Source organism: Heterodontus francisci, unplaced genomic scaffold (assembly GCF_036365525.1).
Source record: "Heterodontus francisci isolate sHetFra1 unplaced genomic scaffold, sHetFra1.hap1 HAP1_SCAFFOLD_56, whole genome shotgun sequence".
In the NCBI taxonomy this organism is placed as follows: Eukaryota; Metazoa; Chordata; class Chondrichthyes; order Heterodontiformes; family Heterodontidae; genus Heterodontus; species Heterodontus francisci.
In genome coordinates, this window is record NW_027141174.1 from 11,701,289 (window position 1) to 11,773,377 (window position 72,089).

Genomic DNA, 72,089 nt, shown 5'->3' on the forward strand with positions numbered 1-72,089 from the left:
CACCGCGGAACACAGATATACACTGACACCAAGTCACAAAGACACACAGTGACACCCAGTAACAAAGACATACACTGACACCAAGTCGCAAAGACATACACTGATACCCAGGAACACAGACAGACACTGACACCCAGTAACAAAGACATACACTGATACCAATACACAAAGACATACACTGATACCCAGTAACACAGACACACACTGACACCCAGTAACAAAGACATACACTGATACCAAGTCACAAAGACAAACACTGATACCAAGTAACACAGACACACACTTACACCAAGTAACAAAGACACACACTTACACCAAGTAACACAGACATACACTGACACCAAGTAACAAAGACATACACTGACACAAAGTTACAAAGACATACACTTACACCAAGTAACAAAGACAGACAATTACACCAAGTAACAAAGACATACACTTACACGAAGTATTTTGACATACACTGACACCAAGTAACGAAGACATACACTGATACCCAGTAACACAGACACACACTTACACCAAGTAACAAAGACATACGCTGACACCAAGTCACAAAGACACACACTGACACCCAGTAACAAAGACATACACTGATACCAAGTCACAAAGACAAACACTGATACCAAGTAACACAGACACACACTTACACCAAGTAACAAAGACACACACTTACACCAAGTAACACAGACATACACTGACACCAAGTAACAAAGACATACACTGACACAAAGTTACAAAGACATACACTTACACCAAGTAACAAAGACAGACAATTACACCAAGTAACAAAGACATACACTTACACGAAGTATTTTGACATACACTGACACCAAGTAACGAAGACATACACTGATACCCAGTAACACAGACACACACTTACACCAAGTAACAAAGACATACGCTGACACCAAGTCACAAAGACACACACTGACACACAGTAACAAAGACATAAACTGATACCAAGTCACAAAGACATACACTTATACCCAGTAACACAGACACACACTTACACCAAGTAACACAGACATGCACTGACACCAAGTAACAAAGACATGCACTGATACCCAGCAACACAGAGACACACTTAAACCAAGTAACAAAGACATACACTGACACCAAGTCACAAAGACACACACTGACACCCAGTAACAAAGACATACACTGACACAAAGTCACAAAGACATACACTGATACCCTGTTACACAGACACACACTTACACCAAGTAACACAGACATACACTGACACCCAGTAACACAGACACACACTTACACCAAGTAACAAAGACATACACTGACACCCAGTAACACATACACACACAGACACCAAGTAACAAAGACATACACTGATACCCAGGAACACAGACACACACTTACACCAAGTAACACAGACACACACTTACACCAAGTAACAAAGACATACACCTACACCAAGTAACACAGACATACACTGACACCAAGTCACAAAGACACACAGTGACACCAAGTAACACAGACATACACTGACACCAAGTAACAAAGACATACAATTACACCAAGTAACAAAGACACACACTTACACCATGTAACACAGATATACACTGACACCAAGTAACAAAGACATGCACTGACACCCAGTAACACAGACACACACTTACACCAAGTAACACAGACATACACTGACACCAAGTAACAAAGACATACACTGATACCCAGTAACACAGACACACACTTCCACCAAGTAACAAAGACAGACACTGACACCCAGTAACACAGACACACACTTACACCAAGTAACAAAGACATACTCTGACACCCAGTAACACAGACACACACTTACACCAAGTAACAAAGACATACACGGACAACCAGTAACAAAGACAGACACTGACACCCAGTAACACAGACACACACGGACACCAAATAACAAAGACACACACTTACACCAAGTAACACAAACACACACTGACACCCAGTAACACAGACACACACTTACACCAAGCAACACAGACATACACTGACACCAAGTAACAAAGAGATGCACTGATACCCAGTAACACAGACACACACTTACACCAAGTAACACAGACATACAATGACACAAAGTAACAAAGACATACACTGATACCCAGGAACACAGACACACACTTACACCAAGTAACACAGACATACACTGACACCCAGTAACACAGACACACACTTACACCAAGTAACAAAGACATACACTGACACCCAGTAACAAAGACATACGCAGACACCCAGTAACACAGACACACACAGACACCAAGTAACAAAGACATACACTGATACCCAGGAACACAGACACACACTTACACCAAGTAACACAGACACACACTTACACCAGGTAACAAAGACATACACTTACACCAAGTAACACAGACATACACTGACATCCAGTAACGCAGACACACACTTACACCAAGTAACACAGACATACACTGACACCAAGTCACAAAGACACACACTGACACCAAGTAACACATACATACACTGACACCAAGTAGCAAAGACACACAATTACACCAAGTAACAAAGACACACACTTACACCATGTAACACAGATATACACTGACACCAAGTAACAAAGACATGCACTGACACCCAGTAACACAGACACACACTTACACCCAGTAACACAGACATACACTGACACCAAGTAACAAAGACATACACTGATACCCAGTAACACAGACACACACTTCCACCAAGTAACAACGACAGACACTGACACCCAGTAACACAGACACACACTTACACCAAGTAACAAAGACATACACTGACACCCAGTAACACAGACACACACTTACACCAAGTAACAAAGACATACACGGACACCCAGTAACAAAGACATACACTGACACCCAGTAACACAGACACACACGGACACCAAATAACAAAGACACACACTTACACCAAGTAACACAAACACACACTGACACCCAGTAACACAGACACACACTTACACCAAGCAACACAGACATACACTGACACAAAGTAACAAAGACATGCACTGATACCCAGTAACACAGACACACACTTACACCAAGTAACACAGACATACACTGACACAAAGTAACAAAGACATACACTGATACCCAGGAACACAGACACACACTTACAACAAGTAACACAGACACACACTTAAACCAGGTAACAAAGACATACACTGGCACCAAGTAACACAGGCATACACTGACACCAAGTAACGAAGACATACAATGATACCCAGGAAGACAGACACACACTTACACCAAGTAACACAGACACACACTTAAACCAAGTAACAAACACATACACTGACACCACGTAACACAGACATACACTGACACCACGTAACACAGATATACACTGACACCAAGTCACAAAGACACACAGTGACACCCAGTAACAAAGACATACACTGACACCAAGTCGCAAAGACATACACGGATACCCAGGAACACAGACAGACACTGACACCCAGGAACAAAGACATACTCTGATACCAAATCACAAAGACATACACTGATACCCAGTAACACAGACACACACTGACACCCAGTAACAAAGACATACACTGATACCAATTCACAAAGACATACACTGATACCCAGTAACACAGACAAACACTTACACCAAGTAACAAAGACACACACTTACACCAAGTAACACAGACATACACTGACACCAAGTGACAAAGACATACACTGACACAAAGTTACAAAGACATACACTTACACCAAGTAACAAAGACAGACAATTACACCAAGTAACAAAGACATACACTTACACCAAGTATTTTGACATACACTGACACCAAGTAACGAAGACATACACTGATGCCCAGTAACACAGACACACACTTACACCAAGTAACAAAGACATACGCTGACACAAGGTCTCAAAGACACACTCTGACACACAGTAACAAAGACATACACTTACACCAAGTAACACAGACATACACTGACACCCAGTAACACAGACACACACTTACACCAAGTAACACAGACATACACTGACACCAAGTCACAAAGACACACACTGACACCAAGTAACAAAGACATACACTGACACCAAGTAACAAAGACATACAATTACACCAAGTAACAAAGACACACACTTAACCATGTAACACAGATATACACTGACACCAAGTAACAAAGACATGCACTGAAACCCAGTAACACAGACACACACTTACACCAAGTAACACAGACATACGCTGATACCAAGTAACAAAGACATACACTGATACCCAGTAACACAGACACAGACTTACACCAGCTAACACAGACATACACGGACACCAAGTAACAAAGAAATACACTTACACCAAGTAACACAGACATACACTGATACACAGTAACACAGACACACACTTGCACCAAGTAACAAAGACAGACACTGACACCCAGTAACACAGACACACACTTAAACCAAGTAACAAAGACATACACTGACACCCAGTAACACAGACACAAACTTACACCAAGTAACAAAGACATGCACGGACACCCAGTAACAAAGACATGCACTGACACCCAGTAACACAGACACACACGGACACCAAGTAACAAAGACACACACTTACACCAAGTAACACAAACACACACTGACACCCAGTAACACAGACACACACTTGCACCAAGCAACACAGACATACACTGACACCAAGTAACAAAGACATACACTGATACCCAGTAACACAGACACACACTTCCACCAAGTAACACAGACATACACTGACACCAAGTAACAAAGACATACACTGATACCCAGGAACACAGACACACACTTACACCAAGTAACACAGACACACACTTAAACCAAGTAACAAAGACATACACTGACACCAAGTAACACAGACATACACTGACACCAAGAAACAAAGACATACAATTACACCAAGTAACAAAGACACACACTTCCACCAAGTAACAAAGACAGACACTGACACCCAGTAACACAGACACACACTTACACCCAGTAACAAAGACATACACTGATACCAAGTCACAAAGACAAACACTGATACCAAGTAACACAGACACACACTTACACCAAGTAACAAAGACACACACTTACACCAAGTAAAAAAGACATACACTTACACCAAGTAACACAGACATACACTGACACCCAGTAACACAGACATACACTGACACCAAGTAACAAAGTCATACACTGATACCCTGTTACACAGACACACACTTACACCAAGTAACACAGACATACACTGACACCCAGTAACACAGACACACACTTACACCAAGTAACAAAGACATACACTGACACCCAGTAACAAAGACATATGCTGACACCCAGTAACACAGACACACACAGACACCAAGTAACAAAGACATACACTGATACCCAGGAACACAGACACACACTTACACCAAGTAACACAGACACACACTTACACCAAGTAAAAAAGACATACACTTACACCAAGTAACACAGACATACACTGACACCCAGTAACACAGACATACACTGACACCAAGTAACAAAGTCATACAATTACACCAAGTAACAAAGACACACACTGACACCATGTAACACAGATATACACTGACACCAAGTAACAAAGACATGCACTGACACCCAGTAACACAGACACACACTTACACCAAGTAACACAGACATACACTGACACCAAGTAACAAAGACATACACTGATACCCAGTAACACAGACACACACTTCCACCAAGTAACAAAGACAGACACTGACACCCAGTAACACAGACACACACTTACACCAAGTAACAAAGACATACACTGACACCCAGTAACACAGACACACACTTACACCAAGTAACAAAGGCATACACGGACACCCAGTAACAAAGACATGCACTGACACCCAGTAACACAGACACACACGGACACCAAATAACAAAGACACACACTTACACCAAGTAACACAAACACACACTGACACCCAGTAACACAGACACACACTTACACCAAGCAACACAGACATACACTGACACCAAGTAACAAAGACATGCACTGATACCCAGTAACACAGACACACACTTACACCAAGTAACACAGACATACACTGACACAATGTAACAAAGACATACACTGATACCCAGGAACACAGACACACACTTACACCAAGTAACACAGTCATACACTGACATCCAGTAACACAGACACACACTTACACCAAGTAACAAAGACATACACTGACACCCAGTAACAAAGACATACGCAGACACACAGTAACACAGACACACACAGACACCAAGTAACAAAGACATACACTGATACCCAGGAACACAGACACACACTTACACCAAGTAACACAGACACACACTTACACCAAGTAACAAAGACATACACTTACACCAAGTAACACAGACATACACTGACACCCAGTAACGCAGACACACACTTCCACCAAGTAACACAGACATACACTGACACCAAGTCACAAAGACACACACTGACACCAAGTAACACATAAATACACTGACACCAAGTAACAAAGACATACAATTACACCAAGTAACAAAGACACACACTTACACCATGTAACACAGATATACACTGACACCAAGTAACAAAGACATGCACTGACACCCAGTAACACAGACAAACACTTACACCAAGTAACACAGACATACACTGACACCAAGTAACAAAGACATACACTGATACCCAGTAACACAGACACACACTTCCACCAAGTAACAAAGACAGACAGTGACACCCAGTAACACAGGCACACACTTACACCAAGTAACAAAGACATACACTGACACCCAGTAACACAGACACACACTTACGCCAGGTAACAAAGACATACACGGACACCCAGTAACAAAGACATACACTGACACCCAGTAACACAGACACACACGGACACCAAATAACAAAGACACACACTTACACCAAGTAACACAAACACACACTGACACCCAGTAACACAGACACACACTTACACCAAGCAACACAGACATACACTGACACCAAGCAACACAGACATACACTGATACCCAGTAACACAGACACACACTTACACCAAGTAACACAGACATACACTGACACAAAGTAACAAAGACATACACTGATACCCAGGAACACAGACACACACTTACACCAAGTAACACAGACACACACTTAAACCAAGTAACAAAGACATACACTGGCACCAAGTAACACAGACAAACACTGACACCAAGTAACGAAGACATGCAATGATACCCAGGAAGACAGACACACACTTACACCAAGTAACACAGACACACACTTAAACCAAGTAACAAACACATACACTGACACCACGTAACACAGACATACACTGACACCACGTAACACAGATATACACTGACACCAAGTCACAAAGACACACAGTGACACCCAGTAACAAAGACAGACACTGACAACCAGTAACACAGACACACACTTACACCCAGTAACAAAGACATACACTGATACCAAGTCACAAAGACAAACACTGATACCAAGTAACACAGACACACACTTACACCAAGTAACAAAGACACACACTTACACCAAGTAACACAGACATACACTGACACCTAGTAACAAAGACATACGCTGATACCAAGTAACAAAGACATACACTTACACCAAATAGCAAAGACAGACAATTACACCAAGTAACAAAGACATACACTTACACCAAGTATTTTGACATACACTGACACCAAGTAACAAAGACATGCACTGACACCCAGTAACACAGACACACACTTACACCAAGTAACACAGACATACGCTGATACCAAGTAACAAAGACATACACTGATACCCAGTAACACAGACACAGACTTACACCAGCTAACACAGACATACACGGACACCAAGTAACAAAGAAATACACTTACACCAAGTAACACAGACATACACTGATACACAGTAACACAGACACACACTTGCACCAAGTAACAAAGACAGACACTGACACCCAGTAACACAGACACACACTTACACCAAGTAACAAAGACATACACTGACACCCAGTAACACAGACACAAACTTACACCAAGTAACAAAGACATACACGGACACCCAGTAACAAAGACATGCACTGACACCCAGTAACACAGACACACACGGACACCAAGTAACAAAGACACACACTTACACCAAGTAACACAAACACACACTGACACCCAGTAACACAGACACACACTTACACCAAGTAACAAAGACATACAATTACACCAAGTAACAAAGACACACACTTAACCATGTAACACAGATATACACTGACACCAAGTAACAAAGACATACAATTACACCAAGTAACAAAGACACACACTTAACCATGTAACACAGATATACACTGACACCAAGTAACAAAGACATGCACTGACACCCAGTAACACAGACACACACTTACACCAAGTAACACAGACATACGCTGATACCAAGTAACAAAGACATACACTGATACCCAGTAACACAGACACAGACTTACACCAGCGAACACAGACATACACGGACACCAAGTAACAAAGAAATACACTTACACCAAGTAACACAGACATACACTGATACACAGTAACACAGACACAGACTTGCACCAAGTAACAAAGACAGACACTGACACCCAGTAACACAGACACACACTTACACCAAGTAACACAGACATACACTGACACCCAGTAACACAGACACAAACTTACACCAAGTAACAAAGACATACACGGACACCCAGTAACAAAGACATGCACGGACACCAAGTAACAAAGACACACACTTACACCAAGTAACACAAACACACACTGACACCCAGTAACACAGACACACACTTACACCAAGCAACACAGACATACACTGACATCAAGTAACAAAGACATACACTGATACCCAGTAACACAGACACACACTTACACCAAGTAACACAGACATACACTGACACCAAGTAACAAAGACACACACTGATACCCAGGAACACAGACACACACTTACACCAAGTAACACAGACACACACTTAAACCAAGTAACATAGACATACACTGACACCAAGTAACACAGACATACACTGACACCAAGAAACAAAGACATACAATTACACCAAGTAACAAAGACACAAACTTCCACCAAGTAACAAAGACAGACACTGACACCCAGTAACACAGACACACACTTACACCCAGTAACAAAGACATACACTGATACCAAGTCACAAAGACAAACACTGATACCAAGTAACACAGACACACACTTACACCAAGTAACAAAGACACACACTTACACCAAGTAACACAGACATACACTGACACCAAGTAACAAAGACATACACTGACACAAAGTTACAAAGACATACACTTACACCAAGTAACAAAGACAGACAATTACACCAAGTAACAAAGACATACACTTACACCAAGTATTTTGACATACACTGACACCAAGTAACGAAGACATACACTGATACCCAGTAACACAGACACACACTTACACCAAGTACCAAAGACATACGCTGACACCAAGTCACAAAGACACACACTGACACACAGTAACAAAGACATAAACTGATAGCAAGTCACAAAGACATGCACTGATACCCAGTAACACAGACACACACTTACACCAAGTAACACAGACATACACTGACACCAAGTAACAAAGACATGCACTGATACCCAGCAACACAGACACACACTTAAACCAAGTAACAAAGACATACACTGACACCAAGTCACAAAGACACACACTGACACCCAGTAACAAAGACATACACTGACACCAAGTCACAAAGACATACACTGATACCCTGTTACACAGGCACACACGTACACCAAGTATCACAGACATACACTGACACCCAGTAACACAGAGACACACTTACACAAAGTAACAAAGACATACACTGACACCCAGTAACAAAGACATATGCTGACACCCAGTAACACAGACACACACAGACACCAAGTAACAAAGACATACACTGATACCCAGGAACACAGACACACACTTACACCAAGTAACACAGACACACACTTACACCAAGTAACAAAGACATACACTTACGCCAAGTAACACAGACATACACTGACACCCAGTAACGCAGACACACACTTACACCAAGTAACACAGCCATACACTGACACCAAGTCACAAAGACACACACTGACACCACGTAACACAGACATACACTGACACCAAGTAACAAAGTCATACAATTACACCAAGTAACAAAGACACACACTTACACCATGTAACACAGATATACACTGACACCAAGTAACAAAGACATGCACTGACACCCAGTAACACAGACACACACTTACACCAAGTAACACAGACATACACTGACACCAAGTAACAAAGACATACACTGATACCCAGTAACACAGACACACACTTCCACCAAGTAACAAAGACAGACACTGACACCCAGTAACACAGACACACACTTACACCAAGTAACAAAGACATACACTGACACCCAGTAACACAGACACACACTTACACCAAGTAACAAAGACATACACGGACACCCAGTAACAAAGACAGACACTGACACCCAGTAACACAGACACACACGGACACCAAATAACAAAGCCACACACTTACACCAAGTAACACAAACACACACTGACACCCAGTAACACAGACACACACTTACACCAAGCAACACAGACATACACTGACACCAAGTAACAAAGACATGCACTGATACCCAGTAACACAGACACACACTTACACCAAGTAACACAGACATACACTGACACAAAGTAACAAAGACATACACTGGTACCCAGGAACACAGACACACACTTACACCAAGTAACACAGACATACACTGACACCCAGTAACACAGAAACACACTTACACCAAGTAACAAAGACATACACTGACACCCAATAACAAAGACATACGCAGACACCCAGTAACACAGACACACACAGACACCAAGTAACAAAGACATACACTGATACCCAGGAACACAGACACACACTTACACCAAGTAAAACAGACACACACTTACACCAAGTAACAAAGACATACATTTACACCAAGTAACACAGACATACACTGACACCCAGTAACGCAGACACACACTTCCACCAAGTAACACAGACATACACTGACACCAAGTCACAAAGACACACACTGACACCAAGTAACACATACATACACTGACACCAAGTAACAAAGACATACAATTACACCAAGTAAACAAAGACACACACTTACACCATGTAACACAGATATACACTGACACCAAGTAACAAAGAGATGCATTGACACCCAGTAACACAGACACACACTTACACCAAGTAACACAGACATACACTGACACCAAGTAACAAAGACATACACTGACACAAAGTTACAAAGACATACACTTACACCAAGTAACAAAGACAGACAATTACACCAAGTAACAAAGGCATACACTTACACCAAGTATTTTGACATACACTGACACCAAGTAACGAAGACATACACTGATACCCAGTAACACAGACACACACTTACACCAAGTACCAAAGACATACGCTGACACCAAGTCACAAAGACACACACTGACACACAGTAACAAAGACATAAACTGATAGCAAGTCACAAAGACATACACTGATACCCAGTAACACAGACACACACTTACACCAAGTAACACAGACATACACTGACACCAAGTAACAAAGACATGCACTGATACCCAGCAACACAGACACACACTTAAACCAAGTAACAAAGACATACACTGACACCAAGTCACAAAGACACACACTGACACACAGTAACAAAGACATACACTGACACCAAGTCACAAAGACATACACTGATACCCTGTTAGACAGGCACACACGTACACCAAGTAACACAGTCATACACTGACACCCAGTAACACAGACACACACTTACACCAAGTAACAAAGACATACACTGACACCCAGTAACAAAGACATATGCTGACACCCAGTAACACAGACACACACAGACACCAAGTAACAAAGACATACACTGATACCCAGGAACACAGACACACACTTACACCAAGTAACACAGACACACACTTACACCAAGTAACAAAGACATACACTTACGCCAAGTAACACAGACATACACTGACACCCAGTAACGCAGACACACACTTACACCAAGTAACACAGCCATACACTGACACCAAGTCACAAAGACACACACTGACACCACGTAACACAGACATACATTGACACCAAGTAACAAAGTCATACAATTACACCAAGTAACAAAGACACACACTTACACCATGTAACACAGATATACACTGACACCAAGTAACAAAGACATGCACTGACACCCAGTAACACAGACACACACTTACACCAAGTAACACAGACATACACTGACACCAAGTAACAAAGACATACACTGATACCCAGTAACACAGACACACACTTCCACCAAGTAACAAAGACAGACACTGACACCCAGTAACACAGACACACACTTACACCAAGTAACAAAGACATACACTGACACCCAGTAACACAGACACACAATTACACCAAGTAACAAAGACATACACGGACACCCAGTAACAAAGACAGACACTGACACCCAGTAACACAGACACACACGGACACCAAATAACAAAGACACACACTTACACCAAGTAACACAAACACACACTGACACCCAGTAACACAGACACACACTTACACCAAGCAACACAGACATACACTGACACCAAGTAACAAAGACATGCACTGATACCCAGTAACACAGACACACACTTACACCAAGTAACACAGACATACACTGACACAAAGTAACAAAGACATACACTGGTACCCAGGAACACAGACACACACTAACACCAAGTAACACAGACATACACTGACACCCAGTAACACAGAAAGACACTGACACCAAGTAACAAAGACATACACTGACACCCAGTAACAAAGACATACGCAGACACCCAGTAACACAGACACACACAGACACCAAGTAACAAAGACATACACTGATACCCAGGAACACAGACACACACTTACACCAAGTAACACAGACACACACTTACACCAAGTAACAAAGACATACATTTACACCAAGTAACACAGACATACACTGACAGCCAGTTACGCAGACACACACTTCCACCAAGTAACACAGACATACACTGACACCAAGTAACACATACATACACTGACACCAAGTAACAAAGACATACAATTACACCAAGTAACAAAGACACACACTTACGCCATGTAACACAGATATACACTGACACCAAGTAACAAAGAGATGCATTGACACCCAGTAACACAGCCACACACTTACACCAAGTAACACAGACATACACTGACACCAAGTAACAAAGACATACACTGATACCCAGTAACACAGACACACACTTCCACCAAGTAACAAAGACAGACACTGACACCCAGTAACACAGACACACACTTACACCAAGTAACAAAGACATACACTGACACCCAGTAACACAGACACACACTTACACCAGGTAACAAAGACATACACGGTCACCCAGTAACAAAGACATACACTGACACCCAGTAACACAAACACACACGGACACCAAATAACAAAGACACACACTTACACCAAGTAACACAAACACACACTGACACCCAGTAACACAGCCACACACTTACACCAAGCAACACAGACATACACTGACACCAAGTAACAAAGACATGCACTGATACCCAGTAACACAGACACACACTTACACCACGTAACACAGACATACACTGACACAAAGTAACAAAGACATACACTGATACCCAGGAACACAGACACACACTTACACCAAGTAACACAGACACACACTTAAACCAAGTAACAAAGACATACACTGGCACCAAGTAACACAGACATACACTGACACCAAGTAACGAAGACATACAATGATACCCAGGAAGACAGACACACACTTACACAAAGTAACACAGACACACACTTAAACCAAGTAACAAACGCATACACTGACAACACGTAACACAGATATACACTGACACCAAGTCACAAAGACACACAGTGACACCCAGTAACAAAGACATACACTGACACCAAGTCGCAAAGACATACACGGATACCCAGGAACACAGACAGACACTGACACCCAGTAACAAAGACATACTCTAATACCAAGTCACAAAGACATACACTGATACCCAGTAACACAGACACACACTGACACCCAGTAACAAAGACATACACTGATACCAATTCACAAAGACATACACTGATACCCAGTAACACAGACACACACTGACACCCAGTAACAAAGACATACACCGATACCAAGTCACAAAGACATACACTAATACCAAGTAACACAGACAAACACTTACACCAAGTAACAAAGACACTCACTTACACCAAGTAACACAGACATACACTGACACCAAGTAACAAAGACATACACTGACACAAAGTTACAAAGACATACACTTACACCAAGTAACAAAGACAGACAATTACACCAAGTAACAAAGACATACACTTACACCAAGTATTTTGACATACACTGACACCAAGTAACGAAGACATACACTGATACCCAGTAACACAGACACACACTTACACCAAGTAACAAAGACATACGCTGACACCAAGTCACAAAGACACACTCTGACACACAGTAACAAAGACATACACTTACACCAAGTAACATAGACATACACTGACACCCAGTAACACAGACACACACTTACACCAAGTAACACAGACATACACTGACACCAAGTCACAAAGTCACACACTGACACCAAGTAACACAGACATACACTGACACCAAGTAACAAAGACATACAACTACACCAAGTAACAAAGACACACACTTAAGCATGTAACACAGATATACAATGACACCAAGTAACAAAGACATGCACTGACACCCAGTAACACAGACACACACTTACACCAAGTAACACAGACATACGCTGATACCAAGTAACAAAGACATACACTGATACCCAGTAACACAGACACAGACTTACACCAGCTAACACAGACATACACGGACACCAAGTAACAAAGAAATACACTTACACCAAGTAACACAGACATACACTGATACACAGTAACACAGACACACACTTGCACCAAGTAACAAAGACAGACACTGACACCCAGTAACACAGACACACACTTACAACAAGTAACAAAGACATACACTGACTCTCAGTAACACAGACACAAACTTACACCTAGTAACAAAGACATACACCGACACCCAGTAACAAAGACATGCACTGACACCCAGTAACACAGACACACACGGACACCAAGTAACAAAGACACACACTTACACCAAATAACACAAACACACACTGACACCCAGTAACACAGACACACACTTACAACAAGCAACACAGACATACATTGACACCAAGTAACAAAGACATACACTGATACCCAGGAACACAGACACACACTTACACCAAGTAACACAGACACACACTTAAACCAAGTAACAAAGACATACACTGACACCAAGTAACACAGACATACACTGACACCAAGAAACAAAGACATACAATTACACCAAGTAACAAAGACACACACTTACACCAAGTAACACAGATATACACTGACACCAAGTAACAAAGACATGCACTGACACCCAGTAACACAGACACAGACGGACACCAAGTAACACAGACATGCACTGACACCAAGTAACTAAGTCATACACTGATACCCAGTAACACAGACACACACTTACACCAACTAACACAGACATGCACTGACACCAAGTAACAAAGACATACACTGATACCCAGGAACACAGACACACACTTGCACCAAGTAACACAGACACACACTGACACCAAGTAACAAAGACATACCCTTGCACCAAGTAACACAGACATACACAGACACCAAGTACAAAGACATACAATTACACCAAGTTACAAAGACACACACTTACACCAAGTAACAAAGACAGACACTGATACCCAGTAACACAGACACACACTTACACCAAGTAACAAAGACGTACACTGACACCCAGTAACACAGAAAAACACACACTGACACCCAGTAACACAGAGAAACACTAATAAACAGTAGCACAGACATACACTGACACCAAGTCACAAAGACATACACTGAAACCCAGTAACAAAGACATACACTGACACCAAGTCACAAAGACATACACTGATACCCAGGAACACAGACACACACTGACACCCAGTAACAAAGACATACACTGATACCAAGTCACAAAGACAGACACTGATACCCAGGAACACAGACACACACTTACACCAAGTAACACAGACATACGCTGACACCAAGTAACAAAGACATGCACTGATACCCAGCAACACAGACACACACTTAAACCAAGTAACAAAGACATACACTGACACCAAGTCACAAAGACACACACTGACACCTAGTAACAAAGACATACACTGACACCAAGTCACAAAGACATACACTGATACCCTGTTAACACAGACACACACTTACACCAAGTAACACAGACATACACTGAAACCCAGTAATACAGACACACACTTACACCAAGTAACAAAGACATACACTGACACCCAGTAACAGAGACATACGCTGACACCCAGTTACACAGACACACACAGACACCAAGTAACAAAGACATACACTGATACCCAGGAACACAGACACACACTTACACCAAGTAACACAGACACACACTTACACCAAGCAACAAAGACATACACTTACACCAAGTAACACAGACATACACTGACACCCAGTAACGCAGACACACACTTACACCAAGTAACACAGACATACACTGACACCAAGTCACAAAGACACACACTGACACCAAGTAACACAGACATACACTGACACCAAGTAACAAAGTCATACAATTACACCAAGTAACAAAGACACACACTTACACCATGTAACACAGATATACACTGACACGAAGTAACAAAGACATGCACTGACACTCCAGTAACACAGACACACACTTACACCAAGTAACACAGACATACACTGACACCAAGTAACAAAGACATACACTGATACCCAGTAACACAGACACACACTTCCACCAAGTAACGAAGACAGACACTGACACCAAGTAACACAGACACACACTTACACCAAGTAACAAAGACATACACTGACACCCAGTAACACAGACACACACTTAGACCAAGTAACAAAGACATACACGGACACCCAGTAACAAAGACATACACTGACACCCAGTAACACAGACACACACGGACACCAAATAACAAAGACACACACTTACACCAAGTAACACAAACACACACTGACACCCAGTAACACAGACACACACTTACACCAAGCAACACAGACATACACTGACACCAAGTAACAAGGACATGCACTGATACCCAGTAACACAGACACACACTTACACCAAGTAACACAGACATACACTGACACAAAGTAAGAAAGACATACACTGATACCCAGGAACACAGACACACACTTACACCAAGTAACACAGACATACACTGACACCCAGTAACACAGACACACACTTACACCAAGTAACAAAGACATACACTGACACCAAGTAACACAGACATACACTGACACCCAGTACCGCAGACACACACTTCCACCAAGTAACACAGACATACACTGACACCAAGTCACAAAGACACACACTGACACCAAGTAACACATACATACACTGACACCAAGTAACAAAGACATACAATTACACCAAGTAACAAAGACACACACTTACACCATGTAACACAGATATACACTGACACCAAGTAACAAAGACATGCACTGACACCCAGTAACACAGACACACACTTACACCAAGTAACACAGACATACACTGACACCAAGTGACAAAGACACACACTTACACCAAGTAACACAGACATACACTGACACCAAGTAACAAAGACATACACTGACACAAAGTTACAAAGACATACACTTACACCAAGTAACAAAGACAGACAATTACACCAAGTAACAAAGACATGCACTGACACCCAGTAACACAGACACACACTTACACCAAGTAACACAGACATACGCTGATACGAAGTAACAAAGACATACACTGATACCCAGTAACACAGACACAGACTTACACCAGCTAACACAGACATACACGGACACCAAATAACAAAGAAATACACTTACACCAAGTAACACAGACATACACTGATACACAGTAACACAGACACACACTTGCACCAAGTAACAAAGACAGACACTGACACCCAGTAACACAGACACACACTTACAACAAGTAACAAAGACATACACTGACACCCAGTAACACAGACACAAACTTACACCATGTAACAAAGACATACACGGACACCCAGTAACAAAGACATGCACTGACACCCAGTAACACAGACACACACGGACACCAAGTAACAAAGACACACACTTACACCAAGTAACACAAACACACACTGACACCCAGTAACACAGACACACACTTACACCAAGCAACACAGACATACATTGACACCAAGAAACAAAGACATACACTGATACCCAGTAACACAGACACACACTTACACCAAGTAACACAGACATACACTGACACCAAGTAACAAAGACATACACTGACACCCAGGAACACAGACACACACTTACACCAAGTAACACAGACACACACTTGAACCAAGTTACAAAGACATAAACTGACACCAAGTAACACAGACATAAACTGACACCAAGAAACAAAGACATACAATTACACCAAGTAACAAAGACACACACTTACACCAAGTAACACAGATATACACTGACACCAAGTAACAAAGACATGCACTGACACCCAGTAACACAGACACCGACGGACACCAAGTAACACAGACATGCACTGACACCAAGTAACTAAGACATACACTGATACCCAGTAACACAGACACACACTTACACCAACTAACACAGACATGCACTGACACCAAGTAACAAAGACATACACTGATACCCAGGAACACAGACACACACTTACACCAAGTAACACAGACACACACTGACACCAAGTAACAAAGACATACCCTTGCACCAAGTAACACAGACATACACTGACACCAAGTACAAAGACATACAATTACACCAAGTTACAAAGACACACACTTACACCAAGTAACAAAGACGTACACTGACACCCAGTAACACAAAAAAACACACACTGACACCCAGTAACACAGAGAAACACTAATAAACAGTAGCACAGACATACACTGACACCAAGTCACAAAGACATACACTGAAACCCAGTAACAAAGACATACACTGACACCAAGTCACAAAGACATACACTGATACCCAGGAACACAGACACACACTGACACCCAGTAACAAAGACATACACTGATACCAAGTCACAAAGACATACACTGATACCCAGTAACACAGACACACACTGACACCCAGTAACAAAGACATACACTGATACCAAGTCACAAAGAAAGACACTGATACCCAGGAACACAGACACACACTTACACCAAGTTACACAGACATACGCTGACACCAAGTAACAAAGACATGCACTGATACCCAGCAACACAGACACACACTTAAACCAAGTAACAAAGACATACACTGACACCAAGTCACAAAGACACACACTGACACCCAGTAACAAAGACATACACTGACACCAAATCACAAAGACATACACTGATACCCTGTTATACAGACACACACTTACACCAAGTAACACAGACATACACTGAAACCCAGTAAAACAGACACACACTTACACCAAGTAACAAAGACATACACTGACACCCAGTAACAAAGACATACGCTGACACCCAGTAACACAGACACACACAGACACCAAGTTACAAAGACATACACTGATACCCAGGAACACAGACACACACTTACACCAAGTAACACAGACACACACTTACACCAAGTAACAAAGACATACACTTACACCAAGTAACACAGACATACACTGACACCCAGTAACGCAGACACACACTTACACCAAGTAACACAGACATACACTGACACCAAGTCACAAAGACACACACTGACACCAAGTAACACAGACATACACTGACACCAAGTAACAAAGTCATACAATTACACCAAGTAACAAAGACACACACTTACACCATGAAACACAGATATACACTGACACCAAGTAACAAAGACATGCACTGACACCCAGTAACACAGACACACACTTACACCAAGTAACACAGACATACACTGACACCAAGTAACAAAGACATACACTGATACCCAGTAACACAGACACACACTTCCACCAAGTAACGAAGACAGACACTGACACCCAGTAACACAGACACACACTTACGCCAAGTAACAAAGACATACACTGACACCCAGTAACACAGACACACACTTACACCAAGTAACAAAGACATACACGGACACCCAGTAACAAAGACATACAATGACACCCAGTAACACAGACACACACGGACACCAAATAACAAAGACACACACTTACACCAAGTAACACAAACACACACTGACACCCAGTAACACAGACACACACTTACACCAAGCAACACAGACATACACTGACACCAAGTAACAAAGACATACACTGACACAAAGTTACAAAGACATACACTTACACCAAGTAACAAAGACAGACAATTACACCAAGTAACAAAGACATGCACTGACACCCAGTAACACAGACACACACTTACACCAAGTAACACAGACATACGCTGAAACGAAGTAACAAAGACATACACTGATACCCAGTAACACAGACACAGACTTACACCAGCTAACACAGACATACACGGACACCAAGTAACAAAGAAATACACTTACACCAAGTAACACAGACATACACTGATACACAGTAACACAGACACACACTTGCACCAAGTAACAAAGACAGACACTGACACCCAGTAACACAGACACACACTTACAACAAGTAACAAAGACATACACTGACACCCAGTAACACAGACACAAACTTACACCATGTAACAAAGACATACACGGACACCCAGTAACAAAGACATGCACTGACACCCAGTAACACAGACACACACGGACACCAAGTAACAAAGACACACACTTACACCAAGTAACACAAACACACACTGACACCCAGTAACACAGACACACACTTACACCAAGCAACACAGACATACATTGACACCAAGAAACAAAGACATACACTGATACCCAGTAACACAGACACACACTTACACCAAGTAACACAGACATACACTGACACCAAGTAACAAAGACATACACTGACACCCAGGAACACAGACACACACTTACACCAAGTAACACAGACACACACTTAAACCAAGTTACAAAGACATACACTGACACCAAGTAACACAGACATAAACTGACACCAAGAAACAAAGACATACAATTACACCAAGTAACAAAGACACACACTTACACCAAGTAACACAGATATACACTGACACCAAGTAACAAAGACATGCACTGACACCCAGTAACACAGACACAGACGGACACCAAGTAACACAGACATGCACTGACACCAAGTAACTAAGACATACACTGATACCCAGTAACACAGACACACACTTACACCAACTAACACAGGCATGCACTGACACCAAGTAACAAAGACATACACTGATACCCAGGAACACAGACACACACTTACACCAAGTAACACAGACACACACTGACACCAAGTAACAAAGACATACCCTTGCACCAAGTAACACAGACATACACTGACACCAAGTACAAAGACATACAATTACACCAAGTTACAAAGACACACACTTACACCAAGTAACAAAGACGTACACTGACACCCAGTAACACAAAAAAACACACACTGACACCCAGTAACACAGAGAAACACTAATAAACAGTAGCACAGACATACACTGACACCAAGTCACAAAGACATACACTGAAACCCAGTAACAAAGACAAACGCTGACACCAAGTCACAAAGACATACACTGATACCCAGGAACACAGACACACACTGACACCCAGTAACAAAGACATACACTGATACCAAGTCACAAAGACATACACTGATACCCAGTAACACAGACACACACTGACACCCAGTAACAAAGACATACACTGATACCAAGTCACAAAGACAGACACTGATACCCAGGAACACAGACACACACTTACACCAAGTTACACAGACATACGCTGACACCAAGTAACAAAGACATGCACTGATACCCAGCAACACAGACACACACTTAAACCAAGTAACAAAGACATACACTGACACCAAGTCACAAAGACACAAACTGACACCCAGTAACAAAGACATACACTGACACCAAATCACAAATACATACACTGATACCCTGTTACACAGACACACACTTACACCAAGTAACACAGACATACACTGAAACCCAGTAAAACAGACACACACTTACACCAAGTAACAAAGACATACACTGACACCCAGTAACAAAGACATACGCTGACACCCAGTAACACAGACACACACAGACACCAAGTTACAAAGACATACACTGATACCCAGGAACACAGACACACACTTACACCAAGTAACACAGACACACACTTACACCAAGTAACAAAGACATACACTTACACCAAGTAACACAGACATACACTGACACCCAGTAACGCAGACACACACTTACACCAAGTAACACAGACATACACTGACACCAAGTCACAAAGACACACACTGACACCAAGTAACACAGACATACACTGACACCAAGTAACAAAGTCATACAATTACACCAAGTAACAAAGACACACACTTACACCATGAAACACAGATATACACTGACACCAAGTAACAAAGACATGCACTGACACCCAGTAACACAGACACACACTTACACCAAGTAACACAGACATACACTGACACCAAGTAACAAAGACATACTCTGATACCCAGTAACACAGACACACACTTCCACCAAGTAACGAAGACAGACACTGACACCCAGTAACACAGACACACACTTACACCAAGTAACAAAGACATACACTGACACCCAGTAACACAGACACACACTTACACCAAGTAACAAAGACATACACGGACACCCAGTAACAAAGACATACAATGACACCCAGTAACACAGACACACACGGACACCAAATAACAAAGACACACACTTACACCAAGTAACACAAACACACACTGACACCCAGTAACACAGACACACACTTACACCAAGCAACACAGACATACACTGACACCAAGTAACAAAGACATGCACTGATACCCAGTAACACAGACACACACTTACACCAAGTAACACAGACATACACTGACACAAAGTAACAAAGACATACACTGATACCCAGGAACACAGACACACACTTACACCAAGTAACACAGACATACACTGACACCCAGTAACACAGACACAAACTTACACCAAGTAACAAAGACATACATTGACACCAAGTAACACAGACATACACTGACACCCAGTAACGCAGACACACACTTCCACCAAGTAACACAGACATACACTGACACCAAGTCACAAAGACACACACTGACACCAAGTAACACATACATACACTGACACCAAGTAACAAAGACATACAATTACACCAAGTAACAAAGACACACACTTACATCATGTAACACAGATATACACTGACACCAAGTAACAAAGACATGCACTGACACCCAGTAACACAGACACACACTTACACCAAGTAACACAGACATACACTGACACCACGTAACAAAGACACACACTTACACCAAGTAACACAGACATACACTGACACCAAGTAACAAAGACATACACTGACACAAAGTTACAAAGACATACACTTACACCAAGTAACAAAGACAGACAATTACACCAAGTAACAAAGACATACACTTACACCAAGTATTTTGACATACACTGACACCAAGTAACAAAGACATACACTGATACCCAGTAACACAGACACACACTTACACCAAGTAACAAAGACATCCGCTGACACCAAGTCACAAAGACACACTCTGACACACAGTAACAAAGACATACACTTACACCAAGTAACACAGACATACACTGACACCCAGTAACACAGACACACACTTACACCAAGTAACACAGACATACACTGACACCAAGTCACAAAGACACACACTGACACCAAGTAACACACACATACACTGACACCAAGTAACAAAGACATACAATTACACCAAGTAACAAAGACACACACTTAACCATGTAACACAGATATACACTGACACCAAGTAACAAAGACATGCACTGACACCCAGTAACACAGACACACACTTACACCAAGTAACACAGACATACGCTGATACCAAGTAACAAAGACATACACTGATACCCAGTAACACAGACACAGACTTACACCAGCTAACACAGACATACACGGACACCAAGTAACACAGACATACACTGATACACAGTAACACAGACACACACTTGCACCAAGTAACAAAGACAGACACTGACACCCAGTAACACAGACACACACTTACAACAAGTAACAAAGACATACACTGACACCCAGTAACACAGACACAAACTTACACCAAGTAACAAAGACATACACGGACACCCAGTAACAAAGACATGCAGTGACACCCAGTAACACAGACACACACGGACACCAAGTAACAAAGACACACACTTACACCAAGTAACACAAACACACACTGACACCCAGTAACACAGACACACACTTACACCAAGCAACACAGACATACATTGACACCAAGTAACAAAGACATACACTGATACCCAGTAACACAGACACACACTTACACCAAGTAACAGAGACATACACTGACACCAAGTAACAAAGACATACACTGATACCCAGGAACACAGACACACACTTACACCAAGTAACACAGACACATACTTAAACCAAGTAACAAAGACATACACTGACACCAAGTAACACAGACATACACTGACACCAAGAAACAAAGACATACAATTACACCAAGTAACAAAGAAACACACTTACACCAAGTAACACAGATATGCACTGACACAAAGTAACAAAGACATACACTGACACCCAGTAACAAAGACACACACTTACACCAAGTAACACAAACACACACTGACACCCAGTAACACAGACACACACTTACAGCAAGTAACACAGACATACACTTACACCAAGTCACAAAGACATACACTGATACCCAGGAACACAGGCACACACTTAACCCAAGTAACACAGTCACACACTTAAACCAATAACAAAGACATACACTGACACCAAGTAACACAGACATACACTGACACCAAGTAACAAAGACATACAATTACACCAAGTAACAAAGACACACACTTACACCAAGTAACACAGATATACACTGACACCAAGCAACAAATACATACACTGATACCCAGTAACACAGACACACACTTACACCAACTAACACAGACATGCACTGACACCAAGTAACAAAGACAGACACTGATACCCAGGAACACAGACACACACTTACACAAAGTAACACAGACACATACTTACACCAAGTAACAAAGACATACACTTACACCAAGTAACACAGACATACACTGACACCAAGTAACAAAGACATACAATTACACCAAGTCACAAAGACATACACTGATACCCAGGAACACAGACACACACTGACACCCAGTAACAAAGACATACACTGACACGCAGTCACAAAGACATACACTGATACCCAGTAACACAGACACACACTGACACCCAGTAACAAAGACATACACTGATACCAAGTCACAAAGACAGACACTGATACCGAGGAACACAGACACACACTTACACCAAGTAACACAGACATACACTGACACCAAGTAACAAAGACATACACTGATACCCAGTAACACAGACACAGACTTACACCAAGTAACACAGACATACACTGACACAAAGTAACAAAGACACACACTGACACCAAGTAACACAGACATACACTGACACCAAGTAACAAAGTCATACAATTACACCAAGTAACAAAGACACACACTTACACCATGTAACACAGACATACACTGACACCAAGTAACAAAGACATGCACTGACACCCAGTAACACAGACACACACTTACACCAAGTAACACAGACATACACTGACACCAAGTAACAAAGACATACACTGATACCCAGTAACACAGACACACACTTCCACCAAGTAACGAAGACAGACACTGACACCCAGTAACACAGACACACACTTACAACAAGTAACAAAGACATACACTGACACCCAGTAACACAGACACACACTTACACCAAGTAACAAAGACATACACGGACACCCAGTAACAAAGACATACAATGACACCCAGTAACGCAGACACACACGGACACCAAATAACAAAGACACACACTTGCACCAAGTAACACAAACACACACTGACACCCAGTAACACAGACACACACTTACACCAAGCAACACAGACATACACTGACACCAAGTAACAAAGACATGCACTGATACCCAGTAACACAGACACACACATACACCAAGTAACACAGACATACACTGACACAAAGTAACAAAGACATACACTGATACCCAGGAACACAGACACACACTTACACCAAGTAACACAGACATACACTGACACCCAGTAACACAGACACACACTTACACCAAGTAACAAAGACATACACTGACACCAAGTAACACAGACATACACTGACACCCAGTAACGCAGACACACACTTCCACCAAGTAACACAGACATACACTGACACCAAGTCACAAAGACACACACTGACACCAAGTAACACATACATACACTGACACCAAGTAACAAAGACATACAATTACACCAAGGAACAAAGACACACACTTACACCATGTAACACAGATATACACTGACATCAAGTAACAAAGACATGCACTGACACCCAGTAACAGAGACACACACTTACACCAAGTAACACAGACATACACTGACACCAAGTAACAAAGACACACACTTACACCAAGTAACACAGACATACACTGACACCAAGTAACAAAGACATACACTGACACAATGTTACAAAGACATACACTTACACCAAGTAACAAAGACAGACAATTACACCAAGTAACAAAGACATACACTTACACCAAGTATTTTGACATACACTGACACCAAGTAACAAAGACATACACTGATACCCAGTAACACAGACACACACTTACACCAAGTAACAAAGACATACGCTGACACCAAGTCACAAAGACACACTCTGACACACAGTAACAAAGACATACACTTACACCAAGTAACACAGCCATACACTGACACCCAGTAACACAGACACACACTTACACCAAGTAACACAGACATACACTGACACCAAGTCACAAAGACACACACTGACACCAAGTAACACAGACATACACTGACACCAAGTAACAAAGACATACAATTACACCAAGTAACAAAGACACACACTTAACCATGTAACACAGATATACACTGACACCAAGTAACAAAGACATGCACTGACACCCAGTAACACAGACACACACTTACACCAAGTAACACAGACATACGCTGATACCAAGTAACAAAGACATACACTGATACCCAGTAACACAGACACAGACTTACACCAGCTAACACAGACATACACGGACACCAAGTAACACAGACATACACTGATACACAGTAACACAGACACACACTTGCACCAAGTAACAAAGACAGACACTGACACCCAGTAACACAGACACACACTTACAACAAGTAACAAAGACATACACTGACACCCAGTAACACAGACACAAACTTACACCAAGTAACAAAGACATACACGGACACCCAGTAACAAAGACATGCACTGACACCCAGTAACACAGACACACACGGACACCAAGTAACAAAGACACACACTTACACCAAGTAACACAAACACACACTGACACCCAGTAACACAGACACACACTTACACCAAGCAACACAGACATACATTGACACCAAGTAACAAAGACATACACTGATACCCAGTAACACAGACACACACTTACACCAAGTAACACAGACATACACTGACACCAAGTAACAAAGACATACACTGATACCCAGGAACACAGACACACACTTACACCAAGTAACACAGACACACACTTAAACCAAGTAACAAAGACATACACTGACACCAAGTAACACAGACATACACTGACACCAATAAACAAAGACATACAATTACACCAAGTAACAAAGACACACACTTACAACAAGTAACACAGATATGCACTGACACCAAGTAACAAAGACATGCACTGACACCCAGTAACACAGACACAGACGGACACCAAGTAACACAGACATGCACTGACACCAAGTAACGAAGACATACACTGATACCCAGTAACACAGACACACACTTACACCAACTAACACAGACATGCACTGACACCAAGTAACAAAGACATACACTGATACCCAGGAACACAGACACACACTTACACCAAGTAACACAGACACACACTGACACAAAGTAACAAAGAAATACACTTGCACCAAGTAACACAGACATACACTGACACCAAGTAACAAAGACATACAATTACACCAAGTTACAAAGACACACACTTAAAACCAAGTAACAAAGACAGACACTGATACCCAGTAACACAGACACACACTTACACCAAGTAACAAAGACGTACACTGACACCCAGTAACACAAAAAACACACACTGACACCCAGTAACACAGAGAAACACTAATAAACAGTAGCACAGACATACACTGACACCAAGTCACAAAGACATACACTGAAACCCAGTAACAAAGACATACACTGACACCAAGTCACAAAGACAGACACTGATACCCAGGAACACAGACACACACTGTAACCCAGTAACAAAGACATACACTGATACCAAGTCACAAAGACATACACTGATACCCAGTAACACAGACACACACTGACACCCAGTAACAAAGACATACACTGAGACCAAGTCACAAAGACAGACACTGATACCCAGGAACACAGACACACACTTACACCAAGTAACACAGACACACACTTACACCAAGTAACAAAGACATACACTTACACCAAGTAATACAGACATACACTGACACCCAGTAACACAGACACACACTTACACCAAGTAACACAGACATACACTGACACCAAGTAACAAAGACATACACTGATACCCAGTAACACAGACACAGACTTACACCAACTAACACAGACATACACGGACACCAAGTAACAAAGAAATACACTTACACCAAGTAACACAGACATACACTGATACCCAGTAACACAGACACACACTTGCACCAAGTAACAAAAACAGACACTGACTCCCAGTAACACAGACACACACTTAAACCAAGTAACAAAGACATACACTGACACCCAGTAACACAGACACACACTTACACCAAGTAACAAAGACATACACTGACACCCAGTAACAAAGGCATACACTGACACCCAGTAACACAGACACACACGGACACCAAGTAACAAAGACACACACTTACACCAAGTAACACAAACACACACTGACACCCAGTAACACAGACACACACTTACAGCAAGTAACACAGACATACACTTACACCAAGTCACAAAGACATACACTGATACCCAGGAACACAGGCACACACTTAACCCAAGTAACACAGTCACACACTTAAACCAATAACAAAGACATACACTGACACCAAGTAACACAGACATACACTGACACCAAGTAACAAAGACATACAATTACACCAAGTAACAAAGACACACACTTACACCAAGTAACACAGATATACACTTACACCAACTAACACAGACATACACTGACACCCAGTAACACAGACACACACTTACACCAAGTAACACAGACATACACTGACACCAAGTAACAAAGACATACACTGATACCCAGTAACACAGACACAGACTTACACCAACTAACACAGACATACACGGACACCAAGTAACAAAGAAATACACTTACACCAAGTAACACAGACATACACTGATACCCAGTAACACAGACACACACTTGCACCAAGTAACAAAAACAGACACTGACTCCCAGTAACACAGACACACACTTAAACCAAGTAACAAAGACATACACTGACACCCAGTAACACAGACACACACTTACACCAAGTAACAAAGACATACACTGACACCCAGTAACAAAGGCATACACTGACACCCAGTAACACAGACACACACGGACACCAAGTAACAAAGACACACACTTACACCAAGTAACACAAACACACACTGACACCCAGTAACACAGACACACACTTACAGCAAGTAACACAGACATACACTTACACCAAGTCACAAAGACATACACTGATACCCAGGAACACAGGCACACACTTAACCCAAGTAACACAGTCACACACTTAAACCAATAACAAAGACATACACTGACACCAAGTAACACAGACATACACTGACACCAAGTAACAAAGACATACAATTACACCAAGTAACAAAGACACACACTTACACCAAGTAACACAGATATACACTGACACCAAGCAACAAAGACATACACTGATACCCAGTAACACAGACACACACTTACACCAACTAACACAGACATGCACTGACACCAAGTAACAAAGACAGACACTGATACCCAGGAACACAGACACACACTTACACAAAGTAACACAGACACATACTTACACCAAGTAACAAAGACATACACTTACACCAAGTAACACAGACATACACTGACACCAAGTAACAAAGACATACAATTACACCAAGTCACAAAGACATACACTGATACCCAGGAACACAGACACACACTGACACCCAGTAACAAAGACATACACTGATACCAAGTCACAAAGACATACACTGATACCCAGTAACACAGACACACACTGACACCCAGTAACAAAGACATACACTGACACCAAGTCACAAAGACAGACACTGATACCGAGGAACACAGACACACACTTACACCAAGTAACACAGACATACACTGACACCAAGTAACAAAGACATACACTGATACCCAGTAACACAGACACAGACTTACACCAACTAACACAGACATACACGGACACCAAGTAACAAAGAAATACACTTACACCAAGTAACACAGACATACACTGATACCCAGTAACACAGACACACACTTGCACCAAGTAACAAAGACAGACACTGAGACCCAGTAACACAGACACACACTTACACCAAGTAACAAAGACATACACTGACACCCAGTAACACAGACACACACTTACACCAAGTAACAAAGACATACACTGACACCCAGTAACAAAGACATACACTGACACCCAGTAACACAGAAACACACGGACACCAAGTAACAAAGACACACACTTACACCAAGTAACACAAACACACACTGACACCCAGTAACACAGACACACACTTGCACCAAGCAACACAGACATACACTGACACCAAGTAACAAAGACATACACTGATACCCAGTAACACAGACAGACACTTACACCAAGTAACACAGACATACACTGACACCAAGTCACAAAGACATACACTGATACCCAGGAACACAGGCACACACTTACCCCAAGTAACACCGTCACACACTTAAACCAAGTAACAATGACATACACTGACACTAAGTAACACAGACATACACAGACACCAAGTAACAAAGACATTCAATTACACCAAGTAACAAAGACACACACTTACACCAAGTAACACAGATATACACTGACACCAAGTAACAAAGACATGCACTGACACCCAGTAACACAGACACAGACGGACACCAAGTAACACAGACATGCACTGACACCAAGTAACTAAGACATACACTGATACCCAGTAACACAGACACACACTTACACCAACTAACACAGACATGCACTGACACCAAGTAACAAAGACAGACACTGATACCCAGGAACACAGACACACACTTACACCAAGTAACACAAACACATACTTACACCAAGTAACAAAGACATACACTTACACCAAGTAACACAGACATACACTGACACCAAGTAACAAAGACATACAATTACACCAAGTCACAAAGACATACACTGATACCCAGGAACACAGACACACACTGACACCCAGTAACAAAGACATACACTGATACCAAGTCACAAAGACATACACTGATACCCAGTAACACAGACACACACTGACACCCAGTAACAAAGACATACACTGATACCAAGTCACAAAGACAGACACTGATACCCAGTAACACAGACACACACTTACACCAAGTAACACAGACACACACTTACACCAAGTAACAAAGACATACACTTACACCAAGTAACACAGACATACACTGACACCTAGTAACACAGACACACACTTACACCAAGTAACACAGACATACACTGACACCAAGTCACAAAGACACACACTGACACCAAGTAACACAGACATACACTGACACCAAGTAACAAAGACATACAATTACACCAAGTAACAAAGACACACACTTACAGCATGTAACATAGATATTCACTGACACCAAGTAACAAAGACATGCACTGACACCCAGTAACACAGACACACACTTTCACCAAGTAACACAGACATACACTGACGCCAAGTAACAAAGACATACACTGATAACCAGTAACACAGACACAGACTTACACCAACTAACACAGACATGCACGGACACCAAGTAACAAAGAAATACACTTACACCAAGTAACACAGACATACACTGATACCCAGGAACACAGACACACACTTACACCAAGTAACAAAGACACAAACTTACACCAAGTAACAAAGACATACAATTACAAAAAGTAACACAGACATACACTGACACCCAGTAACACAGACACACACTTACACCAAGTAACAAAGACATACACTGACACCCAGTAACAAAGACATACACTGACACCCAGTAACACAGACACACACGGACACCAAGTAACAATGACACACACTTACACCAAGTAACACAAACACACACTGACATCCAGTAACACAGACACACACTTACACCAAGCAACACAGACATACACTGACACCAAGTAACAAAGACATACACTGATACCCAGTAACACAGACACACACTTACACCAAGTAACACAGACATACACTGACACCAAGTCACAAAGACATACACTGATACCCAGGAACACAGACACACACTTACATCAAGTAACACAGACACACACTTAAACCAAGTAACAAAGACATACATTGACACCAAGTAACACATACATACACTTACACCAAGTAACAAAGACATACAATTAGACCAAGTGACAAAGACACACACTTACACCAAGTAACACAGATATACACTGACACCAAGTAACAAAGACATGCACTGACACCCAGTAACACAGACACAGACGGACACCAAGTAACACAGACATGCACTGACACCAAGTAACTAAGACATACACTGATACCCAGTAACACAGACACACACTTACACCAACAAACACAGACATGCACTGACACCAAGTAACAAAGACATACACTGATACCCATGAACACAGACACACACTGACACCAAGTAACACAGACACACACTTACACCAAGTAACACAGACACACACTGACACAAAGTAACAAAGAAATACACTTGCACCAAGTAACACAGACATACACTGACACCAAGTAACAAAGACATACAATTACACCAAGTTACAAAGACACACACTTAAAACCAAGTAACAAAGACAGACACTGATACCCAGTAACACAGACACACACTTACACCAAGTAACAAAGACGTACACTGACACCCAGTAACACAAAAAACACACACTGACACCCAGTAACACAGAGAAACACTAATAAACAGTAGCACAGACATACACTGACACCAAGTCACAAAGACATACACTGAAACCCAGTAACAAAGACATACACTGACACCAAGTCACAAAGACAGACACTGATACCCAGGAACACAGACACACACTGTAACCCAGTAACAAAGACATACACTGATACCAAGTCACAAAGACATACACTGATACCCAGTAACACAGACACACACTGACACCCAGTAACAAAGACATACACTGAGACCAAGTCACAAAGACAGACACTGATACCCAGGAACACAGACACACACTTACACCAAGTAACACAGACACACACTTACACCAAGTAACAAAGACATACACTTACACCAAGTAATACAGACATACACTGACACCCAGTAACACAGACACACACTTACACCAAGTAACACAGACATACACTGACACCAAGTAACAAAGACATACACTGATACCCAGTAACACAGACACAGACTTACACCAACTAACACAGACATACACGGACACCAAGTAACAAAGAAATACACTTACACCAAGTAACACAGACATACACTGATACCCAGTAACACAGACACACACTTGCACCAAGTAACAAAAACAGACACTGACTCCCAGTAACACAGACACACACTTAAACCAAGTAACAAAGACATACACTGACACCCAGTAACACAGACACACACTTACACCAAGTAACAAAGACATACACTGACACCCAGTAACAAAGGCATACACTGACACCCAGTAACACAGACACACACGGACACCAAGTAACAAAGACACACACTTACAGCAAGTAACACAGACATACACTTACACCAAGTCACAAAGACATACACTGATACCCAGGAACACAGGCACACACTTAACCCAAGTAACACAGTCACACACTTAAACCAATAACAAAGACATACACTGACACCAAGTAACACAGACATACACTGACACCAAGTAACAAAGACATACAATTACACCAAGTAACAAAGACACACACTTACACCAAGTAACACAGATATACACTTACACCAACTAACACAGACATACACTGACACCCAGTAACACAGACACACACTTACACCAAGTAACACAGACATACACTGACACCAAGTAACAAAGACATACACTGATACCCAGTAACACAGACACAGACTTACACCAACTAACACAGACATACACGGACACCAAGTAACAAAGAAATACACTTACACCAAGTAACACAGACATACACTGATACCCAGTAACACAGACACACACTTAAACCAAGTAACAAAGACATACACTGACACCCAGTAACACAGACACACACTTACACCAAGTAACAAAGACATACACTGACACCCAGTAACAAAGGCATACACTGACACCCAGTAACACAGACACACACGGACACCAAGTAACAAAGACACACACTTACACCAAGTAACACAAACACACACTGACACCCAGTAACACAGACACACACTTACAGCAAGTAACACAGACATACACTTACACCAAGTCACAAAGACATACACTGATACCCAGGAACACAGGCACACACTTAACCCAAGTAACACAGTCACACACTTAAACCAATAACAAAGACATACACTGACACCAAGTAACACAGACATACACTGACACCAAGTAACAAAGACATACAATTACACCAAGTAACAAAGACACACACTTACACCAAGTAACACAGATATACACTGACACCAAGCAACAAAGACATACACTGATACCCAGTAACACAGACACACACTTACACCAACTAACACAGACATGCACTGACACCAAGTAACAAAGACAGACACTGATACCCAGGAACACAGACACACACTTACACAAAGTAACACAGACACATACTTACACCAAGTAACAAAGACATACACTTACACCAAGTAACACAGACATACACTGACACCAAGTAACAAAGACATACAATTACACCAAGTCACAAAGACATACACTGATACCCAGGAACACAGACACACACTGACACCCAGTAACAAAGACATACACTGATACCAAGTCACAAAGACATACACTGATACCCAGTAACACAGACACACACTGACACCCAGTAACAAAGACATACACTGACACCAAGTCACAAAGACAGACACTGATACCGAGGAACACAGACACACACTTACACCAAGTAACACAGACATACACTGACACCAAGTAACAAAGACATACACTGATACCCAGTAACACAGACACAGACTTACACCAACTAACACAGACATACACGGACACCAAGTAACAAAGAAATACACTTACACCAAGTAACACAGACATACACTGATACCCAGTAACACAGACACACACTTGCACCAAGTAACAAAGACAGACACTGACACCCAGTAACACAGACACACACTTACACCAAGTAACAAAGACATACACTGACACCCAGTAACACAGACACACACTTACACGAAGTAACAAAGACATACACTGACACCCAGTAACAAAGACATACACTGACACCCAGTAACACAGAAACACACGGACACCAAGTAACAAAGACACACACTTACACCAAGTAACACAAACACACACTGACACCCAGTAACACAGACACACACTTGCACCAAGCAACACAGACATACACTGACACCAAGTAACAAAGACATACACTGATACCCAGTAACACAGACAGACACTTACACCAAGTAACACAGACATACACTGACACCAAGTCACAAAGACATACACTGATACCCAGGAACACAGGCACACACTTACCCCAAGTAACACCGTCACACACTTAAACCAAGTAACAATGACATACACTGACACTAAGTAACACAGACATACACAGACACCAAGTAACAAAGACATTCAATTACACCAAGTAACAAAGACACACACTTACACCAAGTAACACAGATATACACTGACACCAAGTAACAAAGACATGCACTGACACCCAGTAACACAGACACAGACGGACACCAAGTAACACAGACATGCACTGACACCAAGTAACTAAGACATACACTGATACCCAGTAACACAGACACACACTTACACCAACTAACACAGACATGCACTGACACCAAGTAACAAAGACAGACACTGATACCCAGGAACACAGACACACACTTACACCAAGTAACACAAACACATACTTACACCAAGTAACAAAGACATACACTTACACCAAGTAACACAGACATACACTGACACCAAGTAACAAAGACATACAATTACACCAAGTCACAAAGACATACACTGATACCCAGGAACACAGACACACACTGACACCCAGTAACAAAGACATACACTGATACCAAGTCACAAAGACATACACTGATACCCAGTAACACAGACACACACTGACACCCAGTAACAAAGACATACACTGATACCAAGTCACAAAGACAGACACTGATACCCAGTAACACAGACACACACTTACACCAAGTAACACAGACACACACTTACACCAAGTAACAAAGACATACACTTACACCAAGTAACACAGACATACACTGACACCTAGTAACACAGACACACACTTACACCAAGTAACACAGACATACACTGACACCAAGTCACAAAGACACACACTGACACCAAGTAACACAGACATACACTGACACCAAGTAACAAAGACATACAATTACACCAAGTAACAAAGACACACACTTACAGCATGTAACATAGATATTCACTGACACCAAGTAACAAAGACATGCACTGACACCCAGTAACACAGACACACACTTACACCAAGTAACACAGACATACACTGACACCAAGTAACAAAGACATACACTGATAACCAGTAACACAGACACAGACTTACACCAACTAACACAGACATGCACGGACACCAAGTAACAAAGAAATACACTTACACCAAGTAACACAGACATACACTGATACCCAGGAACACAGACACACACTTACACCAAGTAACAAAGACACAAACTTACACCAAGTAACAAAGACATACAATTACAAAAAGTAACACAGACATACACTGACACCCAGTAACACAGACACACACTTACACCAAGTAACAAAGACATACACTGACACCCAGTAACAAAGACATACACTGACACCCAGTAACACAGACACACACGGACACCAAGTAACAATGACACACACTTACACCAAGTAACACAAACACACACTGACATCCAGTAACACAGACACACACTTACACCAAGCAACACAGACATACACTGACACCAAGTAACAAAGACATACACTGATACCCAGTAACACAGACACACACTTACACCAAGTAACACAGACATACACTGACACCAAGTCACAAAGACATACACTGATACCCAGGAACACAGACACACACTTACATCAAGTAACACAGACACACACTTAAACCAAGTAACAAAGACATACATTGACACCAAGTAACACATACATACACTTACACCAAGTAACAAAGACATACAATTAGACCAAGTGACAAAGACACACACTTACACCAAGTAACACAGATATACACTGACACCAAGTAACAAAGACATGCACTGACACCCAGTAACACAGACACAGACGGACACCAAGTAACACAGACATGCACTGACACCAAGTAACTAAGACATACACTGATACCCAGTAACACAGACACACACTTACACCAACTAACACAGACATGCACTGACACCAAGTAACAAAGACATACACTGATACCCATGAACACAGACACACACTGACACCAAGTAACACAGACACACACTTACACCAAGCAACAAAGACATACACTTACACCAAGTAACACAGACATACACTGACACCAAGTAACAAAGAGATACAATTACACCAAGTTGCAAAGACACACACTTACACCAAGTAACAAAGACAGACACTGATACCCAGTAACACAGACGCACACTTACACCAAGTAACAAAGACATACACTGTCAGCCAGTAACACAAACAAACACACACTGACACCCAGTAACACGGAGAAACACTACAAAACAGTAACACAGACATACACTGACACCAAGTCACAAAGACATACACTGAAACCCAGTAACAAAGACATACACTGACACCAAGTCACAAAGACATACACTGATACCCAGTAACACAGACACACACTGACACCCAGTAACAAAGACATACACTGATACCAAGTCACAAAGACAGACACTGATACCCAGTAACACAGACACACACTTACACCAAGTAACACAGACACACACTTACACCAAGTAACAAAGACATACACTTACACCAAGTAACACAGACATACACTGACACCTAGTAACACAGACACACACTTACACCAAGTAACACAGACATACACTGACACCAAGTCACAAAGACACACACTGACACCAAGTAACACAGACATACACTGACACCAAGTAACAAAGACATACAATTACACCAAGTAACAAAGACACACACTTACAGCATGTAACATAGATATTCACTGACACCAAGTAACAAAGACATGCACTGACACCCAGTAACACAGACACACACTTACACCAAGTAACACAGACATACACTGACACCAAGTAACAAAGACATACACTGATAACCAGTAACACAGACACAGACTTACACCAACTAACACAGACATGCACGGACACCAAGTAACAAAGAAATACACTTACACCAAGTAACACAGACATACACTGATACCCAGGAACACAGACACACACTTACACCAAGTAACAAAGACATACAATTACAAAAAGTAACACAGACATACACTGACACCCAGTAACACAGACACACACTTACACCAAGTAACAAAGACATACACTGACACCCAGTAACAAAGACATACACTGACACCCAGTAACACAGACACACACGGACACCAAGTAACAATGACACACACTTACACCAAGTAACACAAACACACACTGACATCCAGTAACACAGACACACACTTACACCAAGCAACACAGACATACACTGACACCAAGTAACAAAGACATACACTGATACCCAGTAACACAGACACACACTTACACCAAGTAACACAGACATACACTGACACCAAGTCACAAAGACATACACTGATACCCAGGAACACAGACACACACTTACATCAAGTAACACAGACACACACTTAAACCAAGTAACAAAGACATACATTGACACCAAGTAACACATACATACACTTACACCAAGTAACAAAGACATACAATTAGACCAAGTGACAAAGACACACACTTACACCAAGTAACACAGATATACACTGACACCAAGTAACAAAGACATGCACTGACACCCAGTAACACAGACACAGACGGACACCAAGTAACACAGACATGCACTGACACCAAGTAACTAAGACATACACTGATACCCAGTAACACAGACACACACTTACACCAACTAACACAGACATGCACTGACACCAAGTAACAAAGACATACACTGATACCCATGAACACAGACACACACTGACACCAAGTAACACAGACACACACTTACACCAAGCAACAAAGACATACACTTACACCAAGTAACACAGACATACACTGACACCAAGTAACAAAGAGATACAATTACACCAAGTTGCAAAGACACACACTTACACCAAGTAACAAAGACAGACACTGATACCCAGTAACACAGACGCACACTTACACCAAGTAACAAAGACATACACTGTCAGCCAGTAACACAAACAAACACACACTGACACCCAGTAACACGGAGAAACACTACAAAACAGTAACACAGACATACACTGACACCAAGTCACAAAGACATACACTGAAACCCAGTAACAAAGACATACACTGACACCAAGTCACAAAGACATACACTGATACCCAGGAACACAGACACACTCTGACACCCAGTAACAAAGACATACACTGATACCAAGTCACAAAGACATACACTGATACCCAGTAACACAGACACACACTGACACCCAGTAACAAAGACATACACTGATACCAAGTCACAAAGACAGACACTGATACCCAGTAACACAGACACACACTGACACCAAGTAACAAAGACATACACTGATACCAAGTCACAAAGACAGACACTGATACCCAGGAACACAGACACACACTTACACCAAGTAACACAGACATACACTGACACCAAGTAACAAAGACATACACTGATACCCAGTAACACAGACACAGACTTACACCAACTAACACAGACATACACGGACACCAAGTAACAAAGAAATACACTTACACCAAGTAACACAGACATACACTGATACCCAGTAACACAGACACACACTTGCAACAAGTAACAAAGACAGACACTGACACCCAGTAACACAGACACACACTTACACCAAGGAACAAAGACATACACTGACACCCAGTAACACAGACACACACTTACACCAAGTAACAAAGACATACACTGACACCCAGTAACAAAGATATACACTGACACCCAGTAACACAGACACACACTTACACCAAGTAACAAAGACATACACTGACACCCAGTAACAAAGACATACACTGACACCCAGTAACACAGACACACACGGACACCAAGGAACAAAGACACACACTTACACCAAGTAACACAAACACACACTGACACCCAGTAACACATACACACACTTGCACCAAGCAACACAGACATACACTGACATCCAGTAACACAGACACACACTTACACCAAGTAACACAAACACACACTGACATCCAGTAACACAGACACACACTTAAACCAAGTAACACAGACATACACTGACACCAAGTAACACAGACATACACTGACACCAAGTAACAAAGACATTCAATTACACCAAGTCACAAAGACACACACTTACACCAAGTAACACAGATATACACTGACACCAAGTAACAAAGACATGCACTGACACCCAGTAACACAGACACAGACGGACACCAAGTAACACAGACATGCACTGACACCAAGTAACTAAGACATACACTGATACCCATGAACAGAGACACACTGACAACAAGTAACACAGACACACACTTACACCAAGTAACAAAGACATACACTTACACAAAGTAACACAGACATACACTGACACCAAGTAACAAAGACATACAATTACACCAAGATACAAAGACACACACTTACACCAAATAACAAAGACAGACACTGATACCCAGTAACACAGACACACACTTACACCAAGTAACAAAGACATACACTGTCAGCCAGTAACACAAACAAACACACACTGACACCCAGTAACACAGAGAAACATTAAAAAACAGTAACACAGACATACACTGACACCAAGTCACAAAGACATACACTGAAACCCAGTAACAAAGACATACACTGACACCAAGTCACAAAGACATACACTGATACCCAGGAACACAGACACACTCTGACACCCAGTAACAAAGACATACACTGATAGCAAGTCACAAAGACATACACTGATACCCATTAACACAGACACACACTGACACCCAGTAACAAAGACATACACTGATACCAAGTCACAAAGACAGACACTGACACCCAGGAACTCAGACACACACTTACACCAAGTAACACAGACATACACTGATACCAAGTCACAAAGACATACACTGATACCCAGTAACACAGACACACTCTGACACCCAGTAACAAAGACATACACTGATACCAAGTCACAAAGACATACACTGATACCCAGTAACACAGACACACTCTGACACACAGTAACAAAGACATACACTGATACCAAGTCACAAAGACATACACTGATACCCAGTAACACAGACACACACTTACACCAAGTAACACAGACATACAATGACACCAAGTAACAAAGACGTACACTGATACCCAGTAACACAGACGCACACTTAAACCAAGTAACAAAGACATACACTGACACCAAGTCACAAAGACACACACTGACACCCAGTAACAAAGACATACACTGACACCATGTCACAAAGACATACACTGATACCCAGTAACACAGACACACACTTACACCAAGTAACACAGACATACACTGACACCCAGTATCACAGACACACACTTACACCAAGTAACAAAGACATACACTGACACCCAGTATCAAAGACATACACTGACACCCAGTAACACAGACACACACAGACACCAAGTAACAAAGACATACACTGATACCCAGGAACACAGACACACACTTACACCAAGTAACAAAGACATACACTTACACCAAGTAACACAGACATACACTGACACCCAGTAACACAGACACACACTTACACCAAGTAACACAGACATACATTGACACCAAGTCACAAAGACACACACTGACACCAAGTAACACAGACATACACTGACACCAAGTAACAAAGACATACAATTACACCAAGTAACAAAGACACACACTTACACCATGTAACACAGATATACACTGACACCAAGTAACAAAGACATGCACTGACACCCAGTAACACAGACACACACTTACACCAAGTAAAACAGACATACACTGATACCAAGTAACAAAGACATACACTGATACCCAGTAACACAGACACAGACTTACACCAGCTAACACAGACAAACACGGACACCAAGTAACAAAGAAATACACTTACACCAAGTAACACAGACATACACTGATACCCAGTAACACAGACACACACTTGCACCAAGTTACAAAGCCAGACACTGACACCCAGTAACACAGACACACACTTACACCAAGTAACAAAGACATACACTGATACCCAGTAACACAGACACACACTTACACCAAGTAACAAAGACATACACTGACACCAAGTAACAAAGACATGCAATTACACCAAGTAACAAAGACACACACTTACACCAAGTAACACAGATATACACTGACACCAAGTAACACAGACATGCACTGACACCAAGTAACTAAGACATACACTGATACCAAGTAACACAGACACACACTTACACCAACTAACACAGACATGCACTGACACCAAGCAACAAAGACATACACTGATACCCAGGAACACAGACACACACTTACACCAGGTAACACAGACACACACTGACACCAAGTAAGAAAGACATACACTAACACCAAGTAACACAGACATACACTGACACCAAGTAACAAAGACATACAAATACACCAAGTTACAAAGACACATACTTACACCAAGTAACAAAGACAGACACTGATACCCAGTAACACAGACACACACTTACACCAAGTAACAAAGACGTACACTGACACCCAGTAACACAAACAAACACACACTGACACCCAGTAACACAGAGAAACACTAATAAACAGTAGCACAGACATGCACTGACACCAGGTCACAAAGACATACACTGAAACCCAGTAACAAAGACATACACTGACACCAAGTCACAAAGACATACACTGATACCCAGGAACACAGACACACACTGACACCCAGTAACAAAGACATACACTGATACCAAGACACAAAGACATACACTGATACCCAGTAACACAGACACACACTGACACCCAGTAACAAAGACATACACTGATACCAAGTCACAAAGACAGACACTGATACCCAGGAACACAGACACACACTTACACCAAGTAACACAGACACACACTTACACCAAGTAACAAAGACATACACTTACACCAAGTAACACAGACATACACTGACACCCAGTAACACAGACACACACTTACACCAAGTAACACAGACATACACTGACACCAAGTAACAAAGGCATACACTGATACCCAGTAACACAGACACAGACTTACACCAACTAACACAGACATACACGGACACCAAGTAACAAAGAAATACACTTACACCAAGTAACACAGACATACACTGATACCCAGTAACACAGACACACACTTACACCAAGTAACAAAGACATACACTGACACCCAGTAACACAGACACACACTTACACCAAGTAACAAAGACATACACGGACACCCAGTAGCAAAGACATACACTGACACCCAGTAACACAGACACACACGGACACCAAGTAACAAAGACACACACTTACACCAAGTAACACAAACACACACTGATACCCAGTAACACAGACACACACTTACACCAAGCAACACAGACAGACACTGACACCAAGTAACAAAGACATACACTGATATCCAGTAACACAGACACACACACACACCAAGTAACACAGACATACACTGACACCAAGTAACAAAGACATACACTGATACCCAGGAACACAGACACACACTTACACCAAGTAACACAGACACACACTTAAACCAAGTAACAAAGACATACACTGACACCAAGTAACACAGACATACACTGACACCAAGTAACAAAGACATACAATTACACCAAGTAACAAAGACTCACACTTACACCAAGTAACACAGATATACACTGACACCAAGTAACAGAGACATGCACTGACACCCAGTAACACAGATACAGACGGACACCAAGTAACACAGACATGCACTGACACCAAATAACTAAGACATACACTGATACCCAGTAACACAGACACACACTTACACCAACTAACACAGACATGCACTGACACCAAGTAACAAAGACATACACTGATACCTAGGAACACAGACACACACTTACACCAAGTAACACAGACACACACTGACACCAAGTAACAAAGACATACACTTACACCAAGTAACACAGACATACACTGACACCAAGTAACAAAGACATACAATTACACCAAGTTACAAAGACACACACTTACACCAAGTAACAAAGACAGACACTGATACCCAGTAACACAGACACACACTTACACCAAGTAACAAAGACGTACACTGACACCCAGTAACACAAACAAACACACACTGACACCCAGTAACACAGAGAAACACTAATAAACAGTAGCACAGACATACACTGACACCAAGTCACAAAGACATGCACTGATACCCAGGAACACAGACACACACTGACACCCAGTAACAAAGACATACACTGATACCAAGTCACAAAGACATACACTGATACCCAGTAACACAGACACACACTGACACCCAGTAACAAAGACATACACTGATACCAAGTCACAAAGACAGACACTGATACCCAGGAACACAGACACACACTTACACCAAGTAACACAGACACACACTTACACCAAGTAACAAAGACATACACTTACACAAAGTAACACAGACATACACTGACACCCAGTAACACAGACACACACTTACACCAAGTAACACAGACATACACTGACACCAAGTAACAAAGGCATACACTGATACCCAGTAACACAGACACAGACTTACACCAACTAACACAGACATACACGGACACCAAGTAACAAAGAAATACACTTACACCAAGTAACACAGACATACACTGATACCCAGTAACACAGACACACACTTGCACCAAGTAACAAAGACAGACGCTGACACCCAGTAACACAGACATACACTGACACCAAGTAACAAAGACATACACTGACACAAAGTTACAAAGACATACACTTACACCAAGTATTTTGACATACACTGACACCAAGTAACGAAGACATGCACTGATACCCAGTAACACAGACACACACATACACCAAGTAACACAGACAAACACTGACACCAAGTAACAAAGGCATACACTGATACCCAGTAACACAGACACACACTTAAACCAAGTAACAAAGACATACACTGACACCAAGTCACAAAGACACACACTGACACCCAGTAACAAAGACATACACTGACACCAAGTCACAAAGACATACACTGATACCCAGTAACACAGACACACACTTACACCAAGTAACACAGACATACACTGACACCCAGTATCACAGACACACACTTACACCAAGTAACAAAGACATACACTGACACCCAGTAACAAAGACATACACTGACACCCAGTAACACAGACACACACAGACACCAAGTAACAAAGACATACACTGATACCCAGGAACACAGACACACACTTACACCAAGTAACACAGACACACACTTACAACAAGTAACAAAGACATTCAATTACACCAAGTAACACAGACATACACTGACACCCAGTAACACAGACACACACTGACACCAAGTAACACAGACATACACTGACACCAAGTAACAAAGACATACAATTACACCAAGTAACAAAGACACACACTTACACCATGTAACACAGATATACACTGACACCAATTAACAAAGACATGCACTGACACCCAGTAACACATACACACACTTACACCAGGTATCACAGACATACATGACACCAAGTCACAAAGACACACACTGACACCCAGTAACAAAGACATACACTGACACCAAGTCACAAAGACATACACTGATACCCAGTAACACAGACACACACTTACACCAAGTAACACAGACATACACTGACACCCAGTATCACAGACACACACTTACACCAAGTAACACAGACATACAATGACACCAAGTCAAAAAGACACACACTGACACCAAGTAACACAGACATACACTGACACCAAGTAACAAAGACATACAATTACACCAAGTAACAAAGACACACACTTACACCATGTAACACAGATATACACTGACACCAATTAACAAAGACATGCACTGACACCCAGTAACACATACACACACTTACACCAGGTATCACAGACATTCACTGACACCAAGTAACAAAGCCATACATTGATACCCAGGAACACAGACACACACTTACACCAAGTAACACAGACACACACGAACACCAAGTAACACAGACATACACTGGCACCAAGTAACAAAGACATACAATTACTCCAAGTAACAAAGACACACACATACACCAAGTAACAAAGACAGACACTGATACCCAGTAACACAGACACACACTTACACCAAGTAACAAAGACATACACTGACACCAAGTAACACAAACAAACGCACACTGACACCCAGTAACACAGAGAAACAGTAATAAACAGGAACAAATACATACACTGACACCAAGTAACACAGACACACACTGATACCCGGTCACAAAGACACACACTGACACCAAGTAACAAAACATACACTGACACCAAGTAACAAAGACATACACTTACACCAAGTAACAAAGACATACACCTACACCAAGTATTTTGACATACACTGGCACCAAGTAACAAAGACATACACTGATACCCAGTAACGCAGACACACACTTACACCTAGTAGCAAAGACATACACTGACAACAAGTCACAAAGACACACACTGACACCCAGTAACAAAGACATAAACTGACACCAAGTAACACAGACATACACTGACACCAAGTAACAAAGTCAGACAATTACACCAAGTAACAAAGACATACACTTACACCAAGTCACAAAGACATACACCTACACCAAGTATTTTGACATACACTTACACCAAGTAACAAAGACATACACTGATACCCAGTAACACTGACACACACTTACACCAAGTAACAAAGACATACACTGTCACCAAGTCACAAAGACATACATGGATGCCCAGTAACACAGACACACACTTACACCAAGTAACAAAGACACACACTTACACCAAGTAACACAGACATACACTGACACCAAGTAACAAAGACAGACAATTACACCAAGTAACAAAGACATACACTTACACCAAGTATTTTGGCATACACTGACACCAAGTCACAAAGACACACACTGACACCCAGTAACAAAGACATACACTGACACCAAGTCACAGAGACATACACTGATACCCAGTAACACAGACACACACTTATACCATGTAACACAGACATAAACTGACACCAAGTAACAAAGACAGACAATTACACCAATTAACAAAGACATACACTTACACCAAGTATTTTGGCATACACTGACACCAAGTCACAAAGACACACACGGACACCCAGTAATAAAGACATACACTGACACCAAGTCACAGAGACTTGCACTGATACCCAGAAACACAGACACACACTTACACCAAGTGACAAAGACAGACACTGATACCCAGTAACACAGACACACACTTACATCAAGTAACAAAGACATACACTGACACCCAGTAACAAAGACATACACTGACACACAGTAACACAGACACACACGGACACCAAGTAACAAAGACACACACTTACACCAAGTAACACAGACATACACTGACACCAAGTAACAAAGACATACACTGATATCCAGTAACACAGGCACACACTGGGGGCGGGGTGGGGGGTGGTGGGGGTGCTCATTGGCGCAGAGGTTAGCACCGCAGCCTCACAGCTCCAGGGAACCGGTTTCGATTCTGGGTACTGCCTGTGCGGAGTTTGCAAGTTCTCCCTGTGTCTGCGTGGGTTTCCTCCAGGTGCTCCGGTTTCCTCCCACATGCCAAAGACTTGCAGGTTGATAGGTTAATTGGCCATCATAAATTGCCCCTAGTATAGGTAGGTGGTAGGGAAATATATAGGGACAGGTGGGGATGTGATTGGAAAACGGGATTAGTGTCGGATTAGTAGAAAAGGGCAGTTGATGGTCGCCACAGACTCGGTTGGCCGAAGGGCCTGTTAAAGTGCTGTCACTCTAAACTAAACTAAATACTGACACCTAGTGTCACAGATAAACACTAACACCCAGTGACACAAACAAACACACACTGACACGCAGTAACACAGAGAAACACTAATAAACAGTAACAAAGACATACACTGACACCAAGTCACTAACACGTACACTGACATCGAGTAACAAAGACATACACTGACACCCAGTAACAAAGACAGACACGGACACCAAGTAACAAAGACGCACTCTTACACCAAGTAACACAGACATACACTGACACAAAGTAACAAAGACATACACTGATACCCAGTAACACAGACACACACTTAGACCAAGTAACAAAGACAGACAATGATACCCAGTAACAAAGACACACACGGACACCAGTTAACAAAGATACACAGTTACACCAAGTAACACATACACACACTGACACCCAGTAACACAGACACACAATTACACTAAGTAAAACAGTTACACACTTACACCAAGTAACAAAGACAAACACTGACACCAAGTAACACAGACTTACACTGACACCAAGTAACAAAGACATACAATTACATCAAGTAACAAAGACACACACTTACACCAAGTTACAAAGACAGACACTGATACCCAGCAACACAGACACTCACTTACACCAAGTAACAAAGACATACACTGACACCAAGTAACACAAACAAACACACACTGACACCCAGTTACACAGAGAAACACTAATAAACAGTAACAAAGACATACACTGACACCAAGTCACAAAGACATACACTGATACCAAGTCACAAAGACATACACTGATACCCAGTAACACAGACACACACTGACACCAAGTAACAAAGACATACACTGACACCAAGTAACAAATACATACACTTACACCAAGTAACAAAGACATACACCTACAACAAGTATTTTGACATACACTGACACCAAGTAACAAAGACATACACTCATACCCAGTAACACAGACACACACTTACACCAAGTAACAAAGACATACACTGACAACAAGTCACATAGTCAAACACTGACACGCAGTAACAAAGACATAAACTGGACCAAGTAACAAAGACATACACTGATACCTTGTAACACAGACACACACTTACAACAAGTAACACAGACATACACTGACACCCAGTAGCACAGACACACACTTACACCAAGTAACAAAGACATACACTGACACCAAGTCACAAAGACATACAGTGAGACCAAGTCACAAAGACATACACTGATGCCCAGATACACAGACACACACTGACACCAAGTAACAAAGACATACACTTACACCAAGTAACAAAGACACACACTTACACCAAGTAACACAGACATACACTGACACCAAGTAACAAAGACAGACAATTACACCAAGTAACAAAGACATACACTAACACCAAGTATTTTGACATACACTGACACCAAGACACAAAGACACACACTGACAGCCAGTAACAAAGACATACACTGACACCAAGTCACAAAAACAGACACTGATACCCAGTAACACAGACACACACTTACACCAAATAACACTGACATACACTGACACCAAGTAAGAAAGACATGCACTGATACCCAGTAACAAAGACACACACGGACACAAAGTAACAAAGACACACACTTACACCAAGTAACACAGACAGACACTGACACCAACTAACAAAGACACACACTGACACCCAGTAACAAAGACATAAACTGACACCAAGTCACAAAGACATACACTGATACCCAGTAACACAGACACACACTTACCCCAAGTAACACAGACATACACTGACACCCAGTAACACAGACATACACTTACACCAAGTAACAAAAACATACACTGACACCAAGTCACAAAGACATACACTGATACCAAGTCACAAAGACATACACTGATGCCCAGTAAAACAGACACACACTGACACCAAGTAACAAAGACATACACTGACACCAAGTAACAAAGACATACACTTACACCAAGTAACATAGACAGACAATTACACAAAGTAACAAAGATATACACTTACACCAAGTATTTTGACATACACTGACACCAAGTCACAAAGACACACACTGACACCCAGTAACAAAGACATACACTGACACCAAGTCACAAAGACATACACTGATACCCAGTAACACAGACACACACATACACCAAGTAACGCAGACATACACTGACACCAAGTAACAAAGACATGCACTGATACCCAGTAACACAGACACACACTTACACCAAGTAACAAAGGCATACACTGACACCAAGTCACACAGACACACACTGATAACAAGTCACAAAGACATACACTGACACCCAGTAACAAAGACACACACTGACACCAAGCAACAAAGACATACACTGACACCAAGAAACAAAGACACACTCTTACACCAGGTAACACAGACATACACTGACACCAAGTAACAAAGACATAAACTGATACCCAGTAACAAAGACATACACTTACACCAAGTAACAAAGACATACACTGACACCAAGTAACAAAGACATACACTTACACCAAGTAACATAGACAGACAATTACACAAAGTAACAAAGATATACACTGATACCCAGTAACACAGACACAAACATACACCAAGTAACACAGACATACACTGACACCAAGTAACAAAGACAGACAATTACACCAATTAGCAAAGACATACACTTACACCAAGTACTTTGACATACACTGACACCAAGTAGCAAAGACATACACTGATACCCAATAACACAGACACACACATACACCAAGTAACAAAGACGTACACTGGCACCAAGTCACAAAGACACACACTGACACCCAGTAAGAAAGACATACACTTACACCAAGTAACAAAGACATACACTGATACCCAGTAACACAGACGCACACTTACACCAAGTAACAAAGACATACACTGACACCAAGTCACAAAGACATACACTGATACCCAGTAACAAAGACAGACACTGATACCCAGTAACAAAGACGCACACTTACACCAAGTAACAAAGACATACACTTACACCAAGTAACAAAGACATACACTGACACCCAGTAACAAATACATCCACTGACAACAAGTCACAAAGACATGAACTGACACCAAGTAACAAAGACATACACTGATACCCAGTATCACAGACACACACTAACACCAAATAACAAAGAAATACACTGACACCAAGTCACAAAGACACACTCTGACACCCAGTAACAAAGACATACACTGACACCAAGTCACAAAGACATACACTGATACCCAGGAACACAGACACACACTGACACCCAGTAACAAAGACATACACTGATACCAAGTCAAAAAGACAAACACTGATACCCAGTAACACAGACACACACTGACACCCAGTAACAAAGACATACAATGATACCAAGTCACAAAGACTTACACTGATACCCAGTAACACAGACACACACTTACACCAAGTAACAAAGACATACACTGACACCAAGTCACAAAGACAGACACTGACACCCAGTAACAAATACATACACTGACACCAAGTCACAAAGACATACTCTGATATCCAGTAACAAAGACATACACTGATACCCAGTAACACAGACACACACTTACACCATGTAACAAAGACGCACACTGATAACCAGTAACACAGACACAGACTTACACCAAGTAACAAAGACAAACACTGACACCCAGTAACAAAGACATGCTCTGACACCCAGTAACACAGACACACACGGACACCAATTAGCAAAGACACACACTTACACCAAGTAACACAGACACACACTGACACCCAGTATTTTGACATACTCTTGCACCAAGTAACAAAGACCTACACTGACAGCCAGGAACAAAGACATCCACTGACAACAAGTCACAAAGACATAAACTGACAACAAGTAACAAAGACAAACACGGATACCCAGTATGACAGACACACACTTACACCAAGTAACAAAGACACACACTGATACCCAGTAACACAGACGCACACTTACACCAAGTAACAAAGACATACACTGACACCAAGTCACAAAGACACACACTGATACCCAGTAACAAAGACAGACACTGATACCAAGTAACACAGACGCACACTTACACCAAGTAACAAAGACATACACTTACACCAAGTAACAAAGACATACACTGACAGCCAGTAACAAAGACATCCACTGACAACAAGTCACAAAGACATGAACTGACACCAAGTAACAAAGACAGACACTGATACCCATTATCACAGACACACACTAACACCAAATAACAAAGACATACACTGACACCAAGTCACAAAGACACACTCTGACACCCACGAACACTGACACACACTGACACCCAGTAACAAAGACATACAATGATACCAAGTCACAAAGACATACACTGATACCCAGTAACACAGACACACACTTACACCAAGTAACAAAGACATACACTGACACCAAGTCACAAAGACAGACACTGACCCCAGTAACAAATACATACACTGACACCAAGTCACAAAGACATACTCTGATACCCAGTAACAAAGACATACACTGATACCCAGTAACACAGACACACACTTACACCATGTAACAAAGACATCCACTGACAACAAGTCACAAAGACACACACTTACACCAAGTAACTTAGACACACACTGGCACCCAGAATTTTGACATACTCTTGCACCAAGTAACAAAGACATACACTGACACCCAGTCACAAAGACATCCACTGACAACAAGTCACAAAGACATAAACTGACACCAAGTAACAAAGAAATACACTGATACCCAGTAACACAGACACACTCTGACACCAAGTAACAAAGACATACACTGACACCAAGTCACAAAGACACACACTGACACCCAGTAAAAAAGACATACACTGATACCCAGTAACACAGACACACACTTACACCATGTAACAAAGACGCACACTGATAACCAGTAACACAGACACAGACTTACACCAAGTAACAAAGACAAACACTGACACCCAGTAACAAAGACATGCACTGACACCCAGTAACACAGACACACACGGACACCAATTAACAAAGACACACACTTCCACCAAGTAACACAGACACACTCTGACACCCAGTATTTTGACATACTCTTGCACCAAGTAACAAAGACCTACACTGACACCCAGTAACAAAGACATCCACTGACAACAAGTCACAAAGACATAAACTGACAACAAGTAACAAAGACATACACTGATACCCAGTATGACAGACACACACTTACACCAAGTAACAAAGACACACACTGATACCCAGTAACACAGACACACACTTACACCAAGTAACAAAGACATACACTGACACCCAGTAACAAAGACATGCACTGACACCCAGTAACACAGACACACACGGACACAAAGTAACAAAGACAGACACTTACACCAAGTAACACAGACACACACTGACACCCGGTAAGACAAACAAACAAACTGACACCCAGTAACACAGACACACACGGACACCAAGTAACAAAGACACACACTTACACCAAGTAACACAGACACACACTGACACCCAGTATTTTGACATATTCTTGCACCAAGTAACAAAGACAAACACTGACACCCAGTAACAAAGACATCCACTGACAACAAGTCACAAAGACACACACTTACACCAAGTAGCTTAGACACACACTGGCACCCAGAATTTTGACATACTCTTGCACCAAGTAACAAAGACATACACTGACACCCAGTCACAAAGACATCCACTGACAACAAGTCACAAAGACATAAACTGACACCAAGTAACAAAGAAATACACTGATACCCAGTAACACAGACACGCTCTGACACCAAGTAACAAAGACATACACTGACACCAAGTCACAAAGACACACACTGACACCCAGTAAAAAAGACATACACTGATACCCAGTAACAAAGACATAGAGTGATACCCAGTAAAACAGACATACACTTACTCCAAGTAACAAAGACACACACTGAGACCCAGAAACACAGACATACACTTACACCAAGAAACAAAGACATACACTGACACCCAGTAACAAAGACATGCACTGACACCCAGTAACACAGACACACACGGACAGCAAGTAACAAAGACAGACACTTACACCAAGTAACACAGACACACACTGACACCCAGTAAGACAAACAAACAAACTGACACCCAGTAACACAGACACACACTGACACCAAGTAACAAAGACATACACTGACACCAAGTCACAAAGACGCACACTGACACCCAGTAACAAAGACATACACTGACACCAAGTCACAAAGACATACACTGATACCCAGGAACACAGACACAAACTGACACCCAGTAACAAAGACATACACTGATACCAAGTCACAAAGACATACACTGATACCCAGTAACACAGACACACACTTACACCCAGTAACATAGACACACGCTTACACCATGTAACAAAGACACACACTGATAACCAGTAACACAGACACACACTTACACCAAGTAACAAAGACAAACACTGACACCCAGTAACAAAGACATGCACTGACACCCAGTAACACAGACACACACGGACCCCAATTAACAAAGACACACACTTACACCAAGTAACACAGACACACACTGACACCCAGTATTTTGACATCCTCTTGCTCCAAGTAACAAAGACCTACACTGACACCCAGTAACAAAGACTTCCACTGACAACAAGTCACAAAGACGTAAACTGACACCAAGTAACAAAGACATACACTGATACCCAGTAACACAGACACACACTTACACCAAGTAACAATGACACACACTGATACCCAGTAACACAGACACACACTTACACCAAGTAACAGAGACATACACTAACACCCAGTAACAAAGACATGCACTGACACCCAGTAACACAGACACACACGGACACCAAGTAACAAAGACAGACACTTGCATCAAGTAACACAGACACACAATGACACCCAGTAAGACAAACAAACAAACTGACACCCAGTAACACAGACACAAACGGACACCAAGTAACAAAGACACACACTTACACCAAGTAACACAGACACACACTGACACCCAGTATTTTGACATACTCTTGCACCAAGTAACAAAGACAAACACTGACACCCAGTAACAATGTCATCCACTGACAACAAGTCACAAAGACACACACTTACACCAAGTAACACTGCCACACACTGGCACCCAGAATTTTGACATACTCTTGCACCAAGTAACAAAGACATACACTGACACCCAGTAACAAAGACATCCACTGACAACAAGTCACAAAGCCATAAACTGACACCAAGTAACAAAGAAATACACTGATACCCAGTAACACAGACACACTCTGACACCAAGTAACAAAGACATACACTGACACCAAGGCACAAAGACACACACTGACACCCAGTAACAAAGACATACACTGATACCCAGTAACAAAGACACACACTGATACCCAGTAACACAGACACACACTTACACCAAGTATCAAAGACATACACTGACACCCAGTAACAAAGACATGCACTGACACCCAGTAACACAGACACACACGGACACCAAGTAACAAAGACAGACACTTACACCAAGTAACACAGATACACACTGACACCCAGTAAGACAAACAAACAAACTGACACCCAGTAACAAAGACACACACTGACACCAAGTAACAAAGACATACACTTACACCAAGTATTTTGACATGCACTGACACCAAGTAACAAAGACATACACTGATACCCAGTAACACAGAGACACACGGACACCCAGTAAGAAAGACACAGACTTACACCAAGTAACACAGACACACACTGACACCCAGTAACACAGACACACTTACACCAAGTAACACAGACATACACTGACAACAAGTAACAAAGACATGCACTGATACCCAGTAACACAGGCACACACTGGGGGGGTTGGCACATTGGCGCAGTGGTTAGCACCGCAGCCTCACAGCTCCAGGGACCCGGTTCGATTCTGGGTACTGCCTGTGCGGAGTTTGCAAGTTCTCCCTGTGTCTGCGTGGGTTTCCTCCGGGTGCTCCGGTTTCCTACCACATTCCAAAGACTTGCGGGTTGGTAGGTTAATTGGCCATTATAAATTGCCCCTAGTATAGGTAGGTGGTCGGGAAATATATAGGGATAGGTGGGGATGTTATAGGAATACGGGATGAGTGTAGGATTAGTATAAATGTGTTCTTGATGGTCGGCACAGACTCGGTGGGCCGAAGGGCCTGTTTCAGTGCTGCATCTCGAAACTAAACTAAATACGGACACCTAGTGTCACAGATACACTCTGACACCCAGTAGCACGCACTGATACGCAGGAACACAGACACACACTGACACCAAGTAACAAAGACATACACTGACACCAAGTAACAAAGACATACACTTACACCAAGTAACAAAGACAGACAATTACACCAAGTATCAAAGACATACACTTACACCAAGTATTTTGACATACTCTTGCACCAAGTAACAAAGACAAACACTGACACCCAGTAACTAAGACATACAATGACACCAAGTCACAAAGACATACACTGAAACCCAGTAACACAGACGCACACTTGCACCAAGTAACACAGACACACACAGACACCAAGTAACACAGACATACAGTTACACCAAGTATTTTGACATCCTCTTGCTCCAAGTAACAAAGACCTACACTGACACCCAGTAACAAAGACTTCCACTGACAACAAGTCACAAAGACGTAAACTGACACCAAGTAACAAAGACATACACTGATACCCAGTAACACAGACACACACTTACACCAAGTAACAAAGACACACACTGATACCCAGTAACACAGACACACACTTACACCAAGTAACAGAGACATACACTAACACCCAGTAACAAAGACATGCACTGACACCCAGTAACACAGACACACACGGACACCAAGTAACAAAGACAGACACTTGCATCAAGTAACACAGACACACAATGACACCCAGTAAGACAAACAAACAAACTGACACCCAGTAACACAGACACAAACGGACACCAAGTAACAAAGACACACACTTACACCAAGTAACACAGACACACACTGACACCCAGTATTTTGACATACTCTTGCACCAAGTAACAAAGACAAACACTGACACCCAGTAACAATGTCATCCACTGACAACAAGTCACAAAGACACACACTTACACCAAGTAACACTGCCACACACTGGCACCCAGAATTTTGACATACTCTTGCACCAAGTAACAAAGACATACACTGACACCCAGTAACAAAGACATCCACTGACAACAAGTCACAAAGCCATAAACTGACACCAAGTAACAAAGAAATACACTGATACCCAGTAACACAGACACACTCTGACACCAAGTAACAAAGACATACACTGACACCAAGGCACAAAGACACACACTGACACCCAGTAACAAAGACGTACACTGATACCCAGTAACAAAGACACACACTGATACCCAGTAACACAGACACACACTTACACCAAGTATCAAAGACATACACTGACACCCAGTAACAAAGACATGCACTGACACCCAGTAACACAGACACACACGGACACCAAGTAACAAAGACAGACACTTACACCAAGTAACACAGACACACACTGACACCCAGTAAGACAAACAAACAAACTGACACCCAGTAACAAAGACACACACTGACACCAAGTAACAAAGACATACACTGATACCCAGTAACACAGAGACACACGGACACCCAGTAAGAAAGACACAGACTTACACCAAGTAACACAGACACACACTGACACCCAGTAACACAGACACACTTACACCAAGTAACACAGACATACACTGACAACAAGTAACAAAGACATGCACTGATACCCAGTAACACAGGCACACACTGGGGGGGTTGGCACATTGGCGCAGTGGTTAGCACCGCAGCCTCACAGCTCCAGGGACCCGGTTCGATTCTGGGTACTGCCTGTGCGGAGTTTGCAAGTTCTCCCTGTGTCTGCGTGGGTTTCCTCCGGGTGCTCCGGTTTCCTACCACATTCCAAAGACTTGCGGGTTGGTAGGTTAATTGGCCATTATAAATTGCCCCTAGTATAGGTAGGTGGTCGGGAAATATATAGGGATAGGTGGGGATGTTATAGGAATACGGGATGAGTGTAGGATTAGTATAAATGTGTTCTTGATGGTCGGCACAGACTCGGTGGGCCGAAGGGCCTGTTTCAGTGCTGCATCTCGAAACTAAACTAAATACGGACACCTAGTGTCACAGATACACTCTGACACCCAGTAACACGCACTGATACGCAGGAACACAGACACACACTGACACCAAGTAACAAAGACATACACTGACACCAAGTAACAAAGACATACACTTACACCAAGTAACAAAGACAGACAATTACACCAAGTATCAAAGACATACACTTACACCAAGTATTTTGACATACTCTTGCACCAAGTAACAAAGACAAACACTGACACCCAGTAACTAAGACATACAATGACACCAAGTCACAAAGACATACACTGAAACCCAGTAACACAGACGCACACTTGCACCAAGTAACACAGACACACACAGACACCAAGTAACACAGACATACAGTTACACCAAGTATTTTGACATACACTTACAACAAGTAACAAAGACATACACTGATACACAGTAACACAGACATACACTTACATCAAGTAACAAAGACATACACTGACACAAAGTCACAAAGACACACACTGACACCCAGTAACAAAGACATACACTGACACCAAGTAACAAAGACATGCACATATACCCAGTAACACAGACACACTCTTACAACAAGTAATAAAGACATACACTGACACCAATTCACAAAAACACACACTGGCACCCAGTAACACAGACGCACACTTACACCAAGTAACAAAGACATACACTTACACCAAGTATTTTGACATACACTGATACCCAGTAACACAGACATACACTTGCACCAAGTAACAAAGACATACACTGACACAAAGTCACAAAGACACACACTGACACCAAGTAACAAAGAAATACACTGACACCAAGTCACAAAGACATACACTGATACCCAGTAACACAGGCACACACTTAGGGGGTGGGGGGGGGGCACATTGGCGCAGTGGTTAGCACCGCAGCCTCACAGCTCCAGGGACCCGGGTTCGATTCTGGGTACTGCCTGTGCGGAGTTTGCAAGTTCTCCCTGTGTCTGCGTCAGTTTCCTCCGGGTGCTCCGTTTTCCGCCCACATGCCAAAGACTTGCAGGTTGATAGGTTAATTGGCCATCAGAAAATGCCGCTTGTATAGGTTGGTGGTCGGGAAATATTTAGGGACAGGTGGGGATGTGATCGGAATACGGAATTAGTGTAGGATTACCATAATTGGGTGGTTAATGGTCGGCACAGACTCGGTGGGCCGAAGGGCCTGTTCAAGTGCTAAACTAAATACGGACACCTAGTGTCACAGATACACTCTGACACCCGGTAACACGCACTGATACGGAGGAACACAGGCATACACTGATACCCAGTAACACAGACATACACTGACACCAAGTAACAGAGACATACACTGATACCAAGTAACAAAGACATACACTTACACCAAGTAACAAAGACATACACTTACACCAAGTAACACAGAAATACACAGATACCAAGTTACAAAGACATACACTTACACCAAGTAACAAAGACACATACTGACACCCAGTAACAAAGACATACACTGACACCCAGTAACACAGACACACACTGACACCAGGTAACAAAGACATACACTTAAACCAAGTATTTTGACATACACTGACACCAAGTAACAAAGACATACACTGATAACCAGTAACACAGACACACATTTACACCAAGTAACAAAGACATACACTGACACCAAGTCACAAAGAGACACACTGACACCAAGTAACAAAGACACACACTTACACCAAGTAACACAGACACACACTGACACCCAGTTACACAGACACACACTTACACCAAGTCACACAGACATACACTGACACCAAGCAACAAAGACATACACTGATACCCAGTAACAAAGGCACACACTTACACAAAGTAACACAGACATACACTGACACCAAGTAACAAAGACATACACTTACACCAAGTAACAAAGACACACACTTACACCAAGTCACACAGACATACACTGACACCAAGTAACAAAGACAGACAATTTCACCAAGTAACAAAGACATACACTTACACCAATTACTTTGACATACACTGACACCAAGTAACAAAGTCATAAACTGATACCCAGTAACACAGGCACACACTTACACCAAGTAACGCAGACATACACTGACATCAAGTAACAAAGACATACACTGACACCAAGTAACAAAGACATACACTTACACCAAGTAACAAAGACACACACTTACACCAAGTAACACAGCCATACACTGATACCAAGTTACAAAGACATACACTTACACCCAGTAACAAAGACATACACTGACACCCAGTAACACAGACACACACTTACACCAAGTAACAAAGACATACACTTACCCCAAGTATTTTGACATACACTGACACCAAGTAACAAAGACATACACTGATAACCAGTAACACAGACACACACTTACACCAAGTAACAAAGACATACACTGACACCAAGTCACAAAGAGACACACTGACACCCTGTAGCAAAGACATACACTGACAGCAAGTCACAAAAACATACACTGATACCCAGTAACGCAGACACACACTGACACCAAGTAACAAAATCATACACTGACACCCAGTAACAAACACATGCACTGATATCCAGTAACACAGACACACACGGACACCAAGTAACAAAGACACACACGGACACCAAGTAACAGAGACACACACTGACACCCAGTAACACAGACACACACTTTCACCACGTAACAAAGACATACACTGACACCAAGTAACAAAGACATCCACTTCCACCAAGTAACAAAGACACACAATTGCACCAAGTAACACAGACATACACTGACACCAAGTAACAAAGACATACACTTACCCCAAGTATTTTGACATACACTGACACCAAGTAACAAAGACATACACTGATACCCAGTAACACAGACACACACTTACACCAAGTAACAAAGACATACACTGACACCAAGTCACAAAGACATACACTGACACCCAGTAACAAAGACATACACTGATACACAGTAACACAGACACACACTTACACCAGGTAACAAAGTCAGACACAGATACCCAGCAACACAGACACACACTTACACCAAGTAACAAAGACATACACTGACAACCAGTAGCAAAGACATACACTGATATCCAGTAACACAGACACACACGGACACAAAGTAACAAAGACACACGCGGACACCACGTAACAAAGACACACACTTACACCAAGTAACAAAGATACACACTGACACCCAGTAACACATACACACACTTACACCAAGTAACACAGACATACACTGACACCAAGTAACAAAGACACACACTGACACCAAGTAACAAAGACATACAATGACACCAAGTAACAAAGACAGACAATTACACCAAGTAACAAAGACATACACTTCCACCAATTACTTTGACATACTCTGACACCAAGTAACAAATACATACACTGATACCCAGGAACACAGACACACACTTACACCAAGTAACAAAGACATACACTGACACCAACTCACAAAGACACACACTGTGGGGGCACATTGGCACAGTGGTTGGCACCGCAGCCCCACAGCTCCAGGGACCCGGGATCGATTCTGGGTACTGCCTGTGCGCAGTTTGCAAGTGCTCACTGTGTCTGCGTGGGTTTCCTCCGGGTGCTCCGGTTTCCTCCCACATGCCAAAGACTTGCAGGTTGATAGGTTCATTGGCCATCATAAATTGCCCCTAGTATGGGTAGGTGGTAGGGAAATATATAGGGATAGGTGGGGATGTGTTAGGAATACGGGATTTTTGGAGGATTAGTATAAATGGGTGGTTGATGGTCGGCACAGACTCGGTGGGCCGAAGGGCCTGTTTAAGTAGTGTATCTCTAAACTAAACTAAATACAGACACCTAGTGTCACTGACACCCAGTAACACAAACAAACACACACTGACACCCAGTCACACAGAGAAACACTGATACACTGACACCAAGTAACACAGACACACGCTGACACCCAGTGACAAAGACATACACTGATACCAAGTCACAAAGACATACACTGATACCCAGTAACACAAACAAACACACACTGACACCCAGTAACACAGAGAAACACTGATACACAGTAACAATGACATGCACTGACACCAAGAAACACAGACACACACTGATACCCAGTAAAAAAGAAATGCACTGACAACAAGTCACAAGGACATAAACTGATACCAAGTCACAAAGACATACACTGATACCCAGTAACACAGACACACACTGACACCAAGTAACAAAGACATACACTGACACCAAGTAACAAAGACATACACTGACACCAAGTAACAAAGACAGACAATTACACCAAGTAACAAAGACATACAGTTACACCAAGTATTTTGACATACACTGGCACCAAGTAACAAAGACATACACTGATACCCAGTTACACAGACACACACTTACACCAAGTAACAAAGACATACACTGACACCAAGTCACAAAGACAAACACTGACACCCAGTAACAAAGACTTACACTGACACCAAGTCACAATGACACACAATGATACCCAGTAACACAGACACACACTTACAACAAGTAACACAGACATACACTGACACCCAGTAACACAGACACACACTTACATCAAGTAACAAAGACAGACACTGATACCCAGTAACACAGACACACACTTACACCAAGTAACAAAGACATACACTGACACCAACTCACAAAGACACACACTGTGGGGGCACATTGGCACAGTGGTTGGCACCGCAGCCCCACAGCTCCAGGGACCCGGGATCGATTCTGGGTACTGCCTGTGCGGAGTTTGCAAGTTCTCACTGTGTCTGCGTGGGATTCCTCCGGGTGCTCCGGTTTCCTCCCACATGCCAAAGACTTGCAGGTTGATAGGTTCATTGGCCATCATAAATTGCCCCTAGTATAGGTAGGTGGTAGGGAAATATATAGGGATAGGTGGGGATGTGTTAGGAATACGGGATTTTTGGAGGATTAGTATAAATGGGTGGTTGATGGTCGGCACAGACTCGGTGGGCCGAAGGGCCTGTTTAAGTAGTGTATCTCTAAACTAAACTAAATACAGACACCTAGTGTCACTGACACCCAGTAACACAAACAAACACACACTGACACCCAGTCACACAGAGAAACACTGATACACTGACACCAAGTAACACAGACACACGCTGACACCCAGTGACAAAGACATACACTGATACCAAGTCACAAAGACATACACTGATACCCAGTAACACAAACAAACACACACTGACACCCAGTAACACAGAGAAACACTGATACACAGTAACAATGACATGCACTGACACCAAGAAACACAGACACACACTGATACCCAGTAAAAAAGAAATACACTGACAACAAGTCACAAGGACATAAACTGATACCAAGTAACAAAGACATACACTGACACCAAGTAACAAAGACATACACTGACACCAAGTAACAAAGACAGACAATTACACCAAGTTACAAAGACATACAGTTACACCAAGTATTTTGACATACACTGGCACCAAGTAACAAAGACATACACTGATACCCAGTAACACAGACACACACTTCCACCAAGTAACAAAGACATACACTGACACCAAGTCACAAAGACACACACTGACACCCAGTAACAAAGACTTACACTGACACCAAGTCACAATGACACACAATGATACCCAGTAACACAGACACACACTTACAACAAGTAACACAGACATACACTGACACCCAGTAACACAGACACACACTTACATCAAGTAACAAAGACAGACACTGCTACCCAGTAACACAGACACAAACTTACACCAAGTAACACAGACATACACTGACACCAAGTAACAAAGACATACACTGACACCAAGTAACAAAGACACACACTTACACCAAGTAACACAGACATACACTGACACCAAGTAACAAAGACATACACTTACACCAAGTGACAAAGACACACACTGACACCCAGTAACAAAGACATACACTGACACCCAGTAACACAGACACACACCGACACCAAGTAACAAAGACATACACTTACCCCAAGTATTTTGACATACACTGACACCAAGTAACAAAGACATACACTGATACCCAGTAACACAGACGCACATTTACACCAAGTAACACAGACATACACTTACACCAAGTAACAAAGACATACACTGACACCCAGTAACAAAGACATGCACTGATATCCAGTAACACAGACACACACGGACACCAAGTAACAAAGACACACACGGACACGAAGTAACAGAGACACACACTTACACAAAGTAACAAAGACACACACGGACAACAAGTAACAGAGACACACACTTACACCAAGTAACACAGAAACACACTGACACCCTGTAACAAAGACATACACTGACAGCAAGTCACAAAGACATACACTGATACCCAGTAACACAGACACACACTTACACCAAGTAACACAGACATACACTTACACCAAGTAACAAAGACATACACTGACACCCAGTAACAAAGACATGCACTGATATCCAGTAACACAGACACACACGGACACCAAGTAACAAAGACACACACGGACACCAAGTAACAGAGACACACACTTACACCAAGTAACACAGAAACACACTGACACCCAGTAACACAGACACACACTTACACCAAGTAACAGAGACAGACACTGACACCAAGTAACAAAGACATCCACTTCCACCAAGTAACAAAGACACACACTTGCACCAAGTAACACAGACATAAACTTACACCAAGTAACAAAGACATACACTTACCCCAAGTATTTTGACATACACTGACATCAAGTAACAAAGACATACACTGATACCCAGTAACACAGACACACACTTACACCAAGTAACAAAGACGTACACTGACACCAATTCACAAAGACACACACTGACACCCAGTAACAGAGATATACACTGACACCAAGTAACAAAGACATACACTGATACCCAGTAACACAGACACACACTTACACCAGGTAACAAAGACAGACACAGATACCCAGCAACACAGACACACACTTACACCAAGTAACAAAGACATCCACTGACAACCAGTAACAAAGTCATACACTGATATCCGGTAACACAGACACACACGGATACAAAGTAACAAAGACACACACGGACACCAAGTAACAAAGACACACACTTACACCAAGTAACACAGACACACACTGACACCCAGTAACACAGACACACACTTACACCAAGTGACACAGACATACACTTACACCAAGTAACAAAGACACACACTGACACCAAGTAACAAAGACATATACTGACACCAAGTATCAAAGACAGACAATTACACCAAGGAACAAAGACATACACTTCCACCAATTACTTTGACACACACGGACACCAAGTAACAAAGACAGACACTGATACCCAGTAACACAGACACACACTTATACCAAGTAACAAAGACTTACACTGACACCCAGTAACAAAGACATACACTGAAACCCATTAACACAGACACACTCGGTCACCGAGTAACAAATACACACACTTACACCAAGTAACTCAGACACACACTGACACCCAGTAACACAAACAAACACACTGACACCAAGTAACACAGACATACACTGACACCAAGTAACAAAGACATACACTGATACCCAGTAACACAGGCACACACTGCCGGGGGTGGGCACATTGGCGCATTGGTTCGCACCACAGCCTCACAGCTCCAGGGACCCGGGTTCTATTCTGGGTACTGCCTGTGCGGAGTCTGCAAGTTCTCCCTGTGTCTGCGTGGGTTTCCTCGGGCTGCTCCGGTTTCCTCCCACATGCCAAAGTCTTGCAGGTTGATAGGTTAATTGGCCATCATAAATTGCCCCTAGTATAGTTAGGTGGCAGGGAAATATATAGGGACATGTGGGGATGTGATAGGAATACAGGATTAGTGTAGGATTAGTATAAATGGGTTGTTGATGGTCGGCACAGACTCGGTGGGCCGAAGGGCCTGTTAAGGTTCTATATCTCGAAACTAAACTATATACTGACACCTAGTGTCACAGATTCTCACTGACACCCAGTAACACAAACAATCACACACTGACACCCAGTAACACAGAGAAACACTGATAAACAGTAACAAAGACATACACTGACACCAAGTAACACTGACACACACTGACACCAAGTAACAAAGACATACACTGACACCAAGTAACAAAGACACACACTTACACCAAGTAACAAAGACAGACAATTACACCAAGTAACAAAGACATACACTGACACAAAGGCACAAAGACGTACACTGATACCAAGTCACAAAGACATACACTGATACCCAGTAACGCAGACACACACTGACACCAAGTAACAAAGACATACACTGACACCAAGTAACAAAGACACACACTTACACCAAGTAACAAAGACAGACAATTACACCAAGTAACAAAGACATATACTTACACCAAGTATTTTGACATACACTGACACCAAGTAACAAAGACATGCACTGATACCCAGTAACACAGACACACACTTACGCCAAGAAACAAAGACATACACTGACACCAAGTCACAAAGACACACACTGACACCCAGTAACAAAGACAGACACTGACATCAAGTCACAAAGACATACACTGATACCCAGTAACACAGACACACACTTACACCAAGTAACACAGACAGACACTGACACCCTGTAACACAGACACACACGGACACCAAGTAACAAAGACACACACTTACACCAAGTAACAAAGACATACACTGACACCCAGTAACAAAGACATGCACTGATATCCAGTAACACAGACACACACGGACACCAAGTAACAAAGACACACACGGACACCAAGTAACAGAGAAACACACTTACACCAAGTAACAAAGACACACACGGACACCAAGTAACAGAGACACACACTTACACCAAGTAACACAGAAACACACTGACACCCTGTAACAAAGACATACACTGACAGCAAGTCACAAAGACATACACTGATACCCAGTAACACAGACACACACTTACACCAAGTAACACAGACATACACTTACACCAAGTAACAAAGACATACACTGACTCCCCGTAACAAAGACATGCACTGATATCCAGTAACACAGACACACACGGACACCAAGTAACAAAGACACACACGGACACCAAGTAACAGAGACACACACTTACACCAAGTAACACAGAAACACACTGACACCCAGTAACACAGACACACACTTACACCAAGTAACAAAGACATACACTGACACCAAGTAACAAAGACATCCACTTCCACCAAGTAACAAAGACACACACTTGCACCAAGTAACACAGACATAAACTGACACCAAGTAACAAAGATATACACTTACCCCAAGTATTTTGACATACACTGACATCAAGTAACAAAGACATACACTGATACCCAGTAACACAGACACACACTTACACCAAGTAACAAAGACATACACTGACACCAAGTCACAAAGACACACACTGACACCCAGTAACAGAGATATACACTGACACCAAGTAACAAAGACATACACTGATACCCAGTAACACAGACACACACTTACACCAGGTAACAAAGGCAGACACAGATACCCAGCAACACAGACACACACTTACACCAAGTAACAAAGACATACACTGACAACCAGTAACAGAGTCATACACTGATATCCAGTAACACAGACACACACGGATACAAAGTAACAAAGACACACACGGACACCAAGTAACAAAGACACACACTTACACCAAGTAACACAGACACACACTGACACCCAGTAACACAGACACACACTTACACCAAGTAACAAAGACGTACACTGACACCAATTCACAAAGACACACACTGACACCCAGTAACAGAGATATACACTGACACCAAGTAACAAAGACATACACTGATACCCAGTAACACAGACACACACTTACACCAGGTAACAAAGACAGACACAGATACCCAGCAACACAGACACACACTTACACCAAGTAACAAAGACATCCACTGACAACCAGTAACAAAGTCATACACTGATATCCGGTAACACAGACACACACGGATACAAAGTAACAAAGACACACACGGACACCAAGTAACAAAGACACACACTTACACCAAGTAACACAGACACACACTGACACCCAGTAACACAGACACACACTTACACCAAGTGACACAGACATACACTTACACCAAGTAACAAAGACACACACTGACACCAAGTAACAAAGACATATACTGACACCAAGTATCAAAGACAGACAATTACACCAAGGAACAAAGACATACACTTCCACCAATTACTTTGACACACACGGACACCAAGTAACAAAGACAGACACTGATACCCAGTAACACAGACACACACTTATACCAAGTAACAAAGACTTACACTGACACCCAGTAACAAAGACATACACTGAAACCCATTAACACAGACACACTCGGTCACCGAGTAACAAAGACACACACTTACACCAAGTAACACAGACACACACTGACACCCAGTAACACAAACAAACACACTGACACCAAGTAACACAGACATACACTGACACCAAGTAACAAAGACATACACTGATACCCAGTAACACAGGCACACACTGCCGGGGGTGGGCACATTGGCGCATTGGTTCGCACCACAGCCTCACAGCTCCAGGGACCCGGGTTCTATTCTGGGTACTGCCTGTGCGGAGTCTGCAAGTTCTCCCTGTGTCTGCGTGGGTTTCCTCGGGCTGCTCCGGTTTCCTCCCACATGCCAAAGTCTTGCAGGTTGATAGGTTAATTGGCCATCATAAATTGCCCCTAGTATAGTTAGGTGGCAGGGAAATATATAGGGACATGTGGGGATGTGATAGGAATACAGGATTAGTGTAGGATTAGTATAAATGGGTGGTTGATGGTCGGCACAGACTCGGTGGGCCGAAGGGCCTGTTAAGGTTCTATATCTCGAAACTAAACTATATACTGACACCTAGTGTCACAGATTCTCACTGACACCCAGTAACACAAACAATCACACACTGACACCCAGTAACACAGAGAAACACTGATAAACAGTAACAAAGACATACACTGACACCAAGTAACACTGACACACACTGACACCAAGTAACAAAGACATACACTGACACCAAGTAACAAAGACACACACTTACACCAAGTAACAAAGACAGACAATTACACCAAGTAACAAAGACATACACTGACACAAAGGCACAAAGACGTACACTGATACCAAGTCACAAAGACATACACTGATACCCAGTAACGCAGACACACACTGACACCAAGTAACAAAGACATACACTGACACCAAGTAACAAAGACACACACTTACACCAAGTAACAAAGACAGACAATTACACCAAGTAACAAAGACATATACTTACACCAAGTATTTTGACATACACTGACACCAAGTAACAAAGACATGCACTGATACCCAGTAACACAGACACACACTTACGCCAAGAAACAAAGACATACACTGACACCAAGTCACAAAGACACACACTGACACCCAGTAACAAAGACAGACACTGACATCAAGTCACAAAGACATACACTGATACCCAGTAACACAGACACACACTTACACCAAGTAACACAGACAGACACTGACACCCTGTAACACAGACACACACGGACACCAAGTAACAAAGACACACACTTACACCAAGTAACAAAGACATACACTGACACCCAGTAACAAAGACATGCACTGATATCCAGTAACACAGACACACACGGACACCAAGTAACAAAGACACACACGGACACCAAGTAACAGAGAAACACACTTACACCAAGTAACAAAGACACACACGGACACCAAGTAACAGAGACACACACTTACACCAAGTAACACAGAAACACACTGACACCCTGTAACAAAGACATACACTGACAGCAAGTCACAAAGACATACACTGATACCCAGTAACACAGACACACACTTACACCAAGTAACACAGACATACACTTACACCAAGTAACAAAGACATACACTGACTCCCCGTAACAAAGACATGCACTGATATCCAGTAACACAGACACACACGGACACCAAGTAACAAAGACACACACGGACACCAAGTAACAGAGACACACACTTACACCAAGTAACACAGAAACACACTGACACCCAGTAACACAGACACACACTTACACCAAGTAACAAAGACATACACTGACACCAAGTAACAAAGACATCCACTTCCACCAAGTAACAAAGACACACACTTGCACCAAGTAACACAGACATAAACTGACACCAAGTAACAAAGATATACACTTACCCCAAGTATTTTGACATACACTGACATCAAGTAACAAAGACATACACTGATACCCAGTAACACAGACACACACTTACACCAAGTAACAAAGACATACACTGACACCAAGTCACAAAGACACACACTGACACCCAGTAACAGAGATATACACTGACACCAAGTAACAAAGACATACACTGATACCCAGTAACACAGACACACACTTACACCAGGTAACAAAGGCAGACACAGATACCCAGCAACACAGACACACACTTACACCAAGTAACAAAGACATACACTGACAACCAGTAACAGAGTCATACACTGATATCCAGTAACACAGACACACACGGATACAAAGTAACAAAGACACACACGGACACCAAGTAACAAAGACACACACTTACACCAAGTAACACAGACACACACTGACACCCAGTAACACAGACACACACTTACACCAAGTGACACAGACATACACTTACACCAAGTAACAAAGAGTCACACTTACACCAAGTAACAAAGACATACACTGACACCAAGTAACAAAGACATACACTGATACCCAGTAACACAGGCACACACTGCCGGGGTGGGCACATTGGCGCAG